Here is a 72,089-nt window from a genome sequence, read left to right on the forward strand (position 1 = left end):
GAACGAAGGATCCACCACTTACTAGACGTGTTAACCACTGCACCATCCAGGCACAGTGTTTATCACAAATGTGCTGACTGCCTCGCCATGCTCCCTGGCCAACTCACACTCTCACCTAATGCCACCCATCTGCAGTCCTTGTCCATGTCCTCTACGCTCGCTCATTTTAGATTCCTGGTGGAGGCCGAATGAAATACACACGCCCACTGAAGGTTGTGGATTCATTGCCCTGAGGGGAATCAGTTATCAATGTGTATTATTCGTTCTTTTAGACATTTCTGAAAGAACAGACACCAAGCATTCATAAAACGCACTAGTGGCCTGCGCTTCAGCCAAATTTTTGCTGCATCTGTAACTTCTCCATCATTGTTGTGCTGCTGTCCATGGAGTCCATCCTTCAGTGGGTCAAAGAGAGAGAAGTCAGAAGGTGTGAGATCTGGGCTGTAGAGCACATGAGGAAGAACAGTCCACCGACATCTGTCAACTCTCAGATGCGCTGACTTAATGCTGCATTGCGGTATCGTGTAGAAGGAGAAGTGTGTTCCCATTTTTGTGGCCACTAACACACTGTAATTGTTTCGTCGTTTTCCTGAGTGTCTGACGATAGACTTTGGAGCTGATTAATTGACCCTGAGGGAGGGCACCGAAAAGAGTAAGCCTTCCACAGGCCCATAGAACTGTAGCCACGATTTTACGACCTGGATGATTTGTTTCGAATTACTACTTCAAAGGAGAATTTGTGTGGTGCTCCTCCATCGGTTTCTGTTCTGTTTCAGGCTCAGAGTGGTAATCCCATGTCCAGTTGTAGTTGACAATTTTTGCCGAGAAATTGTCATTATAAACCTCATAACAAGCAAGCAATTTGGACCGATGTTCCATCTATCTTTTTATGCTCTTCATGTAGACTTTGAGGAACCCACTGGGTACAAATGTTTGAAAATGATATTTGATGGACAACTGTGTCAGCACTACCAACACAGCTGTCAAGCTGAGCACTGAGTTAATCAATTGTCATTTGTTTATCACTTCGAATGAGTGTGGCGATATATCACAACACTGTACGCATCACAGCTGTGTGCAGCTGAACTGAGTGTGGTAGATGAGAGACATTTGCTTCTCCTTGTCCTGCTGACAACAGACAATCCGTATAGCAACTTACCACACTTTTGTCGAATGCCTTGTATCCGTAGACATTTTGTAAAAATGTGAATATTTGTGATGGCCTGGTTTTCCCCAAAAGAAATTCAGTATGTGCTTTCTGCTTGTAACGATTCTCAGCTACAGTCTGCATCCACATGCATACTCCGCAAGCCATCATACGGTGCATGACAGAGGGTACCTTGCACCACTGCTCGTCATACCTTTACTACTCCACTCAAAAATGGAGCAAGGGGTAAATGACTGACTATGTGCTTCAGTACTAGTACTAAGTTCTCCTGTTTGCGCTGTCATTACATTTGGTGTGAGTTGGTGGCCATAGGATTGTTCTGTAGTCCGTCGCAAATGCCAGTTCTCTAAACTCTCTCAATAGTATTTACCAGAATTTGTCTCCTTTCATCTAGGGATTCTCATTTGAGTTAAGACCTACCAGGAACAAATCTAGTAGCACACCTCTGAATTGCTTTGAGGTCTTCTTTTATTCTGACCGGGTTCTGATTCCAAAGACTCGTGCAGTGTTAGAGAATGGGTTGCACAAGTAATCCGTATGCGGTTTCCTTTATAAATGAGCTAGGATGTCCCAGAATTCTCGTAATAGAGAATAAATAAATCTGCCCTTAGCCTTCTGTAAACCAATTTCACGCTCATTCTGTGTTGTATCGGTTTTCAACGCCTGGATATTCAGTCGACTTCACTATTTCGAGCAGCACAGCACTAATACTGTATTCGAACGTTATGCGATTGTTTCTCCAACTCCTCTGCATTAACTTGCGTTTTTGCACGTTGGAAGAAGCTGTCATAAGCTTACAGAATTAATTAAGTGCAGCAGTCATCCTGAAAGTTGGTCTGAACACCACAGTGCTTTACTAGGGGTTGCATTGGGGAATATATCCCCCAGATTTCGCCCAGCTTTTGAATTGACTCATTGAGCCGGTTTCGGAAGACTTATATTTTAGTGTGGACTCCAGGTAACAGGGAAAATTGACAGTTTTCTCCTTAACAGTTCTTTCAAATGGCTCTGAGCACTATGGGACTCAACTGCTGAGGTCATTAGTCCCCTAGAACTTAGAACTAGTTAAACCTAACTAACCTAAGGACATCACATTCATCCATGCCCAAGGCAGGATTCGAACCTGCGACCGTAGCGGTCTCGCGGTTCCAGACTGCAGCGCCAGAACCGCGCGGCCACTTCGGCCGGCAACAGTTCTTTGCCAGGGGTGAAAGAAACGATAAGAAAAAGAAGAAATCCCAGAGCTGACTAGGACTGTAATCCCAGACCTCATGAACTGCAGTCTCATAATTATTCTGCGAGTCACCGATCTACACAGAGATCGTATACGGTGACTTTTCTATGTGTGTGGAAACGTTATCCTGCAGAAAATACACGCAATTTGCAGACCCAAATTCCTGTACGAGTTTTTGTTTGAGGAGCAATAAAATGCATTATTAAGGTGTCCGCTAACGGGACAGAGATATTTGTCAATGAAAGAAAGATCAAACTAGGTCGTAGAAACTACGACATAGGAAATCGTTCTTCAGATGGTACTCAAAGGAGCAGCATTACTGACGTCGTGGGATTGATCATCCTGACCGACGCATCGGTTCAAACCCTCCGAGTGGACGTACAGATTGATCTGCCTCTGAAAATTCCTTAGGGAGGAGGAAAACAATATATGTCTAAGTCAGGTCTACCTGGTACAACGCTGTAAGGTGTCAAGCAAATCCAACACCTTCCATGAAAACCCTGACATGATAAGCAAATCCAGTAGTATGTCACATAGCTCCGAATAAATCGTGACATTAAATTAACCAAAGTAATACGAGTAACGAGTGAGCAAATGGAATACCACAGACTAACACAAGAATGCCTAAATGCACGTCATACCTTCCCACCGCGAGACAGACGCAGTTCCGAGGGGAGAAACGAGAACAGAAGCCGAGAGCAGAACCGTGTTAAGCTAGAAGGCCCTACGATAAGGGACGGACACCCACGTCGCCAGCTAACCGATAGGACCACCCCCCAGCCCATGTTAAAAGCTAGAGCCCTCCAGAAGAACAGTATAGATCTTACGATAACACTAAAAGGACCACACCAGCTGCAAGTTTTAGTGTGAGAATTTTTCGCGTCTCTGTTATGTTGCAAACTTTTAAAACATTGCCCCACCACGAAAAGTATAACGTTTCTCATTGGATAGACAGAATTTTTGTAGGCGGAGCTTAAGGTTAACATTAAGACCCTGATTGGTCAGACGAAAACACAGCCAGATAGTTTTTTTAAACCAACTTCGGTAAATTGTAGTAAGGAGAAGTTAGGAGGGAGTTGCTTCCGAGATGGCGAGGTGAGCGGAGCTGTGCTGACCGCCGCCCCCTGACGAACACCGACAAGGTAATGAACGCACGCGATGCCGCATAACAGTGCATAAAGCATCACTCAGAACTGCAGAAGTCTCATCTGTTACACCTCCTTTTTACGTAATACTAGTGTCGATCGTCAATAGTGTTCACATTTGCCACTTGAAGTAAAAATCTGAAACGCGATGATTTTTCTGTTATATAGTTATTGAGAAGCCACATCAGCCACTGTAATTTACGACAAGTTAGATAAGTAATTAAAGATAATTGAGGGTGACTGTAGACCATTTTGATAGTTTTCTCTCTTGTGAAACTTAATTCAGACCTAGATTATAGATGTGATATGGCATAGGTCATCCTTCGATCCATTGTAGAACTTGGAAACCCATTCAGGGAATATTCGTTCACATTTCTGTTGAACGCAGTTGGTTTTTATCATTCTGTATTAAAACATTTCCTTTTATCAATAGTGCAATTTATAAACAATGTTTTGTGCGTAGAATAAAATTTCCAGTGGTAAACTTAACTGCTTTTTCGACGTTATTTTACCAGCTGACTAAAAATAGGAAAGGCTTGAACCCCTTCCACTAAATTTAGTTAGTATTAAAGATTCTTTTACAGGGAGTGCAGTGGAGCTGACGCTGAAATCATGAAGTATTTGATTATATCATCGCTAGTCTCACTGAACTTTTCTGAACTCTACATGTCTTGTGTGGTCTGGCGTCTCCTTACCAGCAACAGGTCCCAGGTTCAAACTAGTCAATTCCCTAAAAAAACACGCTCAGAGCGTCGTTGCGCGAAAGTGGTAGGGAGACACCACGCAGAATGTTAGAACGCAGTTGCAGTTATATATGTGCTGTCTGTTCTTTCGGACTTGTTCGAAAGAAGAAACGCATTTCGGTCCCGCAGCCATAATGAACAAAGACTTAAATGAATTGGTGTCATCCAGACACAGCGGTCATGGCAGCTGCACGGAGTATCCTAGCGCGCCTCCCACCAAGCCCAAATTCTCAGCTTATTCACGCACTACCGATGTAGCGCCGCTCGCCCATTATCCTCATCACTCGCGGTATTGCGCTGATTCCAGCCTGGTGAGCAGCTGCACTGAAGTGATTGACTGTTCGTCTCATCTTAAATTCATATGTGATGTCTGTTCTTTCGGACATTTCTTTTACCGTCTCTCTTTGACCGCATGGTATTTCATACTGGTTCTGAGTGATCAGTGCTGCATTTCTGGTACGTATACAATACTGAACCAAATGAGTGACAGGCAATTTGAACACTCTCTGAAAAGATACGCAAACTCTAACAAAACAGTCGCTAAAATCTTCTCCCCTTCAGCTGTCAAATGTTCTGTCTACCGCCAAATTTTGTTCCTTAGTTCTTTATTAATTTCGTCTTCTTGATGTAATTTTTCAGTACGATTACAAAAATCTGTTTTTGTAATTGGGACATTTGTAACTCCATTTGGTATCTGTATGACATCACTACAGCAACATTTGTTCCTAGTGGCAATACAACATCATCTTTGCTCACGTCTTTCATTTTTATTGGGTTTCTAGCCACGTACTCTCCCACCTTTGCAGCCACACCTACATCTCTGGCGCCAAGACAAGGAATTTTGCCCAGGAACTCACATTTATCCGACCATTCGGTCAATAACAGGGTTCCGTCTCTGCATCAGGGTGACTGGACTTCGACTTTTATTGTTTTCCTGCTCCATGAGGAATTTTCTGAGAGGGTTTGAACTGATGCATCGGTCAGCGTAATCAATCCCACGACGTCAGTGTTGCTGCTACTTTGTGTACGAACTGACGAACTATTTCTTAGGTCGTAGTTTCTACGACCTACTCTGATCTTTCTTTCGTTGACAAATATCTCTGTCCCATTAGTGGACACCGTAATAGGCATTTTATTGTTTCAAACTACTTGCACTCTCGCGTGTATTTTTCTTGGCTAAACATAATTGCTTGTCAACATCTCCGTGGTGACATAACTTCCTGCCATTTAACCCACGAGCCTTTATCTGTGGCGGTGTTAACCCTTTTGTCAATGTGACACCACAGTAGTGGGGTCAGTAATTCTGTGTCAATAAGAAGCTTGATTTGTCGTCCACGATATACAGCACCTATTGCGAAGTTATTGTCGATCATATTATCAGGGGAGCGAACTGGAATCACTGTCTCGGGCAGGGGGCAAACGATATGGTGGCACATATATCCCCATACTCGTTTAATGATCTAAGTTGTCTGTTGCTCGCGTTACATTCTCTTTTATTGCCACTAACTCTCAATATGTGACATTGTATCCCACAATTGTAGCAAATTCGTTTCTCCTTACAGTCTTTACGTTTGTGGCCAGGCTTCTTACATCAGTAACATTCCACATTTGTGATAAACACGCCACACACTGTTTTTCGCCTATCATTCGGCCGTCTTAACCCTTCTACGAAGCCAGCAGTTGCTTCTACTTATTCCAGAAAGGCCTTACATCGCGTCAGTACTGTTTTGCTTACGTCCTCGTCATAAAACTCGTGGATGAATGTGTCTCAAGCTCTCTTACAGCTTCAAATAGCTACTGCGACTTTCATTCTCGTCTTCTACCACACTGAGCATCAATGTTCTGAAATCTGTAGTCAAACAGCTAAGTAGATTCGTTCCATAGCATTCGCACTCAATGAAGTTACTCTATGCAGAAAGTGATAATATTTTTGCGTTTAAATCTCTGAACGACCGTCGCTTTGAATCCGTTCTAGTCTCTTGATTTCATACAAATGGGCTCCGCGCTAATGTAATTTTGTGCGGTTCCCAGAATTCTTAATTTAGCAACTACTAATCTGTCTGAATCAGTCTACGAACCCAACAAGGTAACCCTTTCGAGTTTCCGAAAGAATATTTGTATGTCTTCCTCAGGTTTCCCGCAAAACACTGGTACTGATGGGAATGACGAGAAATTTTTTATAAGGCCAACACTGCAACTCATGTGGAAGGCTGCGCTCACTTCATTCTGTTTTTAAACGATGAATCTCGTTTCACAAATCGTTTAGAGGTCGACGATATAACTCTCATTAGATTCTTATTTATGTACGCCAGTAAAATCACGCTAGTATAGAAAAACTTTTATAAATCCATCACTGCCTTTCACTCTGTAGCCATATTTGACTAACGTGAATTCCAGCGTTGAGTGACGCCGTACTGCTGCTGCTAGTTTGCTGTGGAGATACGGCAGGAATTCGAAAGTTCTCAGATGTTCAGACTCCGCCGCGCCTCCTCAGCGCTGTAGGATTTCCAAAATTGATTGCACTTTTGACACTACATCTGTGAGGTGGTTACCGGTTTTGTGTCCTCGACTGAGGGCCTCCCTTGATATTTGTCAGGAAGTCGAGCGACTGTAAGCGGTGCGAGAGAACCACGCCGATGCCGTGCAAAGACGCATCGACAGCCAAAACCACGGGCCGTGAGGGATCAAAAGGAACCAAACATCGATCACTGATCAACGCAGATTAGAGCTGGCGGAAAGCAGCGTTATAATCCGGAGACCACACAAAAGGCACATTTTTACGCCGGAGGCGATGCAAAGGCGCTGCTGTCTGAGCGGCGTTAGGAATGAAGCGAATATAATAAGTAATTTTTTCCAACACAGATTGGAGTTCCTTCAAGTTCGTAGGCGCCGGCAAGTCTCTGATCGCACGGAGATGCGACGCGGTGGCCACTATAGTTGAATTCTTTTATCTCGGCGCATGCCCGCCCAGACGCGAGAGATTGCTGCGTTGCCAGTTGCACGCACCAAGAAAAGCAGCGCCATAGTATAGCATAGTTCGCAAACTTACGTTTAGGAGGGAGCGCGCAGTTCATGAAGTAAAGCCACCACGGCCGCATTAACCCTTTCGCTGCTAAAGAGACTTGCTCCCCGCTTTCCGTACTGTGCGCGATTTTGTCATCACTGCACTGCTGGCCTGTGCAGACACATGTTGTTCCGACTGCTTTGACAAACTTATTCGATTTCACATAAACTATTTGGCCCAAAAATTTGATTTTTACACATCTTCTTGACTGGTACCTTCCCCCCATAAATGACTTAATTTTGTTTCGATGTTCAACGCAGTTATCGTGCAGCATCAAATGTAGTAAGCCATTGCACGAAATTTTGAAGAGTTTGCAGAGGTAAAAGTCCACAGCGTATACTTTCCGTATGGTCGATTTTAGTTGCCACTAGAAATTTCAAATAATTACATTCAAACGAATAAAATTCGTGAAGACACTTCGATATTGTTTTTAAATAAAGAAAATATTGAACACCACACAAGGTTTGAACTCAGAACCTTTTGCTTAGCAGCCAAGCACCTTCACCATTACGCTAATGCAGCTTGTCATTCAACGTAATTCCTGGAGGATTTTAAAGCATCACGCAAAATACCGACAAACAGGAACCACGTGACCGCTATGGTCACAGGTTCGAATCCTGCCTCGGGCATGGATGTGTGTGATGTCCTTAGGTTAGTTTGGTTTAAGTATTTCTAAGTTCTAGGAGACTGATGACCTCAGAAGTTAAGACCCAATGTGCTCAGAGCCATTTGAACCATTTTGAACAATAGAAAATAAACAATTACCGCAGTTCTTTATTGCGAAAAAGCGGTTAGTGAGAATGAATTTCCTTGCTATTGACTGAATTAGGAGGGTTATTGCTTGTTTGGTTTAATTAATTAATAGAATATGAAGCAATTGGTATAAAGAATGCTTTTTCCAAAGTTTCTTTTATAGAAAGTCTGCTATCAAGACATTGCTTCTGTTCAATTACTTCATTTATGACCAAACGTTTCTAAAACTGAACACACTCGTCCGTGCTCTGCACTGTAGTCGAACTCTGGCAACGTCGTTCTCTGTTCATTGGCTGACTGTGTTTTTTGACTACCGTACCGCTGACGGGGGCAAACCAGAAAAGTGAGCAAGCAAGTGACCGCAGGGCTAAAGCACGTCGCCAACCTAGGCGAAACTAAGTGGACAAACACGGAAGCAAAGAACCAGAATTGCAGCTTTAGGGAACTCGGAAATAAGGGACCAGACTCGTCGCCATTTTATTTATTGTCTCTCACTGTTTAGAGGCACAAAACGCGTGGGTGTTTTCAGCTCGTTACTAAATGCAAATAAGTAGGAGGCCGAGTTGATAGGAGCTGAAGGAGTCCAGGTTGCAATAACATGCGGTACAGCACACTGTTAGGATTATAATTCAAGAAACACATAGTACAATGAAATTACTTATCTTCAGCAGAGTGTAGGATTGCAGCTGCGGCTATGAACTGACAGTCTCGTAACATGGAATACCATGGACTAATACAACATATTCGCAGGGACTAAGCCTGATGGGCCCTCCTCAGAGAATCAATGGAAACATTACAGAACTGGCTGAGGGCCGATTATGAAAGTGCGTCTGCCTAGGTTGAAATCTAGGTAAGAAGTGAAAGAGGAACATCCCAGTTCCGTCGAGCTGCACAGCCCACTAGAGTCCGCTGTACTTGACAAATGACGGGCTGCCAACCTTGTGTTGGCGCGGCGTTGTAGTAGTATCTGTGGCAATGATATTACAAAGAAGGGCGATGAGATTAAGACTATCCCGCCTCATTATAGAACGAAGATACGTTTCCACCCTCTGCTGACAAGAAAACGATCGCTCAGCGGTGCAGGACGTTACCGGAATCGTCAGCACTACACGTATGAATTTGACTAGTTCAGGCAGTAGGTCAAACAGGTGGTCTTCCTGTTTTAGATATTTCACTGTGTCATCCAATGAACTAATATTCGCAGAATCACTACTTTGGATAATCTCATGAAACATGCTTTGGTGGAGAAGCAAGCACTCTTTGTCTATATCTGATTTGTCGAAAGATAAAATATCGAATGAATGTTTGTTATCACCAAGAAGAAATTGTGCAGTTTGATTTACAAACATGAATGACTGAGTTTTGAACCGTGATTCCAAGAAGCTGGTGGATGTATCCATTGTTTCATAATACAATCTTCTGTATTTGTCACATACTTTAGTGAATGTTTCTACAGATGAATTCATGGAGTCATCGTATTTCTCAGTGACATTTCTTCTACGGCATAATTTTGGGGAATCAACATCCACATCTTGACATTTTGAAGTTACTTCACCCCAGAATGATTCAAAATTGTTTCTCATAAATTTAATGGAAGTTACAATAGTGGAAATCATGTTATTGGCCTACTCTAAGTGTAGGGATTTCCTCTGTAGTGCTATGTTTACAATATCAGTGAGACCAAACAGTTTTACCAAAAGTGATAACATGAAAAAAAATCATATGTCTGCAAATTAATCAAAAAGCCGTTTGCTTTGGCCCCAGAGTCTGAATTGTCATTTCTTGAAACATTTAGAAAAAATTCCTGAAGTTCTGTATAGTTGGACAAAACTGAAGACATTGCCAAGTATCTTACGGCCCACATTGTAGGACGGAGTGGTTTCAAATTTGTAGAGGCATCTGCCTTCAGGTGAGCAAAAAGATCTAATCTTTTAGGTGAATCTCTCACAAAGTGTATTAAGTCCTTCATAACATTCAATGCATTTCGACATTCTGGAGCTGCTTTCATAGTGTCTTGTAGCGTTAGATTTAAACAGTGTGCAAGGCAGTGCACAAACATAGCTCTCTTCTTCATTTCCATAAACTTTGCCTGGACAGAATTATATAATCTGGCCATGTTAGCTGAACCGTCAAAGCATTGGCCCCTACAATTAGATGCAGGCAAATCAAATTGTCTTAAAATGTCGATAATAATAACAGACAGAGCATTAGCTGTGGTACTTTGTATTTAGTATAGCCCTAAAAATTATTATTCCATCTCTAGCGAAGCATCAACAAATCTTATACAGATACTAAATTGCTCTTTGGTGGCTATGTCTGTTGTTTCGTCTGCTATTATTGCAAAATACTCTGCAATCTTGATGTCCTCCGATAATTTTCTAAGGTGTGTATGACTTAAAATGCCAAAATTTCGTTTTGCACATCATGGGATGTCCATTTGTAAGTTCTGCGCTGTAGCCATATTAGAAGTAGCTGGTTATCTTCACATCGAAAGCGTAATAAATTGTCAAAGTTACTTGCTTCATCAATATGCCCACGCATTGCAAGCCCCTGCACTGTTAAATAACGGAGGGAAGATATGATTTTTAGTAAACAAGCTCGGTTTTCTTTCATTTGTGTCAGTTTTTTGTTGTAAATCTGGCTAATTACATTGACATTCGATTTTAAGGATTTGGATTTCAGTACAGCTTCTCTGTGGCAGCCCCATGCTTCATGCGCTTTCAACTTTTCTACCCCTTTCTTCCAGTTCGAAAAACCGGTTTCCATGACAGGTTATTCCATTTTTGCGAGAAAACTGAAAACGTTTTTCTTCAAACATTTGTCTGCAAATTTTGCAAAAAATAACATATTTTACCTTATTGTAATCGATCCATGCAAAATACTGTTTCCAAGAGGGCTGATAACAGCGTTGTTTTTTTCCGTCACTATTTGTGTCACAGCGCCACTAACACTAGGTCTAGCTTCACCATCAATAACACTTGCCACATTGTCAAATTTCTTCCTAATTATAAACTTGTCCATTTTAAACTGGACAGCAAGGGACAAAAGATTAACAACTGAACCCAGTCACAGTAAGACTAACTGACCACTGGCGATGCCCAGCTCCGGAATATTTACGCTCGCTGCCAACATCATCTGCGGCCTGCGTAACAGTACTGTGCGCCTAACAAGAAGCAGCCATGTAACAATAGTGTTGATTATTGTCAGGGCCGGCTCTAGGGAGGGGCAAACCGTGCCATCGCCCAGGGCGGCAGATTTTTGGGGTCGGCATATCCATCTTGCGTAAATGAAGGAATGTGAGACTAAATTAGAAATACAAAATATTCATAAAATCAAGAGTCTTATTGAAAATTATCTATGGTACAGAAACACTGTGCTCCCATTCACGAAAGAAACGTTTCCTCCAACAAAAATGTCTTAAAATGTATTGCACTGTAAACGTATCACTGACCGCTGCTTTGATCCTAAACAGCATATTCACAACAAAGAGACGAATGAGTGTCATATGTGAAAATAAGGCGTCATGTATGAAATATGTTGTGAGAAAAGTTGACTATTCCAAAAAGGGGGGGGGGGGGGGGGGCGGGACGCTTGACATGTTCGCGTGGAGCGGCAAAATACCTGGAGCCGGTGCTGATTTGTGTGGTGTTGTACCTAGTGATTGTCAATAGAATTTACAAAAATGAATGAAGGGTCTTTAACGTTACCTAGTCCTTCTAGCGATCGCCATCAAATTCGGTGTGACTATTGCTAATTTGTTTCTTTTACGAGCTGCCAGCAGGCTGCTGTGGGAGGAAGTGGAGCTCGTCGTAGCAGCCAAAGCGCTGCGAGCTCATGGTGAGCTTTCGTTCCCCGCATACCTCCGTACAGTAAAAGTGTGCGAATAGTAAAGATGCATGGGACGAACCCTGTCACGACAGTTCGTCATATGCAGAGGTTGGAGGACTAGCAGAAATGAATACGCAGTAGCTCGTAAAATCGGTATTTTTTCCTACATAATCATTACATACTATTATGCAAAAATGTATGTGCAAGTTTTAACAAATTTCCCAGTAAAGGATGAGGATGGGGGGGAGAGGCGTGAGAAATGAATGTTTGATTGTTGGGGGGGGGGGGGGGGTGAGGCCCCTACTTTTAATTATTGAGGGGGGGAGGCACAAAGTACATTGCCCCACCTAAGTCGGCGCCACTGTCCAAGCCACAAGTGTGCTTCAAAAACTCCATGAGAGAAGGTACACTGAAGGCCCTGATGTGCATACTGAGCCAGCTGTTGCAAGTATCACTGAGCTTATCTGCTCCAGTGTAGCTCAGTGTTTTTTTGTCACACTTGAAACTTAAATGAAGCTACTTCTTCCAGTTCTTTTTCACATGAAAAACTTTCATGTATTCTTGTTTTTGCTTATTGCTGAAAACCATGCACCTAGTGTTTTTCAGATTAAGTAGTAACTCTTTTTCCACGAATCATTGGCTGAGTTATTGACTAATGTGGAAGTGTTTTTCTCAAATGCTTCAAAATCGTTGGAAATATTTAGCACAGTGATAACATTAAACATACAAAATCTCATTTTCATTTTCATATTTTTGTTCATTATTTGCAAATAAATTGATGAGGATCCTTGAGGTACTCCATAATTAATGCTTGTAACTTCTGATCCGTGTAGCTTGTTGACCTCTGTATATTGCTGAGATATCATGTTATCCAGTCTGCAACTTATCCACAATTACCAGTATTCTCTAGTTTCCTTACTAGGACTGCATGAGTAATTGTGTCGAACACCCTGGATAAGTAAAGAAAAACTCGAGACACTGTCGTTACCTTGTGCAAGGCGTGTACTATAAATTATGTTAATGTTTCTTTTGCTGCTTCCATTGATTTTCCTTCCTGGAATCTGTGCAGGAGTTACCATATTATGCTTGTCCAGTTAAGCATTTAACCTGTTGAGCATAATCACTTCTAATGTTCTGGACCAGCCTGATTCTGAGAAAACTGTAATTGTCAGGATCATCATCGTTTCTCTCACTGTATATAAGTAGCATTTTAATTACTTTAAGTTGATCAGAAAATACTGCTTGGAATGAGCAGTTGTAATTATTTCTGCTATCACCTGCTTCAATAGATAGCTTGACACTTCATCATGTCCAGCAGATATTCTTACCTTGAACCTTTTTATAACGTTAGTGGCATTCTCGGTAGTTACTGGTCTCAGGAACATGAAGTGGCTTCGTTTATCAGTCACGTAGTCTGCTGACTCCCTAATAGTTATTACTGTACATGCATTCTTTAGCTTCCTACTATGTATATATAGTTATTGCTCGGGATGTTGGCAACTCCTGTTTTATCTGTAATGATTTTTACTCACTCTCATTTGTTTCAGTGTGTAACTTTTGTTGCTCCTCTGAGTTAATTATATGCTAACTGTATCCATTTTATTTGTCACTCACTGTACTTGTAGTGCCTTCGAAATCATATTTTCTTGTGTTCACGGTATTATGAGGAGGAGCGATACTTTCGAGTTTCAGCAACGTGGTGTTAAATATTCTTTGCCTTGCAGGCAGCGATAGTTGGAATGCGTGCATTTTCTCTTCTTCGGTTCTCTCCAGTTATGCTGAGTTACTGAGATATCTGTTCCATTAGATGAACTGTGAAACATCTTTATGCTAATATGATATCAAAAGTTTCTCATATAATTAGTTGTCTCTTTACAAGTAATTTAGTTTGGTCCTTCGACCATAGCCAAAATCTATGGTCGAACGTTTGGTCACAGTTTGGCGCCGTCGATTTTCTTCTGTTTACGATGTTCACGTGTTTCACCTCACTGTTTGAAGTTTTGAACGCACTTCTAGCACCGGTCACGTGGTGGGAACATGAGTACTGTGGTGGTGTGCCCGTTGCCCCGTTCATTTTGAACTACTTGGTTTTGGGCTTTCAGGCACGCTTTCTCGTGGGTAAGTTTAGTAACTATAAATCATGCTGTTAGGCTTATCCTGATATCACGCTCATTTTATTTTCAGGTTAGTCATTTTTTACCTTCAGCTGCACTTCAAGGATGCCTTTGTGTTATGCCATTATGATAGTGTGCTGTAACCAAATAGCTGCAGTTTAATGCTTTATGCCGCTTAAATTAAAAATTCCTCGATGTAAGAAGTTACCAGAAGAAACTTGTAGCCGCAATCTTTTTACACACATTCTATCCGGGAGATACCTCAGATTCCGAGGGAGATCGGCCATCCCGTAAATGCAATCATTATTAGCATGTATTCTTGACCAGTCATTTATTGCGTTAAAATGCTCATGGAAAGGTAATACGAATTTGTCTGTAACATTATATTCGTGGGACTGAAATGTGTTCGCATGAGACTTGGTTGAATAAATTAAAATGGTCTACTAAAAATTTGCGAGTAAGACTTTACTTACGGCGTGGGCGCTATTTTCGAGAGCTGTAGATGTTGGTGCATATCGTTATTTGGAATACTAGGCTACATTCGAAGTCGTAATGTTTGTTTACCTTGGGGAAACCGTTTATATATAAATCAGTTGTTTCAACTATATTCGCTGAAATTGCCTTGTAGCGTATATTAGTGAATTTTGATTCCCCCAGCAAATATGCCGGCAATTTCTTAATCATAGTTTTTTTTATGTATCAAAGCTAGAATAGAATGGAATCGTAATATTCGAAGACAAATGAGTGTTCGAGGCCGATATGAAGATGTGAAGCAATAGATATAGAAAATGATGAATCTAAAGCCACTGCTTTGTGTAAATGAGCTTGCCTTAGAAGTAAATCTTGTACAGCTCGAACTTGAATCTTGTATGCATAAGAAGTTAAATTTTTTAAAAGAAAATTTGTTCTTTCTTTCTTGTAAAGAAGTATCGCAAGTAGTTTGTTAGGTGTGTATAAGCTTCACCTCCACAAACTGATGATACTAGTGATTACATTAAACACTTGTTGTTTAGACTCTTAGTGAGTAGTTCCTTGAGGATGTGGGGGATGACATAATTTTGAAATGTGTAACAGAGCTCTTACTTTTTCACTGCTAATTTGTCATCCTACTTTCCTCTTCATTTCTGCTGTTTTTACTTTTTCTTTCTGCATTTATTTTTCTTTATTCATTGAAGGTTTGTCACAATTGTGTGATTTGTCAAGGTAGCAAATTACAAATCACTGTAGGCCGAAATATACAACACAGTGTGCATAACATGCTTTATGGGGATAGGACAGGTAGCCCATGCGGCTAGTAAAGGCGATAGATTGTGAGCTTAAGGAAGGAAGACTTCTGTGTTCAAATATGACTGTTTCATTGAGGAATGTGTAGTTCTTGTGCAGTGTAAAAACTAGGAGCTGCATCCATTAATTGGTTGCTGCTATAAAGATATTGGATTGTAATAAATTTTGTTGCTATGGTTATCTGAATAGATTGTTTTGAGTGGATCAAATTTTTTTTTTTTCCCCCCCCCCCCTTCAGCGACAGTGTGTGTTCAGAGTATGTTGCAATAAATGAAGAGGAATCATCTCTTGTGAAAACCAAAATTGTACATATTTAGTTGCACATAGACACCAAGCCAAATGGTTAATTACATAATGTAGCTAGCAATAGATTTAAACAGACAAACAACATTAAGGAGGTGGACTTCATGTACCCCCTTCTTAAGCATAGCCAAGAAATGTAAATTGTTATCCTCCCACCCCATTCAAACTTCCCTTTCTGCGTACTGGTAGATGATAGTACTGAAAGCGCATCTACATTCACATCTTTTTAAATGTTTAAGCTCAGAAACGTTTGTGTTACTGTAGTATTAGATTTTGAAGTTACAAATGTGAAAAAGTTGACTTCTCCTATTTTTATTCACTGTCTTAGGGCATTGTAATAATTTGGGATAATTGGTGTTTTGTGAACAGAAGTGTGTACTGCATATGAAGTGTGGTGTCCGCTGTAAAATTCCTGTTGACAGCTATTTAAAGAGTTAGGCATGCTAATTACAGCCTCATAGTTCTTTTATGCATTAATGAAATTTATCAGTAGCTGATCAGTTTTGGAAAGAGGAGTAACATTGACAAATATAACACTAGAAGAAGGAAGTATTTACTCTGTCCAGCATTTGACGTTAGTGTAACACAATGGAGTGCGGTATTGGGCCATAAAACCTTTAACCAGCTACTCAGTTAAGTAAAGAACTTAATGGTTAATTGTATTAACTTACTATACAAATTTAAATCATATCAGCTCGATGCCTAGCAAAAGGATGCAGTTATGATTCACTGAACATGGAGGTTATTAGACTTGTCTGCCATTTCTTCCATTCTATACAGAGCAATTTCTTAGTAGCTCATCAACTAAAATTAAATTTTGCCGGAATCGTCCGCCTTCTGTTCTCCAGGTAACATAAAATGCATTATTCCTCTCCTTGAATGACTGTACAAATTTCATTAGTGTAACCTACATAGAGTAATGAAGAATAAGATACTAGTCATCAGCTTTGACTGGTGACAGTCAAAATTGCACTCATTCGCACTACTTCATGGCAACAGTGATACTCATCAGTCAATGACATATTTTAACTAAGGGTCAATCCAAATGAAGTGGTCCAATAAAAATTAAGTTTGTTGCTTGATTATTTTTAAATGTTTTAATTTTTTATAGGATTACCCTGTAACTGAGAGGTTTACAAAAAATTTACCTTTCACGTTTACTGAATTTTTATTTGTAAGCGTGCGACGGATGTTTCAGTTTAGAGATGTTAGCAAAAATATCTCTGCACTGGGTTAAGTTAAAACATTGCAGTTGACATGATTGTTTCTTAGAGCAGTGTTCTCTACAACATTGTGTATTATACAAAATACCTTAACTTCAAATATAAGCAGTCAAAATGACCTCCAAAGTTTGGTATCCAAATTATCAAAATTCAACTTTTTAGGCCCACAAATAACAAACAAGGAGTGATTTCTGAGTTCCTATTTTTTGCCTCTAGTTAGATATCTTGAACTACTAGCCTCATAGAGCAAGAATACTTAAAAATGTTTAATTTTTTATGAATGTTTGAAATTTGAAAATTATCATTTTTTAAGTTTAGGGCTAGTTACCTGAGCTGGGACTGAATATAAAAATGATTTTTTCACAGTTTGTACGTCTGTATGATAGCAATGTACTGCAAAAATTTTATTACTGATATCTGACTGTGAACAAAGATATGAAGTTTTGAAAATCAGGAGATAATTCACATTGCTCTACAACTTATCTTATGGCTGTTGCCTGTTCATGTGTGATATTGGTGGGATATAATAAATTGTTATTGAAATAAGGTATTGAATTATATACAAAAAAGTGGAAATCACTGAAATTAACTTTTATATTATTTTGACATACTTAAAATATTTTCAATTAACATCCGTAGAGATGCAACTGTTCGTAAACCTGGTGGTTAATGTAAAGAACACTATTTCTTCAGACAACTTTTTTGATATGGAATAAGACCTCCCAGTAGCTGTTGTAAGTTCTAGCACTGAAAGTTTCCTTAAAACATTTTTCATTGCTATCCAATCTTTGTCACTGGTTTCTAGAATGATGTTCTTGGGCCAGCAGGGTGGTATAAAGCACAAAACATCGTTTTCCAAACTTATTTTTTCAACCTCTGCAAACAACCATTGTCCGCTATGTCATTCAACGTTAAAGACAGAGATGTAATTTTACTGACACAATCATCTTCATAAATTTTGGTTTCTGAGGTTACATAGCATCAAACTAAGTTTTCTGCAACACCAAGGAATTTTGCAAAAGACGTACATGTCCTGTACTGTGAGAGATTCGGTCTGTGGTTGATCTTTGTAGGGAATTTTCAGGAATCACATTACATTTCACTTGGGAAGCTGTTTCACTCTCACATCACAAAGACGTGTGTTCAGGTTTTATTTCCCTCAAACCCTTAGTAATAGGCATTTTATGAACTGTAAGTGGATCACAGCACTTTCTTCCTAAAATGTGGCTGTAGTTCAGAAAATTTCTTCTCATGATACTCACACTGATGTTACAGAACTTACTGGAATTTTAAACAAAGTTTGTCTAACTTCATCAAAGTCATAGACATTTCTTAAGTTTTTTGAAACTGAACTGTAAACTGTTTTGTGTCTCAAGTCACTTGCTAACTATTAAACACACACTTTTCATCGATGTTATTGCATTCACATTTCTCAAAATTTCAAATTACACACAGGACAAAGCACCTAACACATTCTACACTCAGTGAAGTATGTACATCCACTCTTAACAGATTTCAGAACAGACTGATCACAACAATGCCACACTCTGCAATAACGGACTTCTACAATGCTACACACAGCAATTTTATTACTGTAGAACAAAAGTGAAATCTCCTATTGTTTAATGTTGCATTATTAAACATAAATAAACTAAATGAATATTGGGTGATAGTGTTTACTAAATATGTCACAGGTAAATTTTATTGCAGTGAAACAATAAATCATTTAAATAGGAAACAGCCATAAGATCAGTTGTAGAGTAATGTGAATTATCTCCTCATTTTCAAAAAAATCATATCTTTGTTCAGTCATATCAGTGTTGAAATTTTTATGGTACTTTGCTGTCATATAGGTGTACAAACTGTGCAAAAATCATATTTTTATATTAAGTCCCACCTGAGAACTAACCACAAACTTTACAATAAATGAAAGTTTTCATATTTAAAAAATTTATAAAAAAATAAGGAAACATTTGTAAGTTTTCTTGCTCTATAGGAGGCTAGTAGTGTATATATCCAACTATAGGAAAAAAATATTCTCATAAATCACTCCTTGTTTGTTATTTTTGGGCCTGAGATGCAAATTTTTTGAAAATTTGGATACCAAACTTTGGAGGTCTTTTCGACTAGATATTTTTGAATTTAGGGTAGCTTGTGTAATAGACAGTGTTGTAGAAGACACTTTTCTAAAAACGATCATGTCATATGCAATGTTGTAACTTAACCCAGAGCAGAGATATTCAAATTTTTGCTAATGTCTCCAGACTGAAAAATGTTGCGTGCCTGCAAATAAAAATGGCCTCCATCCAGTAAAGGTGCAAGATAAATTATTTTAAAAAACTGTTTTGAACTTCTCAAATATAGGGCAATCAGAAATAAAAAATGAAAATATTTAAAAATTGTCAAGCAACCATCACTGAACCACTTCATATAGCTTGATCCCTAAGAGCATTGGGACACCTACGGGAATATGTGGGTTTCAGGCCAGGTGTCCTTGTTATTAATGCTTCAAGCAGTTGGAAGCTTCAAAATTCCAGGCCTGTGGTGAAAAATTTTGATTTTCATCCTCCCTCCATCCTACTTTTCCCTCAACATTGCAAGAGATGATTTCCTCAGAGTGGGTGGTTCTTTCTGCCTAGTATCTCACTTTGAGGAAGGAAATAGCAATTGAGTAACTAATAGGTTTTTTGTTTATGTATCAGTAGTATTTCAAATTATGCTTCCTTAAGGTGCCTAGTGGCAAGTCATTCTGTCACTTTATAATTAAATATGAGGGGCATTCAGTGGGTAATGTAACATTACTCTTTTTTCTTGGCCAGTTTCAGTTGAATAAATGTGGAATTAGTTGTGGGACAGCATGGAATATTCTTACCTCAGCCCCTATAGTTTCATGAAGTTCCAATATGTAGTGGCACTATACATAGCCTTCAAAATAACATCTGCAACAGATGCATTCCAAGCAGAGAGCTGCCATTGAATTTGTTTCGCTGGAAAACCAGTGTCTCTAGTATTCGTAAGAAATTGCAGAATGTCTCTTGAGATCTGGCAGTGAACAATACCACGGTGACTCGGTGGTCGAAGTGTCTGTCATCATTGCAGTGAGGCTGTGCTGGCCAGCCACACGCACCTGTGACTGCTGCAGTTTTCGAATATTGAGACACTCATTTGAGGTGATCAGTGCATCACCATGACATTGCAAGGCCAGTGTATCACCATGACATTGCAAGGCATGACAAAAGTGTGTGCACCCAGCAGGTGGTCAAAGAAGTTCATTGGACTATTCATCCTATAGCCCTATAGTTGCAACTGAACAATGTAGCTCAGAGGTTAGCACACTGGACTTGCATTCCGGAGGACGACTGTTCAAACTTGCTACCGGACATTGACATTTAGGTTTTCCGTGATTTTTCCGAAATCGTTCCAGGCAAATGCTGTGATGGTTCCTTTGAAGAGGCATGGGTAATTTTGTTCCCCATCCTTGACACAATCAGAGCTTGTGCTGTACCTTGGCTAGAGAGGGAAAAGGTCTCATATAGGGTGTACATGCAATGGGAAATCCAGAAAAACTGTGGTAATTTCTTCACCTGCAAAAAACTTGGATTTTTCAATATTCCATGGATTTATAATTGTTTCAGTTATTTAAATTTGGCCGGAAAGAACTGATTCTTACACAGAATTTTATTTTTGCACACTTTTACAGAATAGTACTGCAGCAGTAAAATATAAATGCAAGAATAATATCAAAATAAACATTTTGTTGTAAATGGCACATTCTCTTTGCAACTTAACACAAAGCATAAGTCTGCTGACAGCAAAACATTTGTCTTCAGGGCAGAGACCATGCAATAGGATACTTCATAAGGAGACTGCCTTCGGTGAGGATGTTTTCACAGCTGTTTATATTTGTAACAAGTCGAGGGAAAAATGCGAATGGTTGTGTGACAAGCGTTACTTTCGAAGCAAATTTTCCTTTATGCAATGTGATTTAGGCTATGTTACAAGTGAGAAAGTGCAATGCTTTTCTTAAATCATTGTGCATTTCACTCTGTCAAAACTTAACATCTGGAAGACCAGGCGCTTAGAAAAATTTCAGGACCAGACAACCAACCATTTATGCCATTACTTAAAATTCGACCAGCACATTTGTTTGGTATGTCTTAAGGGTAACACATGCTAAAGACCACCACGCTTCAGTGTTAATCACATTCATTCTAGTCCTTTCATTGATTACAAATTGTAAAATAACGATGGCAAAAAGTATAATTATTCTTAAAAAAAAGTAAGAGGTGAGTTTTTATTTATTTATTTCGAGTCAAAAACATTACAACAATATTTACAATATATACAATATAACAAATCAGGTCAAATCATAAAAGAACAAACTAAACGGTATTAGCCCAAAATTGTGCAACGGCAGCAGCATTGTCTGAAACATCAACAAGCTCTTGTGTGGAACATGATACAGGACATCTAGGACAGTTAATTAAATGTTTGGTTGTCTGTTCTTCTCCGCAGTCACACAAGGTGGAAGATTCCTTCATGAAGCCCCATTTAAACAGATTGTCCTTAGTTCGTCCGACGCCACTCCTGAGCCGATTTAGAGACTTCCACACTGTCCAGACTTGATTTCCACCAGGAGGAAGGGTCTCAGAAGGAGTCATCCAATCGTTACTGTCAGATTTTGCTGTCCACTGAGATAGTCTGGCTGCTCCAGTCCGACCGGTGAGGGGTGTAGTAGTTCTCATGAAGCTCCTCCTAGATTTGAGTCTACTAATTGGTAGCTGGTATCCATGTAGCAGGTGATCGGTGTTATGATCTGCTTTATGTCTCTCAAGTTTGGCTGCGACTTCACGCCTTATGTCTGGAGGAGCAATACCTGCTAGTTTATGGAGTTTATCAATAGGTGTAGCTTTGAGGCATCCCGTTACTGTCCTGCAGGTTTCGTTCAGGGCCACATCAACCTGCTTTGCATGAGATGACTTGTACCATACAGGACATGCGTATTCAGCTGCGGAATAACACAAGGCCAAGGCTGATGTTCTTAGTAGTTTGGGATCTGCACCCCAAACGCTGCCAGTGAGCTTCCGCAGGATGTTGTTACGAGCAGCAACTTTCTGCTTGGTGTTAGTGCAGTGTTTTCTGTAGGTCAACGTTCGATCTAAGGTGACACCCAGATATTTGGGGTAGAAACAATGTTCAAGCTCTTGATCTTCCCAAAACACTGTAAGTTTTCTATAGGCCTCTCGATTGCGTAGGTGGAAAGCACAAACTTGAGTTTTAGCAGGGTTCGGTCTTAAGTTATTGACTCTGTAGTACTCAGATAGGTCCTTGAGAGCAACAGTAAGCTGGTTTTCTACTGTGTCAAAATCTCTGGCTTGTGTGACTAAGGCAAGATCATCTGCATAGATGAAACTCTTTGTAAGAGAAGGTTGAGGCTGGTCATTTGTAAATATGTTGAACAATATGGGGGAAAGGACACTACCCTGAGGCAAGCCATTCCTTTGACTTCTCCATCTACTCTTTCTTCCTTGGAACTCCACATAGAATCGCCGGTTTTCCAAAAGTGTCTGCACAGTTCTGGTGAAATTAATGTCTCTAGTGATGTAGTAGACTTTGTGCAATAATTGTCGATGTTGAATGGTGTCATATGCTGCTGTGAGATCCACGAAGACAGCCCCGGAAATGTATCCTTTTTCATATCCCTCTTCAATATGTTCAGTCAGATTAAGGACTTGTGCTGTACAATTCTTTCCAGGTCGGAAACCTGCTTGTTGAGGTATGAGTTGTTTTTCAACAATGGGAGTGAGTCTATTTAGCAACATTCTTTCATAGATTTTATACAAATGGCAAAGGAGCGAAATCGGTCGGTAGTTCTTGGGATCAGCTGCACCCTTTCCAGGTTTTAGTAAGGGAATAACTTTAGTTTTCCTCCAGATGGCAGGGATCTGTTTCCGCTTCAGACAACCATTATAGAATTGCAGAAGCCATCTTTCCGTGATGGGACCAAAATGTTTAATTTGCTCAATCATTAGGTCGTCTAGACCAGGCGCTTTACCATTTTTGCATTTCTGAATTGCGGTTCTGAGTTCTTGTAAGATGAAGTCATTTGATATATGGTTGTTTTCACGTTCAGGTTCTCTTTTGAGTTTTGTTCTATCTTTAGAACAATTGACCCTTCCATTCTGAACTAGATGATGAGCAATTTGATCTGGTGCAATGTTTGCATGGCCATAATTGTGGACAGGGTCGTTGTTCAGGCGTCGCAGCAACTGCCAGGCTTTCTGACTGCTTTTAGACATATCAAGGTTCTCGAGTAGCTCTATCCATCGTTCTTTTTTGGATTTGGCTAAGGCTGAGGATAAATTTTGGCCAGCAGTTAAGGTTTCAATGCTGTAAGGATTATCATTGAAAAGTTGGATATAGTTATGTAGATGCTTCACGGATTCTTCTGTCAAGCCAGGTATGTAGTTAACTCGACAGCCTCTGGGAGTTGAGAGTCTTGAGCATCTTTTCACGGCTTCTACAAACTCATCATAGTTGGAAACTGAGGGTTCTATGCGTGAAACTTCTGAGTCAAGGAGATCAGCAAACTTCTGCCAGTCTGCTTTCTTGAAATTGTATCGCCTTCGGAATGATGTGATTCTAGGAGTAATGGCTGCAAACACTTGGCAGCCTATGGGGCGGTGTTGAGTATTTGGTATCGGATTTAGAACAGTTTTTCTGCATTGGTGAGCTATGTTCTCGCTAACAAAAATTAAGTCGGGGTTATACCCACGTTTCCAACGCCCACTGTTAAAAGATGGTGGGAGTTTATTATCATGGACAAGATTAAGATGGTTGGTATCAGCCCAAGTCAAAACTGCTTCACCATTACTGTCGTCCTCAGCATAACCCCAAACACTGCTATGACTATTGAAATCTCCAACAATAAAGTGAGCTTGTTGATTGGTGTAGTTGTCTGTAGGTGAAAATTGGAAATCTGCTCCTGGGGGTTTGTAAATTGACGACACAATACAACCATTCAGTTCTACAGACAGTATTTCAATATTGTTGAATTCTGTAAGTGAGGTAGAGAGAACAGCTATATCGTTCCTCACAAAGATAGCACTGCCATATTGTCTATGGGGTCGCTCAACTGCCAGTTTCATCCCAAGGATTTTTGGTCTTCTCATGGTGTCATCTCGATGGGTTTCTTGTATACATAAAATATCACACCTAGGTTCCTTGGCAATATGTTGCAGGAGTTCTTCTTTGGCAACAGACAATCCTTCTATGTTGATTGATACAATCACAAGGTGAGGTCTTGATAAAGACCTTTGGTTTCCATTCATAGTGAAACCTATAATGCAATGCTTTTGGAATGCTGACGTTCAGTTCAGTACTGGAGAATCTAGTCCAGTACCTATGCAGGGGCACCACGTGCAGGAGTCAGCTTCACCCCCAGAGGTGAGTTGAGGAATTCACATGTAAAAATTTTTTTTTTTTTTTTTTTTTTTTTTTTTTTTTTTTTTTTTTTTTTTTTTTTTTTTTTTTTTTTTTTTTGTGGAAAAGTCAAACTGCATGATGGAACTTGTGTTCAGCCAGGTGACTCACAAAATATTTGGTGCACAGCAGTGAAAATTGCAATCATGCTTCTCAGAAATATTGAGCAGCCGCAATTTAAACAATGTTCTAAGGATCCTGCCTAACCACAGCCTTGTTAATAAAAAGTAAATATATATACATTTATTTTTGGCAGCTAATATTCTATGTGAAAGCTTAACTTTTCTTGCAGTTATAGCATGTGTGTATTAACTTAAGCCTAAAGTGCCAAGAAGTTCTATACAAGTGTATAAAACCGTTACAATCAAAAGAACTGAGTTTTACAGCTCTGAGGTCAAGTTTACTGTCACTTTACAAGGGGGAAAATGTAGTAAGACCCGGTATGTAATGTATCTTCACCTGGGGAAAAATATTTTTTCACACAGGAAAAAGTGTATTTTTAACAGAGAAATCTGGGATTTTTTCTTGTCAGCCCATGTATCCTCTTAAAGAGTACATTTCTTTAGTTGGCTGAAAGGCCATTTACATCTTTTTTTTATCTGAATTTATTAGCCACTTGGTCATGGTTGTGCTTCTGTCTTACCTATAAAGATATTCAAATTTATCAACACACTTAAATTTTACGTAATTTGCCTTCCTGAAACTTGTTATGCAGTATGTGTTGCAGGTGGGCAACTATTTCTCTGAGCAAGTGATGTCTAGCGGGTTCAGGATTGTATCCTTGCTGTGATATGCGAACCTCCTTCCCAGCCTGAGCATCACCTGTTGGATGAGGTATTTCTCTGCTGCGACACATGTCAGGTACTGTACACAGAGCACAAGTGGCTGCCAGACACCTGCCTATCCACTGCAATTGTGAGTAAACCCTTCAGTTCATAATCCATGTAATCAGTATGTCATCTGTTACTAGCAAATGGAAATCAACAAAATTTACTGTAAAAAAAACTTTTTGTTGAAAGGGACAACAGAGCACAACTTTAAAGGAGTGGTAATTGTTTAAGTGATAACTATCAACCGGTAAATGTAGCATCTATCTTTGGGAATGATTATATGTATAAAATTACATTATTACTCACATTTTGCACTGTAAAGTTGGTAACTGTTTCATTTAAACAATGTACCTGGTATTTCACAACAGAAGTAATAAAATGTTTTAAGTCACTGATACTCAAGACTTGTAGGTAGGACATGTTCTGAGGCTTCAGGTGGAGGGAGGTGTTGATGGTGAAAATCGTAGAGGGAATGAAGAAATGAGTACAGTAAGCAGATTCAGAAGGATGTTGGCTGTAGTAGTTACTTAGATGAAGAGGCTTGCACAGGATAGAGTAGTATGGAGAGCTGCAGCAAAGCAGTCTTTGGACTGAATACCAGAACAACTCAAAACAAAGTAAACATTTCTGCAGTACTTTCTTTATGGTCACACCTATCAGATATAAATGTCTAGTCTGTCTCTTTATAAACAGCTTATTCTCTTTCCAAATTGAACATTGCCAGATACTGTAAAATACAAGTAATAGATAATAAAGCTACCTGGCCCTGTCACTGATAGTTCATCTGGGTACAGTTAACTACATAATTGTATTTATTAAATAATTTTGCATTTTCATATTTTGAGCCAGATTTCATGCCTAAATTCGTATTTATCGGCAGTTTTATTTTTTCCGGTCCCTAGAAACAGTAAATAGTAATAAGGCTGAGTCAAAAGTCCATACGACTAGGAGCTTCTAACACCTATTCTGTTATGCCAAAAAGTGGGAATAAGAGGAGCGATGCAGATTCAGCACTATGTAAACTGCTGGAGAGCTTAAATTTTTAGCTCCATCAATACATGATGGGCTGGGACACTTCATTGTCTGAGGATTAGGATAAGCTAAAAAAATATAGCAGTAAGAGAAGAGATTTTTCCATTACAATATGTATAATTTTATTTTTCGCACTACTGGTTTTGGACATTGTCCTTCCTCAAGCATGCCTGAAAACATAGCAGTATGGCACAGCAAAAAAAAATCATATAATTAGTTGTAATTAGTCAGACAGTGTTACACAAAGGTAATATTTACCTCTAGTAACAGGTGGTTACATTGTCACTACTTTAAAAATCTTGGGAGGGATGGGAAAGATAGTGGGCAGGACATTTCTCATTTCAGGGCATGACGAGAAGTAGAAGAAACCCTGGTGGAGAATGTAATTCACTTGCTCAAGTCCTGGGTAGTACTGAGTTAAGAGGGGAATGCTCCTCTGTGGCTGGACAGTGGGACTTTCGGAAGTGGTGAGAGACTGGAAAGATAAGACACGGGAGATTTTTGTTCAGGGTTGGAAGGATAATTACAGCCTGTGTAGGCTTTGGTGGGGGTCTACAATTAAAAATTGAATTTTGTGCTCTTTTGAAATAGGCTTTCTGTTAATTTCCACGTAGATTGGTCTCTTGGGTCGAGCTATGTGACTTCGTTTGCCCACTCCTGATACCTGTTGGCTTTAACTTAGGCTTTTATCTGTCTTTGCAGCCTGTTAACCAATTTTTGTTGCTGGTAATCATCTGTAATCCGTGCTTTCTAGTGATAGTGGCTGATTTGGCCATTTGGGGCACAAGTGTGAGATTTATAAGTGCTTGTCCCCAGAGTTTGAGCACTTTTCCCCCCTCAGTGTGGCATTGTTGGGCCAAGTGGCGTCCGACACATTTGCTGCATTTTAGTTGGTTGATCCAATTGTCTGTGGGGTGGTTAAATTCGTGATGGCGAGTTCATTGGGTGGGCTGCACTGCTCTCGGTCTTGATGGTTCCACTGTATGTATGTAGTAATTAAATGTGAAGTGGTGTAGGAGCAGGTAGTTATGGGTGTACAGATTGTGTGAACAAGCGGTTCTTACCCGATGGCTTGTTGTCGCTATGACCATTGACTCTGGTCACTTTGATAACTAAATATCTGTGGAGTTTTACTTCTTCAGATACCTCGGCACGTGTGACATCATCTTCGATGTTTTTGATGACGATAGTTATGATTGCAGACATGGGTTCCATATGTGACCTTGGCAGTTTGAGTCTTCGTGGTAGCAGTAGCCCTATTTGGCTCCCTGGAAAGCTATTTATGAGGAGTCTCGCCAAGGTATTCATTAAGGTGAGCACGGCTGCTTTTTTATAATTGCGTTGCCCTTTTGTTTGGTGATGACATGGGAAGCGTAACATACACATCATTGTGGTCCAGAACCACTCGGAAGTGACCTCAAAATGACGTATACGCAAACGCGCTGCACACTTCTTCGACGGCTAGAGATCCGTGGTCGAATCAAGATGGTGTGGCTTTTGGCATCTTTCTTCTCCATTCTTTGGAAGTTGATAGCTCTGCTAATGGGAGACCACCAACTTCAGGAGTGGCTAATTGCAAATCTTGCACACAGTTGCTGAGTGATCCAAGTACTTTTGGTTATTCTTTCACTGTTGCTGCAGTTGTATGTGAGATTATAATGTGGTTACACAGCTCCCTAGCTACAAACTGCTGCAAAGGAATATTCGGGGTTTGAACGAGATAATCTCTATTTGCTGCCTCGACAGCCTCCTCAGCTGCTTCGACTGCCTCCTCAACAGCTTCGTCACTACTACTGCCTTCATATGAAATTACTGAAGAGCCACTTCTAAAGCCCACCCCATACATTTCATCAAGGCAGATTAATGGACTAGTCTTAAAACTTTCTGGCATTTTATTAAAACCCCACTCTGGGTAAAAAATTAAGATTGCACAGAAATGCTTGCATGGGTATTTATATCTCCGAAAATCTTCACATGTGCAATCTGGTACATCAAAGTTTACAACATAATTACAGTTTTTGGACTTTGCACTCTCCACACAAAATGAACCATCCAATCTCCTACTCACTGATCTTGCAGTTAACTCAACTTTTGCTGATGCATGTCGCTGCATGACATGTTTCACAAACTTGTGTGTTTTTTTTATGCAAAAACTGTGGAACATCTTTGTTATAAGCTTTGATGGCAGAATTCTGCAGACAGTACTTTCTAATTAGGCTTGGAAGAAACTGGTTTATTATAACCTTAGTAACCCCAGTAAAAGTCCTGTCTGAATTGTGTTTAAGGAAAAAATGTTTTACAACCTTGTTCATGGCTTCAACTCCATTTGTAGTGTCAATAGTTGCAAATCTGCCCTTGTCCTCATACATTTTCACCCATCTTTCACATACTGTTAGCCATTGCTGTTGAAAGTATGACCATGCACACTCATTTCTCCGAGAAACCTCATGCGTTCGCAACTCTTCTACGCGATCTCTAAATTCTCTCTCTGTTGGTGATTCTGAAATTTCTTGCCACATATCCAGAAATGTCTTCATGTCATTTGGTACACGTAGATGATTTTTTTTTTCCAACCATCTTCCTCATGCCTGTTTTCGATGGAAAAGACACAAGTAAACTTTTGTCTGAGGGAATGCTTGCTCAATTGCATTTATCTCTGACTCCGAGAAATCAGTAACCCAATAGAGGGGATTCCAATCCTTGTTCCAGTCCTTGAAAATGTCTAGTGCTTCATGAATGGATCTTGCATTTTCAATCTGAAAAAAAAAAAAAAAAAAAAAAAAAAAAAAAAAAGACAACCAAATAGCCCACATTACTCTTCACAGCTATAAAAAATAAAGGAATATCATATGTTGTTGTTGTTTTGTATGTTGCATCTATCAAACAACTACCCCCATACTTCTTCAAAAGATCTCTCTGCCAACTGCTCTGATAGCAAAATAGTAATGGTTTCACTTCTCCATTGGCTCCCGTACAATGTCTATAATAAATCATGTGATTGCTCGAGTCTTTGTGCCACTCATCAACCTGATTCTGCAGTCTAGTCTCGTAAAACGATACTTTATTTGTACCATAAAGGGTCCGATAAATGTGACTGTAAATAGTTTTCTCTGTGGGGTAAAAGGTAGTATTCATTTGACCTAGTATGTGTGTCCCAGTGAAATTGATTTCAACAAATCTGTCTAGAGCCAACTTAATGACTTTGAGAGATGTCATGCCACTGAGTAGTAAGTTTTTGATTTCCTTTACAAGTGAAGGATGTATGTACCCACTTGCTTCAACACTTTCAGTAGCATGTGTGTGTGTGCACTTGCTGGGGAAGCAGTCAAATAATAACGTAGATAGCTCTTAGGCGGGCATGGCAATGCCAAATCTTTCTGTAGACTTGCAAGAACCTGTAAGACAAAAATGTAACAATTATTTAATTAAGAGCATTAAAAACAACAGATTTTAAAGTATACCGTCAACTGATCATGTAAAATTTTCTCCAAGCAGAACCCAAACTGGATACTTACTTTTGCCTTGGTATCCCTGTATTCAGTTGCTGAGTGCATACTGTAATCAGGATACACCCTTATACACTTCATATTTAAAGTTGCTGGGCAGTTGGATTTTCTAGTATCCATGATTCTCAATCTCTTACGAGGAGTCACATGGTCTTCCTAAAGCGGGTAAAGAACTACTATAAAATTTATTAAATAAACTCTCCCTGTAACGAACTTGTTTTATGGAAAGTAAGTATATCTTAACACAGCATGATATTACCAAGTGCTCAGGTACACTAGACTCTTTACTTTTATAGTATTTTGGCCCCAAAACACAGTGCCTCGACCACACACACTTTACTGCAAATGCACAACCAAAAAAGGGGATAGGGACATGTCCCTGCATTTGCTTGAAGAAATGCTTTGTTTTACCTGGAACAGTTAATATATTTCTCACAGACAAAAAAACATTGTTATTGTTAAATAATTCACATATGTTATTGTTAATTAACTAATACATTGTGAGAAAACATTTCATTCATTTGACAGGTATTGTCGAAGTTCTGAACTGATGGAAGCAGATTGTCTATCTACTTTACATAGTACTGGAGCAAAATTTTACAGGATGTCACACCTATTGTATCTAGTAAAGAAATGGAACTGTCTGCCATGTGCAATGAGGATACCATACTGATTTCGGGCAACTGAAGTGCTTTGTGGTTCCAATAAATGTGGAATTAATATTCTTTGTAAACAAAGGAGATGTGAAGAACACTTGCGTAGAAAAATGTAATTACTATAAATGTGGAATTACAAAAAATAAACTTAACTAGGAAGACAATAAAGCTAAACATGCCTGTCAATAGGTTCAATGAGCTGACTACTGTTTTACATATCAACACCACAATTATCGAAAACCATAGAAACCATTTCAACATGAACACAGCAGTATAGATTCGTTAAAATTATTTGTTAGTTGGCATCTGTCACTTGTTGCTAAAGTGTTGGCACACCGGCTGCTGCTGTATTATAGGCAACAAACAGAGCAGGTCACTCAGCAAATGCTGTTCAATTTAATTTTCATGTTAAAAAAAGTAGGTTTAGCTCAGTAGAGGCAGAGCACAGGTTGGGATTATGAAAGGATGGGAGACGTAACTCTGTGCAGTGTGAAGTGGCCATTATGAAATGACATGAATGACATGCCCTGCTGACAACTGGTTTTGGGGTGACCAATGGCATAACTGTTGCAGATGTGACATTTTATAGCCCTGAACTAATTTGATAAACTAACCACAACAAGATGTGCAGTATATCCTAGAAATGGCTGTCAGAATTCTACAGAAGAACTGTTAATTGTACTCTGTTCACAACAATTAATACATTTAATGCCATGTGACCACAGGCAGTTGCAGTAGTCTCACACCTAATGCTGTTCCGTGACCTGGCTTGGCTTGATGGTGAGACCAATATCCGAACACTAACGCAGACATTGATCTTAAGAATGCAAGTGATCAAAGCCGAACGTTACAATTTAATGTCCAAAAACAAGAAGTGCAGCTGCAGACCGTATTTTAATTTGCGAATTGTAACACTTAAAACAGGGATTTAAAAGAAAGTGTGATTCGTTAAAACCAAATTTCAGGAACACTGTTTTTATGGTGTTATCGCCAGGACCAACAAAAGTATTCCTTAAAATCGGGTTTGTTAATACGGGGTTTTACTGTAGCTTCAAAAATTCTTCACCTACCTTCGTCTTTCACATAATACAGTACAATTTGTCTTGCCTCTTTAGTTATACAGACTTGCCCTTTAATGTTTAGAAATATTGTTGTCTCTTGCATTGTCATCTACAGCTTAACAATTCAATCACGAATATCAAGTGTAACATATTTTTACCTCTGCAGTGTCATTCGAAAATATATACAGAACTTCTGTATGTCCTTTTCCCCTCAATCCTGTCTGAGGGTGACACTCCTTTTCACCTCTACTACGGAGTGGGCATATCCAGAATCTGTGCCGGGATTTGTCACTGTGGTACGCTTCCAGTGCTTTGCACAGAATGTGGATGCACCACACTGTTTAATTTTTCTTGTATTTTGCGTGCTAATGCAAGTTCAGTCACAGCTGTTGTAAATGACACACGCGAGGCACGGGCTACAGTATTGTTGTGCACACCATACTGCATATTGTGGTACTCTCACATCAAACCATTCCTGACATTTCCTTTTTGTCCCTCTTTCAAACAATTTGCGTTTGGTTAATCATTTTGGAAGGGGTTTATTTCAATAAATGATGAGGGATCCTAGGCGGGTCCGCCAAATGTCAGGGGTTTTAACAAGAATGCTTTTATTTGTTCACTTTCCCTAATGGATCGGGTTGTTGGCTCTGGCTGAAGGCCTGTTATGAGACCCAACCTGTTAATTAAAACAGATGCTCTACTAATTTTGATTAATATTTAATAACTAAATAGCGATCAGGGAACTGATCACTACTAAACAAACAAGGATAGTATTGAACACATTTATTGAACAGTAATCTTCCTAACATCAAACTGAACATTTATAAGTGATAAAATCAAGCTAGTAATGGCAATTGCCCTTAAATTCCAAAACTAACTCTTAAGGTCGGATAACGCATCTGTACGTGTTATTTTCTACTCTCTCCCCTTGTCAGACGAAATAAAATAGGTCTCACAAACCTACTTTAGTTACCAAATTCCCAATAAGGGCGTGGCTGGAAAACTGGGCTCTGGTAATCACAGGCGTGCGTAATATCAGATTAAATGCCGAAGCTGAGCATCACGTTACCAAATGCAGTGTCGTGGACAGGTCAGCAAGCTGCCGATGGCGTTTGCGTTGTCCAGGAGCCTCAGTTGTAACAAAAATGAATTTATTTTCGCGAACAGGCTTCCTGTTCGTAAACTCCCATTCAAAAGCTAATTCTGCTTTCACACTTGCTCCGACAGGACTCACCAACCCAAAGGCGGAATCCAGTAACGTCTTTAATAAAGTTTGCCACAAGGAAATTTCTCTGCTCCTGTCTGCTTTCTGTGAGACAGTATTCCCAACCGTAATTGGTGGAATCAGCCTGTCTCTAACAGTAAAAGACAGTTCCCCTAACTGAATACTAGTTTCAGTTGCAGCTGGCAGACTTATGCAAAGGCCTGCACAGCACACTGAAAAGAATTTACTCTCCTACAGCAGAGCTGAAAGCATGACGTCTGCTCGCTACAGGAGCTAAGACACTTCTCCCTGATAACAGATCCAAACAGCTGCAAAAATCAGCACCCCCACACTATTTTTCGAGCTGGCCAATCCCGTGACTCTAGACCAGCGCAGTTCGCTCCCACTATTATTTCCTGGCTTCTTCCAGCCAATCAAAACATTCCGCACCTTACTGCGCCTAGAATGTTCTGGAACAAACTGAAGCTCCGTTCAAAATTGAACCCGCCATTCGTGTGTCTCTGTTCGCCCTTGTGTGGGAAAAGGTCATTGCTCTAGCTTAACCGCGTTTCTTAGAAAGCCCCAGAAAACGTTAAGACTCAAGGGAAGGCTCCCTTAGGTGCCAGTTCGCCTCGACATAGTGGCGTCGGCGTAACGCCCAGCGCCAACGAGGCGCCGTTACTTGAAGGCCTGCCTCTGTTGTCCACACAATTGGTGCCTACCTGCTCCGGCTGCGCGTCTCCCCCAGTGGGACGCTTTCGCATGTTGACTCGTAATGGTCGGTTGTAAACTTCCGCACCCCTCTGCCCTGCCTTTGAGCAGTGCCACTTGTCCGCTCCAATCAAACTCTGTGAAAATATCACCTGAACCCGACTTCATGCAACATTCGAATTTCTTAAAGTTAATCCGTTTCTTATGCCATCTGATACTCCCTATATTAATTTCAATAGACTGATTGCCTGATATATAACATAACAGATGTCTAACTTGTCTTTGCAACAATTATTATACAGGGTGATTCAAAAAGAAAACCACAACTTTAAAAATGTGTATTTAATGAAACGAACGTAATATAACCTTCTGTTATACATCATTGCAAAGAGTATTTAAAAGGTTTTTTTTTTTCACTCAAAAACAAGTTCAGAGATGTTCAGTATGGCCCCCTCTAGACACTCGAGCAATATCAACCCGATACTCCAACTCTGTAGCATATCAGGCGTAACAGTTTGGATAGCTGCTGTTATTTCTCGTTTCAGATCATCAATGGTGGCTGGGAGAGGTGGCCGAAACACCATATCCTTAACATACCCCCATAAGAAAAAATCGCAGGGGGTAAGATCAGGGCTTCTTGGAGGCCAGTGAGGAAGTGCTCTGTCACGGGCTGCCTGGCGGCCGATCCATCGCCTCGGCTAGTTGACGTTCAGGTAGTTACGGACAGATAAGTGCCAATGTGATGGCACTCCATCCTGCTGAAATATGAATTGTTGTGCTTCCTGTTCGAGCTGAGGGAACAGCCAATTCTCTAACATCTCCAGATACTGTAGTCCAGTTACAGTAGCACCTTCGAAGAAAAAGGGACCAAAAACTTTATTGGCTGAAATGGCACAGAAAACGTTCACCTTAGGTGAGTCACGTTCATACTGAGTTGTTTCCCGTGGATTCTCAGTGCCCCATATACAGACATTGTGACGGTTGACTTTCCCGTTAATGTGGAAAGTTGCTTCATCACTAAACACGAATCTTTGAAACGAAAGATCCATCTGTTTCCATTTGAGCAAGGATAAAATCACAGAAATCGATTCTTTTAATCTTATCAGCTGCAGACAGTGCTTGAACCAATTTCAGACGATAAGGTTTCATAACTAACCTTTTTCGTAGGACTCTCCATACAGTTGATTGTGGAATTTGCAGCTCTCTGCTAGCTCTGCAAGTCGATTTTCCTGGGCTGCGAACAAATGCTTGCTGGATGCGTGCTACATTTTCATCACTCGTTCTCGGCCGTCCAGAACTTTTCCCTTTGCACAAACACCCATTCTCTGTAAACTGTTTATACCAATGTTTAATACACCACCTATAAGGAGGTTTAACTCCATAGTTCGTTCGAAATGCACGCTGAACAACTGTTGTCGATTCACTTCTGCCGTACTCAATAACACAAAAAGCTTTCTGTTGAGCGGTCGCCATCTTAGTATCAACGGACGCTGACACCTAGTCAACAGTGCCTCAAGCGAACAAATGTACAACTAAATGAAACTTTATAGCTCCATTAATTCACCGACAGATAGTGCTTAGCTCTGCCTTTTATCGTTGCAGAGTTTTAAATTCCTAAAGTTGTGGTATTCTTTTTGCATCACCCTGTATTACAGTAAGGTGCAAAATACTGCTACCTTACAATTTGCATTGCTGTATTTGCAGCAGATTTAATCTTTTCCAGACTGCGTGGACACATTAAAAAGCACTGCAACTGCATATTCCAAGTCGCTGCTACGAGCCATGTTGGCAAACGAACCTGTCTGGAAGATGAAGTTTAAGTGCCTTTCAGTGGGGCCCCCCAGGGTTGGATCTAAGAGTTTTATGAAGGGGGGCGAGCTTAAATTTGCCACCCCTTCTTCACCCCCACTCATAAAAATTAAAAATTTTTGAGAGTAATTTGGGTAATTTATTTTGAAATAGATGTCAGTATCTGGCAACATTAACTTATTTTATTAAATGAATTAAGGTCAAAGAAAACAAAAACATAAACAATTTTAAAATTTACAATAATATACCATAAATCTCGTACAATAATCAGTTTAAAACTTTGCTGGCTTGAAGGATGTGGTTATGAAAACATGCAAAAGAACAAGAAAGACATAATTGTTAAACTGTGGAGGGCAGTTAATTTAGGAAAAACGAGAATTCATAGTGTTTTTGAAGGGAAGGAGTCTGTATTACATTACGTTGAAAAACAGTGGGATCCAGGGCATTATAGATGGGTAAAAGCTTTTAAGTACACAGACATGTTTGCCAGTATAAGCACAACAAATGGTGCTGAAGAAATGAACAGGTTGGTGAAATATTCACACCTTCAGCAAAGTACAAATTCAACATTAACAAGTTTTATTACAGTTTCAGTCCATAGTTACCTCCCAGGTCTTATCAAAAAGTATTTTAAATTAAATTCTGTTGATTTTAGTGCAGTATCAGTAATGATGGTAACTACGGGATTGTTTCATGTAAAATGTGCAGGAACTGAAGTCTTATTGTATGGTAAACTTTGAAAAACCTGATCTTGTCCAGATTATTGAAAGTTCAACTATCTATGCAAGAACTTCTGTGCCATTTTCCATTTCTCAGAATGGGGATTTCACAAATTGGCACATAAAGCAGTTAGAGTACAAAATCTAGCACTCCAACACATGGCTTCCAGGATACCAGCAGAAATCACAAAAGAAGCAGCACATTCCTGAAAGAACAAGAGGGGTATATGATCTGGTCTGCTTCTCAATAAGTTAAAAAAAGTTTCATTTCTGTTGATAATGATAACATTTATGTTTCCAGTTGCTTTAGCACTTCCTCTATTGATTAAAGCCCTGTGGATTCTTCATTAACTCCATACCTGTAACACAATAGAGATTTCAATTAGATTAGTTAAAAACGGTTACTTAAGCAGCATACAAACAATAAAACAGCAAAAATGGAAGCACTGAGGTAGAGATGTGTGTGAATACTTTTAAACGTCAGCTACAGCGAACATGTTAAGATATAGGCAATCTTTAAAGCCACAATTTTACTCACTCAAGCTGCCAGATAACAATAGGCTGGAAGTATTTGCAAATAACATCAACAGTAACTACTTATACACAAAATTGAAGTAAATATTTTTAAAGCTGCATTTACTTTGTTACACCTAGTCAATATGCAGCGTCAGTATCTATGTGCAATTTGCTTGCAATTCTTTTGCAAGTGACAGACAATTCAAACGATTTTTCACATACTGTGTGTGTAATTGAATTTACTCACGTTATCACATAGCTCCATATTGGTGTGTTCTGAAGTAGCAGCATCACAGAACATTCAGACACTTTGCACTCCAGTTAGTGGTTCTTTGTACCTAATGAACAGCTCTGCACAGATTACAGTAAGTGGAATGCACTTCGAATACTTACACCTACTGCTAGCAATGAAAGTTGTAAAAAATGAACATCACCAGTAAAATCTGAATACTAGGAAAAAAATGTACCCTCTACAGTTTAATCTTTTAACATAAGGCTCATGCCAAATCCACATTATACATAATGCCAAAAGATTTATTATGTATAAAGCAAAGCCAACAGCCTTGGCCGAGTGGATACACCGGTTCCCCTCATATCACTGAAGTTAAGCACCACTGGGTGTGGACAGCACTTGGATGGGCGACCATTCGGTGCCTCACATTCTGTTTACTTTTCAGAGTGCACAAGCATATTTCTGTCACTTTGAAGTTGATGCTATTGCTAATGGAAGGCCATTGTCTGTAGGGTTTGATGACTCTACGTCATGTTGCAAGGTTGTGAGGTATTCAATCATTTTATTAGCTGTTTCATTACTGCAATTGTATGTCAGATTTATTAAATTCATACACACTTCTCTTGCCCGTTGATGCACTGCTGAATTACCATCTGATGTTTCAGGAATGTGCTGTTCATTTGTTCCATGACTTCGGCTGGTATCCTGCAAGTCATTTGTTTCAGTGCTGGTTTCTGTACTGCAACTGCTTTGCGTGCCAAACCCATGTGTTTCATCCAAGCAAATCAATGGACTAGTCCTATAACCGAAATTCAATTTGTGAAATGGAAAATGGCACAGAAGTGCTTGCAAGGATACTTGAACTTTTGAAAATCTGGACAAGAGCAATCAGGTTTTTCAAAGTTGACCGTGTAATGAGAGCCTTTGTTTCCTGCACATTTTACATGAAACGATCTCGTAGTTACCATTGTTACCGATTCTGCACTAAAATCAACTTCCACTGATTCATATTGCTTCATTACATGCCCTGTGAAGTCGGGCGTCTTCCTATGCAGGAATACAGGGATCATCTTATTGTATGACTTAATGGCAGAATTTAATTTACAATACTTTTCAATGAGGCTAGAGAGGTAACTATGGACTAAAACTGTAATAACACCTGTTAATGTTTTATCTATACTTTGATGAAGGTGTGAATATTTCACCAACCTATTCATTGCTTCAGCACCATTTGTTGTGTTTATATTGGCAAACATGCCTTTGTGCTCAAAAGCTTTCACCCATTTACGATGCGCCGCAACCCATTGTTTCTCAAAATATTTTAATGCGGACTCCTTCCCTTCAAAAACATGATGATTTTTCATTTTTTCTAAATTATCTTTGTACTGTTGCGAGGAGGACGATGCTGCAACTCTTCTCCACTGATTAACTATTGTCTCTGTCTTCTTGTTCTTTCACATGTTTACGTAACCACCTGTTCCAAGCTTGTTCCCTGTGAAATGAACATTGATACACTTTAGAGCAGGAAAATATTGCCTGAATAGCATTTCTCAGATTCAGATAAATCAGTTACCCAGTATGCAGGACTCACATCCACGTTCCACTCCTTGAAAATATTTAATGCTTCACAAATGGATTGTGTGTCTTCTAACTGAACATAAAAAAACCTACAACTAAATAGCACACATTTGCTTTCACTGTTATGAAAAACAGTGGAATGTCATACTTGGTGGTTTTGTATGTCACATCAAGCAAGCATACTGTCCCATACTTTCTTAATAATTCCACTTGCCACGCAGTCTGGTAGCAAAATAGTTGCTGTACCTCTCCATCTACTTCTGCACAAGGTCTAAAATAGATATTGCCACCTGACAACTCTTTCTTCCACTCACTAACTTTCATCTGCAGAGCATCCTGATCAATTGTTGTCTTTTTCACGTTCAATATAGCATTATACATATGATTATAAATCGTTTTATGTGAGTGATAAAACATTACATTGTCACGATCTGGCATGGTGGTTGCACTGAAATTTGTCTTGACAAAATTGTCAAGATGTAATTTCATTACCGGTACCAATCTTGTTCCTTCTTTAACATTTCCTATTTCATTTGCTAGCATAGGGTGTATTTCTGCAGTAACTTTCAGACGTTCTGTACTCTGTGTGTGTGTGTGTGTGTGTGTGTGTGTGTGTGTGTGTGTGTGTGTGTGTGTGTGTGTGTGTGTGTGTCTGTGTGTGTGTGTGTGTCTGTGTGTGTCTGTCTCTGTGTCTGTGTGTCTGTCTCTGTGTCTGTGTGTCTGTCTCTGTGTCTGTGTGTCTGTGTGTGTGTGTGTGTGTCTGTCTGTCTGTCTGTCTGTCTGTGTGTGTGTGTGTGTGTGTGTGTGTGTGTGTGTGTGTGTGTGTGTGTGTGTGTCTACTGGTGAAGCAACCACATGAAATCTAATAAGAAAGCTTGTGGGCTGATTTGGGGACACCAAAGCCTCTCTCAGGCTTTCCAAAACCTGTAACACAATAGACTTAATTATAGTAGATAAGTACTAATGGTCTCAAACTGAATGTAGACAACCACTGATTAAAAAATATATTAAAGTATGTTAAAGTTTAAACTCACCTTTTTCTTAATATTAGGATGAGCCCCTCTGACTCAGTTGAATATCCAGGGTATACCCGGATACGTTTAACAGAGAATGTAGCTGGGCAACCACTTTTCTTTGTGTCTAAGTGTCTCTTCCTGGGGTTCATGTGGTCAGCCTTGAAGTAAAAACAAAAATTAATTAAAAAACATTTTATTGATTCTGGTCAATGTGGTTTAAATGTTTTTTCCTCCTTACTGTGCTTTCAAAACTAAATGTTCCAGTGTAAACAAACGAAAAAACCATCTACACAGTTAGAAATGACTGGTCTAGGACTTGGCTACAAACTGTGTGAATAAAACTACACAGAAAGAATTTTAAGTTAATTGGCAAATATGTAATTGACTCCAGCATAACAACTAAGGATGAATCTACACTTGCCTCCGTGATGAAACCAATAAAAACAGCAACTCAAAGGTACAAAAAGCCTACTCAAACAGACTGCTGCTAATCACGGAAGGTATTAAAACAGGTTTAGCATAGAATATTCATGCAGGATACGTGGTCAGATAGTTTGCTTGCAATGCATTGCTTCCACAATACAGTTACCATGAACCCAAATCCAACTCCAAAACCAGATATTACAAATTTTACTATACTTTTATTGCGTCTAAAATGAAGTCCACAGTGCCAAACACCAACACAGACATTGTTATGTCAGTTGTCAAAACCTTTACTTATCCTATCTAAAACGAACTCCACAGTACAACAATCCAAAACTCAATCACATAACTAATATCAAAAAGTTAACAGAATCAATGATGCTAAAGCAATACCTGCAGTACCTACCACCCGCAATCCAATATTACCAAACACTAACAAGAAAATCCAAGAAATTCTTAAAATCCTGCATAATCACCAATTTTAATATATGCGAGGGTGGATCAAAAAGTAAGTTGCACTTCCACATTATGGCCATTTATTAAACCACATATACAAATGCTACACGGCTATGACACACTCAACTACACCATCAAATGACTAATAAAATATGTAAACAAATCTGAAACAAACATCCAACAAGTGTGCACCATCAAATACTGTAACATGCCAGCTACAAACATAATCCAGCTCATAAGCTCTGCACCACCATGACATTGACAGTTACACCATTAATCAATGCACTTGGGTCTAATCCCAGCTTTTGGTTGACCTCACTTAGTTAACCACACAGGCCAGCATCTGCTGTGGACTAAGAGAACATCTCAAAGTGAAGCTCTACCCACATCAACCACAAAAGTACATTAGCTTGGACCTCAAATTATCAGATTCATAAGCGTATTTCAGTAACATATTCAACATAATGCAAAATAAGGCAAAGCCAGACTAAATAAACCCACTACTTTTCCACTGTGGAGGAAATCCACAGGCTTAAAGAAGCCAGGACCATATTTACTAAAGGGGTGTCTAGACAGAACATATGATTCCTTATATTTAGCCAGCAGGCCTAAACATTAACTTGAGACTAGATTTAACCAGCTACAACTTAACAGGAAAAAACAATGCCATAATGTGAGTCAGCATAGTATCAAATAAAGAAAACGGTAATAAATTTTTGTAACAGATGTTAGCTAAAACAAGACCTATATATTACAGTAATTTTGAAGAATCCATGCACTGGGCTACATATTGATACCCTTGCCAAGGTCACACTTTATCATCAGTGTTTTCAATTTTTAAAAGATCACATCCTACTTCTCCCATGAAAAATTTTTGTTCCCTCTCCTTAAAAATTAAAAAAACAATCTGCGACATTGGCTGAATTATTGATATGTAGCCCCACACATGAATTCTTCAAAATTACCTATATTAATGAAGTAATTACACAGCTGAGTAGCCTACTATTTCAATTTATATGCAAATTACAAAAGTATTTGTTGTTAATTACCAGTGTTTAATATTGTTAATTCACCTGTTTTGAAATACTGTACATTTAATTAACTCTTTGATGCACAGATTTTATGTTTAATTAATTTTTTAATAAAACATGCATTTTCTATGTCTGGTGGGGTTGCTAATAAAGGAAAACATGAATTAAAATTTTTTATTGTATTGATTTTGGTTTTAGATGGTGGTATATATAATATACCACCATGCCACTTAGGGCCGTACCTAAAGTTTTTGAGATATCTTGGTTTGTGCTTGTAACTCACCTTTAAATTCTACTCTAAGCAGTAATAATTAGTATAATTAATGTAAAATAATTTTATTTCTGGCAATTGGTCATTTACAATACAAAATCAAATTACAAACCTTACAAATAAAATATGTTTCTTATTCCTTTTTGTGAAAATCTTGAAAGCACCTTTTTGTTTTGCTAAGGCACAAAGGCACTTTGCATTCAGCGCACATCCAGAAAGTGCGCACTTGCTTCTTTTTTGTACTGCATTTCGCACAACGTCTGGCGGTAGTACGCTCTGGCTGGTGGGATGAATTGTCGAGACGCTGGCGTGAGGAAACATATGGCTTGTTTTTCTTTACGTGGACTTGACTCTCATGAAGTCTAGATGGCCTCAATGGTGTTTTCTGGGTTACTAAGCTTTGCAGGATACTCATCCTGAAGACTTTGGCAGTCATTTTTTCTCTATCGCCTAGTTCCTTCCAAATTATATAGCTGTTGACGATACTGACATCAAGCAGGTGAAAGAATATTCGGTGCCACCACTTTTTACTTCTCCGGCTTATTTCATATGATTTTTTCAGTTGGTCGAACTTGTCGACATTGTTCATGTGTGCATTGTAATCCATCACTGCTTGAGGACAAGGTAGCTCTATGCGTGAACCATCTCTTTCACGGCGAGTCACTGTAGTAACTTCAGGACTGTGAAAATTTGAAAGGAGATGAACAGCTCTCTTATCTTTCCACTTCAAGTAGAGGATGCCACAGTTGCTGACCCTCCAGTCAAATTCACCTCTGCTTAATTCTTTGTCTGTTTTTAATTTGGGTAAATGTTTCCTTGTTGGTTGAACTGTCCCACAGGCATATATGTTTCTCTGCTGTAAACCAGCCAACAAGTTATAGCTATTGAAATAGTTGTCGAAATAAAGATAATGGCCTTTATTTACGAGTTCAGAGGACAAACTCAGCACTACATGCTCCCCAAGGCCTGTTTGCACTGTGTCACCTACTTTTCCGGTGTAAATATCAAATTTCAAGTTGTAAGAGGTCTTGTCACACAGCATCCACACTTTGTAACCACGCTTTATGGGTTTATCTCTCATGTATTGTTTCATACTGTTGCGGCCTTTGAATTTGATCATTGACTCATCAATTGCTAGGTGTTTGCTGGGTTGGTAACACTTGGAAAAAGATTCAGATAGTATCTTGATCACTGGTCGCAGCTTGTACAGTTTGTCATAACCTGGGTGTCCTTTTTCTGGATGCAATGTGTTATCATTCAGATGAATGTTCCTCAGTAACCATCCAAACCGATTTACTGCCATCAGAGATGCAATATAACGATCATGAAGTTCTGGGGCACTAGACCAGTAGTCTCTGTATGCTGGCATACGCTTTATACCCATCAAAATGTTGATTCCCAGGAAAGTTCGTATTTCATTGTCAGTTGTTGGAGTGAAAGACTTGCCAGATTGCGTCGCATATAAATTTGTTTGGAAAACGATTAGCTGAACTAGCTCTTTTGGAAATATTTTTTCGAATATATCGATAGGTTCTGGATCATCAATGTCCCTAATAAAAGCACTTGGTCCTGATTCACTGTCGAACTGCATTCCTGAGGTAGCATTGAATTGTTGTCCCCAAGTTGGCGCTGTGTCAGCAGCGCGTTTTGGCGGAGTGGACTCACTTTCTTCCTCGCTCTCTGAAACTTCGCCTTCAGACGACACAATAGCCTCCGCAACAATGCTTGCTTCATAATCAGATTCGTCATCTGTGGTGTCAACAGTGGAATCCTCGTCTGATGGAATTTCACACAATAATCGTTCGATTTCTTCATCTCGTAAGCCTCTTCTTGACATTTTCATTTTCAAACAACAGCCTGAATCCAAGTAAAGAATACGTAAGCAAAACAAAATGGAGAAAGAGCTAAAATAAGTCACAACACAATTAAAAACTAAACTTTGTAGCGGAGGATTTCGAATTTTATACTAGGAAACGAAATGCAATAGAATACTGCTACATGCACGGTGGTACAAATAATATACCACCAAAATAAATTGTATATAAATAACGGAAGATTGTGCATATGAATGTATACATGGGTTCATACCGTAGCTGTGACGTCCAAGATATGGAAAAAACACAGGCGCAACAAGAAATTCGTTATAAACCACTATTCACACGCAAAAACCATGCACAACTCAGCACGCAGCTTTCACAGTTGTAATCTATGCAATTCTTGGCGGGAACTGATTCCTTATAGGCAGTGAGTGCCATCTGTCTGATAAGTAGAGAACTAGGTGAGCATATTAGAGTGGTGGTCGTGCAGTTAAACCACTGTGCAAAGAGCCAAGAAAATTTTCAAAAGGTGGTATACTATGTATACCACCGTGCTCCAAAGAGTTAAGCACAGTATATTGATAGTGATAAGAGCAAGTCAAAAATATCACTGTATTGTGGTGACATCGTAAGAATATTTGTTTGTTTTGTAGTACACTTTGATTTCATCCATTATATAAAAAAAAGATTATTTTATAACAGACAATATTTAATAATAGGACTACCCACAAAAATCAGCTTCCAGCATAATTGCAATCTTAATTCTTGCAACCTAATAATGCAAGATAATAAATGCTTCTGGTATGCATACTTTTCTTAGTTTGTACTACGAGGGTTGTTTAAGTAAGGGCCGTTTTTATTTTTTAAAAAAGATACAAATACTTCTGTAAAAAAACTTTTATTTTCTGATTCTACACACTTTTACCTATTTTTCTACATAGTTGCCTTGTTTATTTAAGCACTTGTCATACCGTTCAACTAAGTTTTTAATTCTCTCTTCAAAGAATTCGGCCGCCTGCTCAGACAGCCAAGAGTTCACGGCCGCTTTCACTTCGTCTTCATTGAACCGCTGCCCGCCAAGATGGTGTTTCAGGTACCGGAAAAGGTGAAAATCGCTAGGAGCAAGGTCGGGGCTGTATGGTGCATGGCCCAAAACTTGCCAACCAAGAGAATCAATCAAGTCCCGAGTTTTTTGAGAGGCGTGAGGCCTAGTGTTATCGTGCAGGAGCAAAACTCCTTTTGTCAGCATGCCGCGCCTTTTGTTTTGAATTGCTCTGCGGAGCTTCTTTAGAGTTGCACAGTAGGCATCTGAGTTGATAGTCATTCTTCGTGGCATAAAGTCCACTATCAAAACACCGCGCCGGTCCCAGAACACAGTTGCCATAATCTTGCGCTTTGACAGCGTCTGTTTGGCTTTGACCTTGACAGGTGAGGTTGTGTGTCGCCATTCCATAGATTGTCGCTTGCTTTCAGGAGTGATATGGGATACCCATGTTTCATCTCCAGTGACAATTTGAATCAACATGTCATCCCCTTCTTCCTCGTAACGAATCAAAAAGTCCAATGAAGTGGCAAATCTCTTCCCTTTCTGGTCCTCTGTGAGGAGTCTGGGTACCCACCGAGAACACAGTTTCTTAAAGTTTAGGTTTTCAGACACAATTTTGTACAAAACCGATCTTGAAACTTGTGGAAATTCCAAAGAAAGAGTGGAAATTGTGGATATTCTGTCCTCACAAATCTTTGTTTCGACTGCAGCCACCAAATTATCAGTGATCACAGAGGGCCGGCCTGAGCGTTCTTCGTCATGGACGTTTTGACGGCCATTTTTAAACTCTCTAACCCATTGACGCGCTTCACCTTCACTCATTGCATTCAAGCCATAAACTTCTGTTAACTGACGATGAATTTTGCAGCTGATAGGCTTCTCGCAGTCAAATAAGTATCACTGGCCGTATCTCACACACGGTGGGCGATTCAATAATCTTAAACATTATAGTAGCACAGCGATGCGTACACGTCAGCTACAGAGCTGCAACTTGCATCAGTGTGAACGGGAAGGATGCCGACAAGTGGCGCCGTGGCTTGTTGCGGTGTCCGTGCGAACTACGGGACTATACGCGCGAACGGCCTTACTTAAAAAACAACCCTCGTATAAGCTATCGGTTAACAGGGTCTACTACTAGGCTGATGAAACATAGCATGATGTTACAAACCAGGTGATCTGGAACAGGAACCCCTTTCTTTTCTTTGTAGTACTTCGGGCCAAGAATACATTCCCGGTGACTTCCATCTTCCACTGAGAAAGGATATCTGAAAAATCGGATATCCACGCTCCCACTCTTAAGTCTGAAGAAAAATTTTGGACAACCTGCGAAATCGGAAATAAATAAGTGGTTGGAAAATTGGACAAAACTATGAATATTTATTTCATTATGGGTAACTAATTAGATTATCTTCTTAAACAAGAAAACATTAAGTACTCAATTTGCATGTTTTCATGACCACATGGTACGATATGAGAACAAACTATTTTAACCATATTTCTAAATTGTAACACAGTTCATCAAAACTAAAATAAAATGAGACGCTTATTCACTTACTCCTTGACGCATCTGAAGATTTTGGCTGTTGAGTGCTTATTCTCACAGAGTACGAATAACCGACGCACTTCAGCTGGGTCAGAAGTACATTAAATTCTGCTTGAGATTCACAATAACCACGCAATTGCCCGTCGTCATCGATGCTGAACTCTTTCAGCTTTTCTCTCATGACTCTCGAATGCTGAACACGTAATTAGAGACGAGCAAACGAAAAACAACGCACAGGACACAAACACAGTACAATACACGATTGGAACGCAAAACACATTTAAATGAATAGCGCAGAGCACAGCGCTACTGTCACAACCTCTCGAAAGTTCACAAAAGTCGAATAGTCGATATACGGTTTCTATCGTTTTCGCTTTAGCATGTATGCGTCATAATGTCACATCGTATCCAAGTCCAGTGAACATAGCATCCTCCATTTTCCCGCCAAAAGCCGCCATCTTGGATCACGTCATGTGCTGTTGCCAAGTCTACATGCCGCCATCTTGAATGACGTCATCGCTGCCATCTTGAGTAAATTTGGCAACAGTGCAGTGGCCTCACACTCTTAGTCCCACTACTACTGGTTCTTTATACAATTTTAGTTTATATTGTTACTATTGAACCTGTGGCCATCTACTCGCATTAACTTAGGGAATTATACTCTACTTTGCATACTGGCTGCTAATATACCAGGCCCATAAGAAATGGTGTCTATATTGTGACCCTTATTTGATTAACTTAGTAAACAAATTAATTATTTTAGAAATGTCCCCAACATAAACTGGTGAGTTTCTCTAAGATAACACGTTATGTGGTGGTTGAACTCAAAGCTGTCACTCTAGCAGCTGGTAGCCTGTCTAAATTCAAATTGCAGATTATTTCTGTCTTTCATTAAATTTAGAAGATCGAACTGAAAAGGCTTGCCAGGTTTAATTGAACTGAATAAGATATATCCTATCCATTTCATTTATCATGTGTCTGGGGAAATATTTCTTAATTGAAATGCAGACTCTCATTAATACATTTATTTTCTACTCTGATGAAAATATTTTAGAACACGACACATTAGAATTTCTCTTCAGTTACAAAAATTGTTTGAATGAGCATTAAACCTCTCATGGGTAGAACAATTACAAAAGGAAAACCCTACATGAATAATTTCATCATGGTCTCATAACACACACAATACATAAGTGGGGCCACACAGTCTTTAGCGAGATAATACTCATTCATTCCTTAAGACTCACGTATCATCATGCATGAATTACACAATACCACAGTTCAGGGGTTTGACCACAATCATTGTACCACATTTGCAAGACACTGTACCGCTCAAATTACTATACTGTCGCTATCAGCAGGCAAAATGACTCTTAATTAAATGTTGGAGCTATCAAAGCACATACACAATTACGTTATATGAGAGTGTTAACTCAATGTCTTTTGGTGGCCATGAGCATTCTTTGCCATATTAATTTTGTTACTTTAATTTAACACAATTTGTTAGCTCACAGCTGGTGTAATGCTGCATGAAAAACACTACTAGAAATTTAATGTAAGCCACTGTTGAAGGTAGAAAACCTCAACCAAAGAAAAGGTTCTCGGAAAAATGTTACAAATTTTTTTTGTAGATTTTACAATAATTTACACGCCACTGTCTGTTTTGATTGAAAGCAGTTAACTTCAGTTTTAGCATTGCAAGGGGGTATCTATTCTATGTATGCCACTGGCCATGTGGTCGAACATCTACTACAGTAAAAATGCTAAAAACACACACCCTTTTCAATCCTAATTCATATGAAGGCATGCAAAATCGCGTTTAAAATGTAGGAGTAAGAAATCGTGAAAGCAGAAACGCAATTATCGGGCAGATGCATGGTACTGGTTATGCGCTGGATTCACTTTCCAACACTTACTTTCAGTAAGAAAGAATTAGAATTCATTCTGGTTTAATCAACGAATGCTGTTAGATGAGCTGATTGATTTGCTTTGAATGCTGAAAATTTCACTGTAGCAACGACTATTAGGCTGTAAAGCAAGTGCTACGCTGAGGGCGCAAACACATTGTCGATCATATGAGATCAAAGAAACTACCTCAAATTCATATTACATTTAAGGGGCTCCGGAACGCCCTATACTTGCAATGTTAAAATAACGCTTATAAATTACATCTTTCCTCACAAAGTATTTGAGGTAGGAAGTTGAACTTTTTACAGATTATTTATTGGAATATGGGCTACAACTTAACACAGGGATTTTACAAAATTTTAGTTCAGTTATTAAAGATGATTTTTTTTTTCAATTGTAATGAAAATTCACATTTTTTGCAATTTTTTATTTATATATTCAAAAATATACAGTTTTTGGAAAAAGGCTGTGTTAAATTATGCAGAAGGTACTGTGTAACATTTACTGAAAGTTTGAAACAAATACGTTTGGAAGATCCTTAGAAAACATGTAATTAGTATGAGAAAATAAATCCTCCTCCTGTTTACTCTTGCTTGTATTTCTAGACTCTTTACAGCCCTGTCTGCAGCCCGAAGGCGTTCCTTGTCTAAAGCAAGCATCGCTCGTACTATGTTAGAACCTATCTTCATTCCCATATTTCTAAATACCTTGCACCTTACAATGTTGCCATCATTGAAAGTCGCAACAGCATCATACACACCAAAGTGAAGTGTTTCTATTCCAACAAATACAATCTTGGGGATTCTCGACCATATAACACTATTTACACTTTCATTGGGGTTTTGGGTTTTTCCGTGAATACACTTTTTCAACAGTTCAGGTGCTGCTAAGTCTCTAAAAATAGGTTTTATCACCTCCATTATTGCATGAGGCAGACTATGCTTATGAGTGTACACTTCACCAGTTAGCAATCCTTTGTTATATTTACACCAACTGTCTTCTTCTTTGGGACACAAGCTATGTTGGGGATTTTCATCGGTTGAAGCAGTATGAAAAAAAAGAGCCCAAACAGCCTTCTTCATTTTGTCGACACTTTGTGTATTTTGCCTAATAGCCATTCCATAATAGTTCTGTATTTTGTCAATTACACTGTCAGTTAACCTTCCCTTCCCATCCAACCCTTTACCATCACTGAGTTTTTGTTTTTTGTACGAAGCTTTGAGTCGCCGAAGTCTTGTTCCCATTCGCTTCTGTACGTGTCCAATACACTCAAATTTCTGCACTACAACATCACCACCATAGGGCTTCAGTCCTTGAACATGTTTGAAACTTTTAGAATCACCATCACCAAGGTAATTAACATATCGCACTTCATCACACGCCTCAGAACGCTGGAATATACTGGCAACACCAGCCACTTCCATTCCTCCACTACTGCCACTATAGTTAGCTTTGCAATTATTTTCATGTGTACCTTTATATTTTTGTGGACATCTACAATACTTTGATATTACTACTACAGCTAAAACTTTCCCTATATACATACTGGTGGCAGATACTACACCATGAAGAGATGTGTGTCCCCTTTTATGCCAGGTACCATCGAACGCTGCAGTCAAATCTCTGTTACCATTATTTTCCATTACTGCCTCTTCCACAGCGTTCTTCATCGATTCTATACAGACATCTTCTACTGTAGACCCTATTAATTTATTATAGGTCGTAAACTTGGTTGGGGGATTTGGAAGATTCGTGGTGCCACAGAAAATTGCACCTGCAGTAGCACCCTTACCAACTGAACGCAAGGAATAAACAAATCTAATGTTGTGTTCGTAGATTTTGCTACCATTTTCTTCAGTTGCAGTTACTGCAACACTGTTCCAAAAGGTGGTCATGTATGAACACTTATCACATTTCAGTTGTATTTCATTAGCAAGTCCTACGTGCTTTATTATGGAGAGTTCCAGACCAACTTCACTACAATGAATACATCTTACACAGTTTGAAAAAATTCCTTTGAGAATCGACATATCAAATATTTCATTCACATCCGATTCGCCCATAAAACATTCATAGTTTCCACTCATTGAACCAAGCTTCTTCTGTGAAGTATTTTCTTTCCCACTTTTGACTGCTATGGGCAGGTGTACTTGAGAGGTTTGGTTCACTCACTTGGTTATCGTCTTTATTGTTTACAGTAATAACACATAACTTTGGCTTTCCAACATTTCCCCTTTTCTTAAAAGCCTTCAGAGGATTTCTAATAACTTTACTTTTACTCATTATTATACTTCAACAAAACAGAGACTAAAGAAACAGAATTAATTACGAATATTTTGGAGATAACGACAGAGTAAATAAACATGAAACAATCGACAATCACACCAGCGATATATATTGAACCATCACAGGTTAGCCACAGCACATGTATTCTGGATCCCTGGGATTGTCGTTTGGCGTGAGATTCTGGGCGAATATATCTTTTAGTGCATCTGCTTTTCCGTTCGGCTTGCAGATATCGTTGTTGGCTACTAGTAGCGGGAGTATTCTCTGGTGATGGTGAAGGTGATTGTTGGTGGTGCTCCAGGCTGATCCATCATCTAATCTGAGCGCAGATATCCTGTCAGACCAGGTTTGAATTCTGTGGGCTTCTACCGTCGCTTTGATATCGTGCTGCAACTGGTTTGTCTCTCGGTTGTCGGGTTTCTTGTCCTCCTCTTTCTTCGTAGTGCTGCTGCGGTAGCGGCATCTACAGCCTTCTCCGTTATGTAGCGGATTGTTTCTTCAGCTCCTGTGTCCGAGTCGAGGGATGTTACGAGGTCTTGTCACCTGCTGTGTGTAGTTCTGCCGTCAGGTGCCGTGAAGGTCTAATCTGTTTTCTGGTGGAGAGATGCCTTGTAGGGCAATACCAAAAATGACTGGTTTGTGGTCCGATGCCAGCTCGTTGCATGTTGTGGCACTGATGGCTAGTGGCAGCCCTCTGACCTTTGCAATATCCAGTATATCTGGATTATAGTTTTTTGGGTAGAAGGTTGGACTGTTGAATGATTACCGCTTGTCTTCTTTCTGTGACGTTATGCAGTCGTCTCCCACTGACATTCACCCGCGAATTCCAGGTGTGGTTTGTCACGTTGTGGTCTTCCTCTCGGAAGATGTTTCTCAGGATGGATAGTGGGGGCTTCGATGTCGACTGCGTAGAGTGCTCCATTCCGGCCAGGCTGTCTGTAGACGGCAAGTTTATTCTTCCCCTTGTAGCGACAGCTACTCCGTTTGCTTCCAACGTCCTGAGGTGTGGGAGTTTGATGGGATGCTACAGAGCAATCTCTTTTATGTAGATGGCCGTTCTTCCTCTGTAGGTGGACGATCTTTCTGGTGGCATTCGTACTTCGGAACTCCTATTCTAATATTATAGGAATGTTCCACATAAGAGGCATATGTCTATGGCTTTATACATGTAATTTGGCGAAATTCTCCTGCTTTGTGTGGCAACCTGTTGGTGTTCCACGTAGCGACTTTGATATTGTATGAGTCTGTTTGCCATGTTGGTTTCCTAAAGTGTTTCTGTGTTAGCCATGTAGGTTCTCAGCTTCTCTGCCACTGTTTTTTTAAAACAGTAATTTTTGTTGTATCTTCATGATTTTGTGTACTCGTGCATGGGGGTTATAATTGGATACTGTGGAGGAATAATGGTGCTCCTAGGCGTATCTTGTGTTGCAGTAATTTTTGTTGTATCTTCATGATTTTGTGTACTCGTGCATGGGGGTTATAATTGGATACTGTGGAGGAATAATGGTGCTCCTAGGCGTATCTTGTGTTGGTTGAGACTGGATCAACTGAATCGACATCTGTGTCGTCCTTGCCAGACGGCCAGCAACTGGGATCTGAAACTGGACTAGTATTTTCTTGCTTTTTAGTACTTGATAGATATGTAGTAATACTCACCCAACATGCTCATATGAGGTACACACATCTCCCAAATGTTGAGAATAATATATGACCATGTATTAATGTATCAATGTATCAGTGACAAATTTTATACAAAGCCATATTACATAAACACCTACTAAACCTGAACTGATCCTGCCCACCATTGAAAACCATCCCCACAGTCAGGTGGCTGTATTTTCAGCCATAGTATCAATTCCTTCTTTAGTGAGAATTTTAGTTATATCTACGTTTTGTAAGTTAACATTAGCACCAATAGATCCCTGTACTATAATATTCTCAATGGCTGTTTTCTCAGATGGGTGAAGTAACTGCATCCTCATCTTCTCTAAATCAGATGTAGTATATAGACCAGCAGTCATTAGGGAATAAGGAGAGAGATATTCCCAAGAAACCTCAGTTAATGGTGATAGGGTGGTTGGCTCCTTAGTTATTCTTAGGTCAGGAGATAACAAATACCATGCATTGTTTAAGAAATATAGTGGTGATAATATAGGATCACATCCTACCTCTGTTCCATGTCTTTGAAGTAGTCTAGTTGGAGGTGCCATACACCATGATTGATTCTTGTATGTTACAGGCATTTCTTGATAACACAGATGTCTTTCTTAAAATAACCACTACTGGTTGGCATTGTGTGAGATGTATAGCTTCACACATAAGTGCGGCAGTATATCCTGCTGATTCTTTATACAGGGTGGTCCCGAATTCATGGTACAAACTTTAATGGTAGGTGCAGGACATTGTAACAAGGATATATTGTATAGGAATGTATAGTCCCAGGTGACGCGGTGAGGCGTAAACAGGGGAAATAACGGCCGAAAGGAAAACGAAAGATTTTATTGAAATCGTTGTTGACAAGTGTCATGTTTACAGTAAGTGTTCAAAATTGCGTCCACCATGAGCGATACATGCTTGACAGCGTCGGTGCAGCGATTGGCGTACACGTTCAAAGATGCCTGGTATTTCACGCACACCTGCAGCAGCTACAGATATGCGAGCAACGAGATCCTCATCTGAGTCAACTGGAGTCTCATAAACAAGACTCTTAAGATGTCCCCATAAAAAGTAATCGAGGCAAGAGAAATCAGGAGATCGGGGTGGCCAAGGGACTGGTCCACCACGCCCAATCCATCTAGCACCAAACGTGGCATTCAGGTAATTCCGTACAGCAGTGCTGAAGTGTGCTGGCGCTCCATCGTGCTGAAACCACATGCGGTTACGAATGGCGAGCGGAACATCTTGCAGCAGTTCTGGTAACACTTCTTGCAGAAAAATAAGATAGCTTTCGCCACAGAGTCGCGTGGGTAGTAAGTATGGCCCAATCAAAAAGTCGTTCACAATACCAGTCCACACATTAATACCGAAACGTTGTTGATACGCATGTGGACGCGTTGCATGTGGATTATCTGTTGCCCACACATGGGAATTGTGCGCATTAAAGACACCCTCGCGTGAAAATGTCGCTTCATCTGTAAATAGCACATGACCTACGAAATCCGGCTGCAACGCACATTGCTGCAACAACCACTGGCAGAAGTTCACGCGAAGAGGATAATCTGCCGGATTCAATGCTTGTACTTTTTGAAAATGGAAGGGGTGTAAGCGATTTTCATTTAACACTCTGCATACAGTCTGATGACTCACATGTACGTCACGCGCAACAGTTCTTGTGCTTGACTCGGGTCTATCAGCCACTATGTTCAAGATGCGTTCTTCCAGTCTTGGAGTGCGTACAGCTCTTAATCGACCAGCGTCATGTCTGTTGACGTCGAACGTACCTGTTTCACAAAGTTGACGATGTAACCGTTGAAAAATTCTATGATCCGGCATTCGTCGATTAGGATACTCCGCGCGATACATTCGTAACGCAGCTCTGGCGTTACCATTTGCACGGCCGTACATGTAATGCATGTCTGCTTTTTCTGCATACGTAAAGTCACCCATCGTCTACGGCAGCACAATTGTGAATGGCGCTTGTCCCTACTGCGATACATCATGTTCATCTACTGCCCTCTACCGGCAGTGACACCAACCGATCACTCCATTTCTCTTTCCCCTGTTTACGCCTCACCGCGTCACCTGCGACTATACATTCCTATACAATAAATCCTTGTTACAATGTCCTGTACCTACCATTAAAGTTTGTACCATGAATTCGGGACCACCCTGTATGCATAAACAAATTCTACAGGATTGATCATAGCTACAGACAAGGGTGTCGCTAGAGGTAGTCTTTCAGATACACCTTCTGTATTCTAACTCCTGGTACATCTCAGTTAATGTTTTACCATATGTTCTATCTATGTAAACAAACTTAGTATTAATGTACAGCATCATATCAATATCATGTGGACTTGCAGGCTTGAATGGTAGCTTTACAGACCTATCATTTGGTATATACGAGGTGCATTCAAGTTCTGAGGCCTCAGATATTTTTTCTAATTAACTACTCACCCAAAATCGATGAAACTGGCGTTCGTAATCGCCCTGCAGACGTACACATTTTTCACAACGCTGACGCCATGATTCCATAGCAGCGGCGAAGGCTTCTTTAGGAGTCTGTTTTGACCACTGGAAAATCGCTGAGGCAATAGCAGCACGGCTGGTGAATGTGCGGCCACGGAGAGTGTCTTTCATTGTTGGAAAAAGCCAAAAGTCATTATGAGCCAGGTCAGGTGAGTAGGGAGCATGAGGAATCACTTCAAAGTTATCACGAAGAAACTGTTGCGTAACGTTAGCTCGATGTGCGGGTGCGTTGTCTTGGTGAAACAGCACACGCGCAGCCCTTCCCGGACGTTTTTGTTGCAGTGCAGGAAGGAATTTGTTCTTCAAAACATTTTCGTAGGATGCACCTGTTACCGTAGTGCCCTGCGGAACGCAATGGATAAGGATTACGCCCTCGCTGTCCCAGAACATGGACACCATCATTTTTCCAGCACTGGCGGTTACCCGAAATTTGTTTGGTGGCGGTGAATCTGTGTGCTTCCATTGAGATGACTGTTGCTTTGTTTCTGGATTGAAAAATGGCATCCACGTCTCATCCATTGTCACAACCGACGAAAAGAAAGTCGCATTCATGCTGTCGTTGCGCGTCAACATTGCTTGGCAACATGCCACACGGGCAGCCGTGTGGTCGTCCGTCAGCATTCGTGGCACCCACCTGGATGACACTTTCCGCATTTTCAGGTCGTCGTGCAGGATTGTGTGCACAGAACCCACAGAAATGCCAACTCTGGAGGCGATCTGTTCAACAGTCATTCGGTGATCCCCCCAAAACAATTCTCTCCACTTTCTCGATCATGTCGTCAGACCGGCTTGTGCGAGCACGAGGTTGTTTGTTTGTTGTCACACGATGTTCTGCCTTCATTAAACTGTCGCACCCACGAATGCACTTTCGACACATCCATAACTCCATCACCACATGTCTCCTTCAACTGTCGATGAATTTCAATTGGTTTCACACCACGCAAATTCAGAAAACGAATGATTGCACGCTGTTCAAGTAAGGAAAACGTCGCCATTTTAAGTATTTAAAACAGTTCTCATTGTCGCCGCTGGCGGTAAATTTCCATCTGCCGTACGGTGCTGCCATCTCTGGGACGTATTGACAATGAACGTGGCCTCATTTTAAAACAATGCACATGTTTCTCTCTCTTTCCAGTCCGGAGAAAAAAAAAATCGGAGGCCTTAGAACTTGAATGCACCTCGTAAATATATAAACTCGGAATTTAATTAAACTCGAATAACGTTATTGCCATTAGATTTACTTTACTCACACCTGATGCAACATGATGAACACCTGACTGCCATGACATAGTGTGTTGTTGTTCCACAATGTGGAGCTGATTGTGGGTATCAAGCCCTGCAAATAATTTTTGTGTTATTATTCACACAAAATCGATAGGTGCTGAAAAGTGGCATATACTGTACTGCAAGTAACTGTTAAATCAGAACCCAAACGCACTACATTGCTACTGAATGGCAACATTCTAAATTTTACTTAATGTGACATGTTTATTTGGCGTGAGGACATTATAGTAATATCACACATATTTGGAATGATGGATCTCGTAAAGTTTTACCTGTTTTGCTGTGCTGTACATCTGGCATGCAAGACTATGCTCAGCAGGAACGTCATGATTGTCGAGCTCTGCAAATAAGTTTCATATTATAATCATGCAAAATTGACAGGTACTGAACATAAATTCATATATTAACCATGAATTACATTTTACTCTGCCAAGGTTAAGCAAACAAACGTATCTACGCAATAAGTTGAAAATTGATACATACCATTATTCAAAAGTGATCTTACTATTTCACAGCTTTCTTCAGGATCTGGTCAGCCAGAGAAATATTACGTGCTGTTTTCTTCTTGGTAGAAAACAGCCGCTCCTGTGGCATAAACTTTCTTTGCTGGCCCTTATCTGTTTATCTGAAGTAACCGTTTCGGGCTCGAACCAGCTCCTACATTTGCCTTAAAGGATGCAAGTTCTTTGGCTAACTGCAGTTCAGTCTGTCTTCCACTGGCAATAGTGGAAAACTCTGAAATATGCTTTTGTCTCCCTTCTAACAATGATTTTGGTGTTTTTGAAACAGTTTTTGTGCTTACTTCGGCTAACGTAGCTTCTCACTGGTGGCTTCAACATCAGTACCAAGTACCTCTGGACTTTCCAGGGTATTTTCACCCACACTGTCATCTCAGCAAATAGTGTGAATGTGCTTACACATACTGAATCTAATACTGTAATCCATACATGTACAATGATACCTATGTATGCACACATAGCAATCACTACATTTTAATTTGCACTCACAGTTGACTCTGTTATCTTTAACAATGTACATCTCTGAGGATGTGGATGGCACTTCCCAACCACCATCTACCTCAGTGATGAGGTCCTTGTCCATTAACAAACTAGTTTTGTGCTTATTACGAATGTCCTGAACTTTGCTTGTAACCTTTCCTTTTAAATTTGCTATTAGCCAGTCAAACATATTGGCTGTAACTAGGGTCATTGGTGCAGATATGTCTTTGTCCAGTCGTTTTATCTGCCTTAGAGTACCATGTATCTTCTTTAGTGTACTGTGCATACTCTCCACATGCATCTTAGTATTCAGACCGGCATACATTCTATGACAGTAGGCCCAACACTCAACATTTCCCTCATAGTGTATCTTGAAGTATGAAGCAAATAATGTCAGGGTCACTACTCAGCTTGTGCAGTGCTTTTTGCAGTGATTCCTGACACGTACTTGAATTTCTCAAGATTGACACTGATTTAATGAGCCGATACACCTCATTTCTTTTATCCAGATCTGCAGTTTTCCACTTGACATTAGTACAGGGTGTGGTAGATAAGTAATGAGACTCAGTCTAGAAAAACAAATTTATTGATCCAATTTGTACAAAACGTTAATATTCTTCAAAGTACTCGCCTTGGGCGTCGACACAACGTTGCCAGCGCGTTTTCCAAGCTTCATAGGCCCCACTGTAGTCCGTTTGAGTTATCCCAGTTAGTGCCTTCGTGACAGCACGTTGGATGTTCGGAATATCGTCGAAACGATGACCCTTCAGGCATCTTTTGACCTTCGGAAATAGGAAGAAATCAGGAGGACTCAAGTGAGAGCTGTATGGTGGCTGTGGCAAAACTTCAACTCCAATTCGGGTCAAGTAGGAGGTCACGAGGAACGCTGTGTGCGCCGGAGCGTTGTCGTGGTGGAGACGCCAGCGTTGAGCAAGGTCCTGTCGCTTCCGTTTGACGGCTCTGTGCAATCGCTGAAGGACTTCTTTGTAGAATTCGGCATTGACAGTCTTCCCCTGAGGGACAAACTCTTTGTGAATTAACCCCCGCTTGTCGAAAAACACAATCAGCATTGTCTTGATGCGGGACTTTGACATTCTTGCTTTCTTCGGCCACGGGGATGCCGGTGTGTGCCACTCCGAGCTCTGAGCTTTCGTCTCCGGGTCGTACTGGAATGTCCACGATTCGTCGCCTGTTACTACGTTGTCTAAAAAGTGTGGATTATTTTCCAAATCATTCAACATCTCACGGCAAACGTCCACTCGTTGTTGCTTTTGTTCGGTGGTGAGAACTCGGGGAACCAATTTTGCGCAAACTTTCCTCATCATCAAATCTTGCGTAACAATTAGGTGAACCGTAAATTTATTCACGGAGACCTCATCGGCGATCATTTTGAGACTTAAACGACGGTCGGAGTCCAGGAGTTCTTTCACTTTGGCCACCGTTTCATCCACACGACTCGTTGCAGGGCGTCCAGATTGTTCCATGTCTTCAACAGATTCCCTCCCGTTTTTAAATTCATTAAACCACCGGAACACTTGAGCTCTTGATAGGGAGTCTTCTTTGTAGGCCTCCGTAATCATAGGAAAAGTTTCCGAAACCGTTTTGCCCAAGCGAAAGCAAAATTTGATTGCATACCGCTGTTCTATCGAGCGATCCATCTTCAGCGTTTTCACAAGTGTCACGGGCACACAAACAACGTAATACGCGAAGCTCGACCCTCACTGCACCAGAGCTCCGACGCGACTGCGAACCGGTTCTATTGTTAGCTCAGATCCCCCACCACGTGACGTACAGGTGGAGACCACCCTGCGAGCGACTGGGGCGCCGCGCGGCGGCCAGTCTCATTACTTATCTACCACACCCTGTATGCCATACACTGTACACATGCCAAGTACAATAGTGTTTCATCTTAGGAGCACCCATTGCCATGTTACATGCAATACTATATAACTCTGCCATTCAGACATGAATACAGTGGGGCAAACCGCTCCAACCTGTGATTTTACATACTGTAAAAATACTTAAAACATCGGTGTCCTTCCTGTTCGAAATTAGAAAAGCACATGGAAATCCTTGCCTGAGATCATTCAGTTCTAAGAGTGGTCACTCCGAAATAATACCCATTAAGCCCATGGGTTCCATCCATACTCACTAATACGAAATCTTAACTCTTCAGTTCTTGATGTTCACTAGTTGATTCTTGTGGTTTATAGAATAACACACACGGATTCTCACTCTCGGTCATTTTTTATCCAAGCTTCGACACTGATTGCACCATTTTGATGTCCAACTGACTTGGAGGAGAGGCTATAGCTTGCTGCAAAGTTGTAATATCGCTACCTTGGAAGAAAACCGTCACAACTCAAAAAAATGTTGATTTTTCTCTAATGTCATCACCAAAACTAGGAAGTGGAATACTTTTATGTGGAAGAGTAAGTCTTGCATGGTAGTCAAATGGATTCCCTGCAATCTAGAACTTTGTTGTATGGACGTCCCATTGCAGTATCTGTTGCTAAAGTTTCCTGCTCTTTTTGACTCACAGGCAGGTGCCTTAAAAATTGTTTGTGACCAGCGTGGGTCGATACAAAACGTACTTAGTATGTGCCACCTTCGTGTACAGTTACTTTCATACCTGCAGTGCACTTTCCATTCATTTTGTTGCTGCCTGTCAATTTACGACGTCTTGTGCCTTTACCTTTGGAGATAGTTACCTGACCGATGGAAACCATAATGAGTAGGGCTAGTAGACGCATGCATTTTAATAAACTTTGTGTGTCGTGTGTTCAGTGTCGTCTTTAGAAAGTAAAAACTCATCTTCATTTGAGAATTGCAGATCTTCAGAATTAACTTTAATTTCATGAGGAGTTTGTAAATAATCTATCCAACCCCGTTTTGAACTGCTTTCAAATGGGCACGATGTACACTTCAAGAAACCCCCCCCCCCCCCCCCCTCCTGCAAATCATAAATATTTCGTTGGTGGCTATACAAATTATTTTTAAGAGGAAAAAATTTTGTCATACACATAGCACTGATAAGAAGCTACAGGCGCTTGAGTGGCAACAGGCAGCTCCTGTTGATGGTTTTTGCAAACATGCTGACTGAGATTCTTTCTGTAATTATACTCTTGCCCACACACTTCGCATTTAAAGGCACTCATTTTTGCAACACAAACGCTACGCTGTAGGCACAATCAGTAGAAATAAGACGCACAAAACGACGGTACCACGCACTCACAAAGGAACCACAGCGAATAAAGCAAGCACGAAAATACCACGTGCACACTGCACTCACAAATCAACTACTGCGAATAAAGAAAACACCATGCAGGCTCCAAAACACAGATGCAGGTACTGTTTCCGGTGCTTCATTGTGAGCCAGCTATGGGGGTAGGGTGAGGTCCCGTTCGTGAGCGAACTATAGGGGGTGGGGTCAGGACCACAGAGCATAGGATATAGAGTGGCCTTCCCCACGGCATAGTCCCGGCCGGCATGTGCTTGCCTGCCTCGCACCTCTGGGCACCTGCCTGACTGGCTGGGCACAGCCCGTGCTCCTGTTTCCTTCCTAATTTTTTGCTTACTACCTTATCTCACCTGATTTTCTGATCTCTAGTTGCTAGTTATTAACGTATTCATGGAGATGAACAAATAAACTAAATAAGAGGCAGCGACATAAAAAAAGTTAAACAAATCAAATTGCATGGCATTACTTTCAGTGAAAAACTTACTTTTTTAACACACACTATAATTGCTTGCTAATTGTGAATCTACAGTGCACGTCGGCGCTTGTGCTTTCCAAACTTAATCTGCAGAAAGTGGCACCTTCGGTCTCCAGCACAGTCACACTAGAACTGCCCTACTGCCCCTTTGTCCACCACCCATCCACAGAGGGCAGTTGGCGCCCGCGATAAAGGGGCGCGCACATGAACTGGCCAACCATAGGACCGGAATTTCACAGGGAGGCGACCTCGCGACATTAAAATTGAGCAGAAATAGCGTTTACAAGGTTGGTACAGCAAATTGGGGAACTGAGAACAGGAGAAACTTCGGCCACTACTGAACATTCAAAAGACATCACGTGCAATCCTGGCGATTGGAAAAAGGATAGGAAATGGGGAGCCATAATGGCTGCTAGGTGAGGTTTATGACCTGCCTTGCTAATTCACGTGCATCTTGGTCCTCTGAAGTAGAGCTTCTGGGATTGTCACTGCCTCCTCACTGCTGGTATCCTCTGAACTTTGTAATACAGGGCTGGCAGGTTCAGACCAACTGCTGTTTGAGCCAAACCCAAAGGTCTCACCGAGACAAATTAAAGGGCTGTTCTTGTAACTGTCATTCAACTTATGAAAGTCCCAGCCAGGGTAATAAACGAAAATCGCGCAGAAATGTTTGCATGGATATTTCCACCTATAGAAGTCTTCACATGTGCAATTAGGCTTTGCAAAATTCACCACATAGTAACAATCCTTGGCCTCAGCACTTTCTACACAAAATAATCCCTCACCCATTTCTCTCACTGAGCTTTTGGTAAGTGTAGTTTGCACTGAAGAATCTTTTCATTATGTGATTCACAAATTTGTGTGACTTGTTATGCAAGAAGTGAGGAATATCTCTCTGCTGTAAGATTTGACAGCTGAATTCTTCAGAGAATATTTTTTAAACATGCTAGGAAGGAAATCATTTATTAAAACTTTAACACCACCTGTCAATGTTTTATCCACTGAATGTCTAAGAAAAAATGTTTCACTCTTTTATTTAGTGATTCAACACCATTAATAGTAGTTATATTGGCGAAGAAATTCTCCTTGTCCTCATGGGCCTTCACCCACCTTTCAGATACTGAAAGCCATTGCTTATTAAAACAATAAAGTGCACCAGAATTTCTAGTTAATAATTCATGAGATTGAAGGTTTTGTTTTGCAGTTATTGTTCTTTTTGCTAAGCTACCGTTGCCAGGCTTGCTTTTGGTGAAGTAAAGATAAACCCTTGATATTGGAAATGTTCCTTCAATTGCCCGTATCTCAGGCTCAGAGAAATCTGTAACCCATGAAACTGGATTCCAATCTGGGTTCTTTGCCTTGAAAATTTCTAGAGCCTCTTTAATTGATACAGTGTTTTCTACTTGATGGAAGAATATCCCAACTACTAAATAGCATGCATTAGTTTTCACTACCAAGAAAAATAATGGAATGTCATACTTCGTTGTCTTGTAGTTTGCATCATGCAAACATACCCTACCATACCTTTTCAAAAGTTCCCTTTGCCACTTGTGCTGGTAATAAAAAAGGAACTGCTTCACTTTTCCATTGTAATCTGTAAATGGTCTGAATAAAATCTCTCATCCTTTTCCCACCCATCAATTTGATTCCTTAATGCATCTTGGTCAATAAGTTTTCTTTAAATCAAACAGAGCCTGATACATACGGCCATAAATTTTACTATCAGTTGGGTAAAGGATTATGTTCATCCGATCTGGTCTGTTTTCCCCAGTGAAATTGTTTTCCACAAATCTTTCCAATTCTAACTTAATAATCCGAACTGAGTTCGTCCCCTTTGTAACTATATCCCTGATCTCTTTTGAAAGCAAAGGGTGTGTGTGTCCAATTGTTTTCACACATTAAATGCCATGATTATGGCGGCTTGCTTGGGAGGCAGCCACATAATATCGCAGATAACTTCTTGGTGCCTGTGTCGACTCAGTCTCGTTTCTCAGTAACCATTAATACAATACAAATTTATCAATGAATTACAAATATTTATATACAAGAGCTAGCCAAATGACATACGTGTAACTTATCAGGATAATATATCTACACACATTATTCAGTTGGATACTCACTTTTTTTTAACTGTCTGTTGCCGAGTTTATCGCATAATTGGGGAATACCCTGACAAACTTAATGTCCAATGTTGCTGGACAGCCTTTCTTGTGTGTGTCCATGACAACTTTTCTCCTCTTTTTTGGGTTAACATGGTCCACCTTTATGTATAAAATGACCAAAATTTAGTAAGTCCCGGTAACTATTCCTTTTTGATTGAAAATATATATATAATTGCTACTTAGATCTTCATTTTACTTACCACATGATCTGCAACAGGAGTCTCCTTTTTATGGTATAATGGGCAAAGAGTACACTCTTTTTACTAGGCTTTCAACACAGAAAACTGGGCCAAAAAACTGTGTCAGTATGTTGCCTTTTGTGTTGCTGTAATAGAAGCCTGTCTCGCCTGGTAAAAAGAATTTTAATTAAATCTACAATCATGTCACTGCGCATATATGGGGTAGGCCACTGATGTACATGGAAACTTATGTAGCAGGCCTATGTAAAATATGAATGATAGCATCATGAAAAAGCAACAGAATTTAGTGCAAAAACCAATTACCTTGTCATGAACTAGTACAATCAAGATCCATTTATTCATACACGAATGGATATAGTTCACTACTGGATACGAGTAGTTGTCTTTGACCACTGAAGCAAACAGCATGGAAGTGATGTCAGTACTTAGTTGCAGTATTTTCACTCACTAATGGGTAGATAGTTTTGTAAATTAAGCTGTTTCAACTGTACAGGAACAATGACCCAAATGATCAGTAGATGATACAATACAGAGTCGCCTGTAGTCAGTGAGGTTTAGAATACACTGTAAAAAATCTTGCCAGAGTAAAGGCAGGAAGATTGGCGTTTCTTGCGTTGATGCTGTTACAAATACTCAATTAAAAAAGGTATCTGTATCTACACTTCAGTGACATTTTAATCTCTACATGTCTTAAGTGTTTCCAAAATCAATCTTTTCATTCCTTCTTCCCACATGCCTTTTGTTCACTTTATTCCATTAATGGGTGCGTGTTTGTTTTTGTTTTTTCTCACTCCTGATGTATATGGAGAAAACTGTTTCCCTCACACTACAGTAACAAATTCTATTTGTACATTCTATAAACTTTGACAGTTTTTGTCCTTTTTGAAATTTCATCTGTACACAAAAACTAATTAGGAACATTTTCACTTACGTTTAGCAGCACCTGAAGGGGTCTGGCGATAATATGCACTTCTTCTGAGTATGCGTAGCCATGGACGTGCAGGTTGCTCAGAAGTTGTGCAACATCCTCTTCTGTCTCGCAAAATCCATGGAGGTCACCTCCTCTGTCAATACATACATCTTTCAGCGATGAACGCATTAACCTCTCGAACACATCTACTTCCCAGTCTTCAACACGGTCAGTAGACATAGTCGAATAAGTGCCCGAAACGAAAGCTTGCGACATACTGCAGCAGCAGAACCCTACAGCACTGAGCAGTAAACACACGATTCTCCCGCCACTTTTACGTCAGCTCGATTTTTCTCCCGCCACTTCCACGTCAGCTTGATTTGTAGTCGCCGATCGATAAATCGATATACTTTGCGAATGCTGGGCTGCGTCATCTTGATGTCACTTCCTTAGTTCGTTCGGGTGAAACGAAGCTCTCCCGGCTGTGAATGGTCTGCTTTAGCCCGTGCTGCTTGCTGCTCGGCCATCTTGCGTGGAGGGTGGTTACGTGGGTGTGGCACAGAGTTTCTTCGCCCTCTGCGACGACCTCGGCGGTGACGGCTGCTCTTTGTTCCTGCTTCCGGTCCGGCGCCGTTCTGTCTGGCATTTCCCGCCAAAGCAGTGGCTTTGTTTTGCGTCTGTGCTCTGCAGAGACAGGCTTCGAAGTGTTGTGGGCAGCCATGGTATTTAGCAACAGGTGGGCCGTCACACAACTTACACTTTGCTGGGAAGTTTTTATACGGTTCGCCTTTCTTATCACATGCGTTTGTGGCATGCGGCTGGGCATATCGTATACAAAACTCTTTCATTCCACAGTGACGTTCAACGTGAGTAGTGGGACAAGGTTCGTGAGACGCCACTCTGCATTGAACTTTTAGCTAACCAGTAAACGAATGTACCACATAAGACATACACTCCGTATAATGACAAAGACTAGTAGATAAAAATGATCTATATTGTACAACTTTACACACACTCATTCTAAGATTGTATTAATTTTATGTATTAAAATAATTGTATACTAAATTGTTAGTTACAAGGTGATGAAGTCTATGAATGTAGGTGCGAGCTACACGCATTTTCCTATAGACTGTCATATAAGCTTACATACAGTACATTATTGAGGCCCTACCACTCAAAAGTGCAAGTCACACAACGAGACAAAAATATACATCAGCGGTCCATCTCACCTGTAGGTGTATGGGTGAGATGGACCAGTGTAGTGGGAGAGATGGACCACATAAATAATTGCTACACGTGAAGAAAAGAGTGAATGGAAATCATATATTTTTATTGGAGTATGTAGTAATGAATACAGTAAGACATTTCAGACCAAAACATTTTATCAGTTTTTTGTAAATAGTAAGCAAACACTGGAGTTTCATCGATTTGTAGATTTTTGTGCAAACTTTAGGGCATTTTTCTCCTACCACAGCTAATACACTTAATAGCAAATGATGAACAACATTCATGTGACCATCGTGAACAGGAAATTCACTGAATCCAATCTTCTTTTTTGTTGGTTTTGTAATAATTTCACCACACCCAAAACATTCATCTTCACCCCATTCGTCAAAGCTATTTTGAGTATCTTCTACGAAGTCTTCAGTGTTGCAGCTTTCGGCATCTGATGAACATGGTTGACTGTTTGCAGCATTTTTCTTTTGTTGTTTCTTGGGTCTCCTTTTGTCTTCCCTAGTGCACTTCTTTGTTGGTAGTTTTTGTTCCCTTTTTTCTGTTGCCTTTCTTTCCTCATCCCACTTCCCCTTTACTCTTTCAATATTTGGAGACAGTTGTTGTGTTCCTCTTGAAATTCAGTGTTCTGTCAGTAGAAGGAACAGGCGATATTTCTTCCAAAACTTTGTCTGTGTTGGCTTAGACATCTGAGTGGTTAGTTTTGATGGGGTAATTGTGGAAGTCAGGGATTTCGTAGGAGTGGTGCTTGAAGTTGTCGGTGGAGGAACTCTGCTCTTTTGACGTGCTTCGGGTCGCTGGGTTTCTTGATGAGCTGTGAACTGGTTGGTTGGCTTGCTTGAGTGCTAGATTCAGCTCCTATATTGGTTTGCACTGACTCAACTTCCAACAAAAAACATAGTCAGGGATTGCAGACATACTGAGTGGAATTATTCCGCATGCCGTGCAGCCACTTGTACTATTTTCTACGGTGGCTGATTTAGTCCATGCTGAATTTAGTAGTTTTCCAAACTGAAGACAGTTTGTTTTCCTCCCTGGATTATTTATCAAGAAATTGTTGCAATTTTTGTAAAAGTAGTTTTTCAGCGATTTGAAAAATGTTCGATACATTGATTCCAACCAGTGGGATGTATGTGGAGGTAGACTCATTAAAATAATCCCTTGTTCCTCTGCAAAGTCTATAGTTAACAAACAGCTTGTGCGAGATGTGTGTCCAAGTATTTTTTTCCTGCTGGTTTCCTGGGAGTGATTTGTTTTTTAGCCAATCCAGGAAAATAGAACTGTTTACATATACAGATTTTTCAGACGTTTTTACAATTGCACCTGGTGGCATTCCATCCATATATTTCTGCTTTACGTTTTTCCTCTTCATTATGGAAAAGGGTGGAAGAAATGTTCCTTCGCCATTGACACAACACAGAACAGAGATTGTCTCTCCTTTCTCACCAGATGTGACTGACGCAACGTTTCTTGAACCTTTAATTGCTAAAACACTGTCAGGTTTGTTGTTAAGCTGCAGCCCAGTTTCATCCATATTGTAGATGTGCCTGGTTTGCTAAACCATTTGTTTTCGCACATGACAGTTGCAAGAAGCTTGAAATAGTCCTTCAGTGTCTTCATTCATCCTTTTGGCTCGAGCAGCTGACACACCTTCTGCTCTTCTTACAACTATATTGGAATTATGTCCAAGAAAGGAATGAAGCCACTCGTAACCAGCCTTTTTTAATTCTTTATTGAAAGTATGTTGTATATTTAGCCTTTCGGCTGATTCAAATGCCATACTCCTTACCGAATCTCTACATGGTGCAAAATTTCGCTCTTGAAGTTTCTTAATGTGAGCGATGACTTTTCGTTCATTCTCAATACCCAGTAAAGGCTGAGGTCCCATACTACCCTTAGAATAATTTTTTGACTGCAGTCTTCTTTTCAGTGTAGTTTTAGGTATACCAAAAGCTTTAGCTGCAGCATTGACACCCATGATATGCCGCACAGCATGTATGGCCCTCATCAATCCATCTTCGGTCCATTTGCCTAGCTCACAAGATCCGGTCCTTTTGTAATTAGTTGGCAATTTTCTGAAAGAGAAAAATACCAACTATGCAAAAACATGTTATTTGATCAGTTTTTAAAATATTAATGTAATTTCCATAGTCACTTAAGATATATTTGTGGTCCATCTCTCCATAATTAAAAATGTATGGTGCATCACTCACAAATAGAACTGGTCAATCTATCCCGATTGTCTGGGAGAGATGGACTGCCCCGATTTCAGTCTGTAGTTTTAGAGCTCGGTGGCCTTTTTAGGTTAGGTACATGCCAACACATTTGTCAAGCTTTTAGTAATAAAACTGCAGGAATTCTGAAACTACAGGAATTCTGTGCAAAATGTGCCATAATACTAAAAGAATGTAACTGCATGATAGAACTTCTCAACTTACCAAAACAGAAAATGTCATTTTTCTCCTGAACTAAGACTATAATGACATTATTTTCGCACGACGTTCATTCAAAAAAGAGCTTACTCACAAGTGAACGGTGCTGCTCTCTAGCGGCGCATTCACGAAATAAGTCACTGGTCCGTCTAACCCAGTGGTCCAACTCACCCCTATGTGAACACTATGGGCTGGGTTTTGTCAGAGTTCATAGTTATTTTCCATCTAAGTGCCCAATTGTGTATTTCCTGCACTTGTTCCATCAGTTTCCTGACAATGTACTTCAAATTAGAGCTGCTTTGGAAGATTGCCGTATCGTCAGCGAGAGGGCTATACTGTGTGGGGCCCATGATGGAGCCTTTGGGTACCCCTGCAGCAATTGGTCTGAGGTTGCTGTTAGAATTGCTTATTGCTACGAAGACTTGTTCATTGCTGAGGAAGGAGTGGATTATGAGGATGATGTGGAGGGGACAATCATGGTCTAAGAGTTTGGCGATGAGTCCTGTGTGCCATACCTTGTCGAACGCCTTCTGTATGTCCAAGAATATGGCACCAGGTCTGTGGCGGATTTGGCGGGCATTGCAGATGTGCTCTACCAGCCGCATTGTTTGGTGGATTGTGCTATGGTTTTCTAGATAACCAAATTGTTCGGGAATGATAACATTGCGTTCTGAGAGGAAGCGTTTTAGGTGAGAAAGTATTATGCGCTCCAGTATCTTCCCCAGGCAGCTGAGGAGGGAGATAGGGTGATAATTTTTGGAGAAATGTAGGTCTTTGCCAGGCTTTGGTAAGGTGATAACCCTGGCAATTTTCCAAGGCTTTGGGAAGTAGAAAATGTGTAGACAGGTGTCGTAGATTTTCATTAGGGATTCTATGGAAATTGGAGGAAGGTTTTTGAGATGAGATGTGAGGGGGGGATAGTTTGTCAGGACCAGGGGATTTCTTGTTGTGGAGGAGTCGGATATAGCTGCATATATCGTCAGAGTTTATTTCAGGGAAGTGGGTTACTGCAGGGGCCCACAGATACCGGGTTGCACTTCTAATGACTGCCTTCTCATGTTTGTCGGTTTCAGGGTCGTCTGTTTCAGGCGTGGTGAACTGCAGCTCCGGTGAGTTGGCCATTGCTTCAGATTTGCTCTGATTATCATAAACCAGGCTGTTTGGTCTGTGTTGAGGCTTGATTGGTGAGGGGGGGGGGATTTTTCCTAGTTTTTGTGAGGCGCCAGAACGTGTCGGGTTTTTCCTCAGCCTCATCGAGAGTTTCCTCCCACCTCCATTTGTTGTGGTCCTGTAGTTCCATTCTAATCTGCCGACGTAGATGTTCCACTCTTCGTCGGTCTGCAGAATCGCGGAAATCTTGCCATCGCTTCCGGAAGTATTGCTTGTCGGAGAGAAGGTTCTGTAATTGTTGCAGAATGGAGGATTTGGTGGTATGATGGGTGATAATAGTGGTGGCTCGTCTATGACTTTCGGGAGGGGTATTATTGCCTGGTTGACGTCGGCTTTGGAGTTAACGTTCGGGATGTTGGGGGTGTTGTTGGTTAGGAAGGCATTGTAATTGTCCCAGTTGGTGTGGGAAGACTTGATGGTGTGCCAAGTCTCCTGGTGGTGGCCGTTGCCACCTAGAACGAGAATGATGGGGTTGTGGTCAGAATCTAAGTCGTTAATAACTGAAAGGGAAATATTCCACGGGATGTTTTTGAGTAGGAAGATGTCAAGGATGTTGGGGACAGAGGTGATGGTTGACATGGAAATGGATTGGTGCGTCGGGTGCCGCAACAATTACGTTCCTCTTGGTTTGCAGGTTTCGGTGTATGATTTGACCTTTCCTGTTGGTTGTCCTGCAGTTCCATGAAGGGTGCTTGGAATTTAAGTCGCCCCCCAACCATTGCAGTGTGTCCCAGGTCAAGCAGTATTTGCAGGTCAGCTGGTACTATTTTTGGAACTGCTAGTGGGTTGTAGGCAGCTATTAGGATTGTGGGTTTATTGTATATTTGAAGCTCTATTGTGGTGGACTCGGCTCTAATCAGATTTTGGGAGTTCAACCTTCTGTGGGCAATTCTGTTTTTCACCAGAATGGCCGTTCCACTGCCAGGTCGGTTGTCCCTGTCGTTTCTGTATGTTACGTAATTTCTAACTAAAGTTCTGGGCTGGTTGGAGAAAAGTCTCTGTAATGAGAGCGATGTTCACACAGTGTGTATCCAGGAACTCTTGTAGTATCGGATGTTGGGTTAGAACGCCATTGGCGTTCCAGTTCATGATATTTAGAGGCTTGTTGCGTTTAGTCTGACCCATTAAAGAAATTTATGGCGTCAGTTGCCTGTCTGAGTTTGGCGACTGTCTGTTGGATTGTGGTCACAACTTTTTTTTATATTGAGCTGCGAGACCAGTCCCATGAGCATTTTGATGTTCTTGCAAAGTCCTGTGGGTTGATCTGATGCTGGAGTTTGTTGTTGGGGCTGCTTTTGTTAGACCATAAAATCTTGTTTCCGTATCACGGATATGGCCACATAGGGTAGACTGGACGAAACGATCCCTTGGGGCATAATGGTCACGCTCTCCGCCTTCACAGTTACTGCTGCCATCCAGCGGACAGTTCGTGTATTAAGAGCTCACATGAGTCTAAGATTACACCAGTGATATAGTTCCGCCGTGCCAATTCTTCCTCTTGGCATTGAGTGAAAACGATTTTATAATTTCCTAAGACTTTCTTACCTTGCACAGCAGATGTATTTTTTCCTGTTACTCTTCTTTTTAGTGCCATTCTAGGGACATTAAACAGTTTGTGAAACCAAACAGCCCAGACAGCGTGTTTCATATTTTCAAAACAGATGAGCTATTAGCTCTGATTGCATTGCCGTAATAACTGGTTAATGTTGCTTTATAATCTGCCTTCAACTTTCTTAATCTTGTACCTGCGCTCTTTTGTATGTGACCAACACATTCATACTTCACCACAGGAATATCTGGACCATATGGCTGCATTTCAGAAATTGATTTAAAAGTTTTTGCTTCACCATCTCTAATGATTTTGCAATATTTTACAGTATGCTTTTTTCAGATCGCATGAAAATTGATTTCGTCCCTTCTGCTTCCATACTCCCAGATGTTCCTGTATGATTAATGCTGCATTTATCTTCATGCTTCTCCATCCATTCAGCATATTCTAGAGTGTTCTTTTTATTTTTTGCAAAACTGAAAAGATTTACAACTCGAAGACAGTACCTCTGTGTCACGAACTTCACCACATTTTACCCCGATGACTGTTGACACTCCATGTTGTGATGTGTGTCCTTTTGTTAGCCTTGAACCACCACGACTAACAGCAATTTCGTTACAGTTCTCCAAAGCTTTTTCTTCATCAGCGATATGTGACATTGACTCTCCTGCTACAGACACAAGACAGCCCAGAAGTCTGTCAACAATCAGGTTGTATGTTTGTTTTATTGGAGGAGGAAAGCCCATAATTCCACAAAACAAGGTGATTCCTGACAAACCTTGTCCTAAGCACCTCATAGTGTAAACAATTTGTCTGTTGATTGCATACACTCTTTTCTTCTGTCCAATCGTGGCACTGTTTCGGAATGCACCAATGTTTCCACATTTACCACACACTATTGAAACCTTGCAGCCTAAACCTAAAAAAGTGGCATTTAGTTTCACTTGTTCACCACACACAAAATCTAGGCATCTCTCTATTTCTTTAAACATTAGATTAATATTAAAAACTGAATTTCCAATCTTCTCTAGACATTTTGGAGGCCTATAGCTACTTTTCACTTTACTCTTAGAAGCACTCGCTGTGTTGCTGCAATTACCGTGGTTACTGTACTGATTTCCATGAAAATACACATGTTTTGTTTAAGATACATAGTGTTTTCCCATTTGGCAGTGAAAAAGAATAGTCAGAAATCGCTCTGTACAGAAGGGGCCACTATGTTGAATTTCTCCTTCACCACTTTAGAAATATTTGGGAAAATATATTTTTCACGCCACCATGCAAGTGGTTCCTCACTTCTGCTAACTACTGGGCTGCCCAGGTACCATTGCACTTCCACAATAGCAGCTGACTGAGGAGTGCCCTGGGACTGTGTTGATTTTACAATTGCGTCATAGGCCCGCCATAATGACGAGGGATCAGTGGGGGTTGAAGTCGACACAGTTTCATGACTCTGGCCTGTGTTTGTCAGTCTCCTGTCACCCATCTTTTGTGCTACTGGTTCAATAAGCTGCTTCTTTGCATTTTCTGCTGCTACCCGGCTTTCAAATACAAGAGTTTTAAAGCGTGGATCTAGTAGAGTAGCTACTCCTATAGACTTGCTCATCTCTACATTGTGGAAACGGTCCTTCAGGCCTTTTGTTAATTCTTCGACATTCCTTGTCACACTGTTAAATGGCCTCTGCAAAAGTTGTGTGCACACTGATAATAATCCCATTGTCAGAACAATAACCTGTAAGTAAATAAGTTATACAGAACTGCAACCAGTCACTTTTTTGAATAGTTGTTTTATTCCATGAACCGGTTTTCGAACCTTTCCAGGTTCATCTTCAGATGGTTTCAGGAAGTTACATCATTACTGCCAGCAAAATGCTGGGTGCTGGCTTGCGACAGTATAGGCAGCTTTATTCGATTAGTGTCCATCTGTCTGCCTCCATTTTGATGTCCAGTAGTTATATCAGTACACACATTCACACAAACTATATTAATTTACACTCTGACAGCGAGACTCTTCCAGCATCCAGTACGCGCTTTACAACTGGTGTAAACAGTACAATATCACAGAAATGACTATGCAATAATACAATAGCTAACATTTTAGCAAGAAAAAGCTGCTTGACTTACTTGGCTGCCAGTAGGACATGACTCAGCACTAAGCCGTGTTGAAACCTGCACAAATGGCGTCAACGCAGAGCAGAGTTCTGAGCAGATGTTCCATTCATCGTCTGTCAGTTGTTCAAAATCAAGTGAAGTCTT

General features: G+C 40.3%; 1 protein-coding gene and 1 long non-coding RNA gene across 3 annotated transcripts in view; one reads left to right on the plus strand and one right to left on the minus strand.

Annotated features, from left to right (window-relative positions):
- The first annotated feature begins 13,932 nt into the window (after positions 1-13,932).
- On the plus strand, positions 13,933-45,727 carry LOC124718946. Of its 2 annotated transcripts, none has more exons than XR_007005950.1 (3): positions 13,933-14,053; positions 25,069-25,256; positions 45,463-45,727. It is a non-coding gene; the product is annotated as an uncharacterized LOC124718946 (long non-coding RNA). The 2 variants fall into 2 exon arrangements; XR_007005949.1 differs by lacking the exon at positions 45,463-45,727 and adding an exon at positions 30,238-32,106.
- Positions 45,728-71,019: 25,292 nt separating this feature from the next.
- Positions 71,020-72,089, minus strand: part of LOC124718748 (zinc finger BED domain-containing protein 4-like) — a 7,090-nt gene continuing 6,020 nt past the window's right edge. The window contains exons 2-3 of the mRNA XM_047244362.1: positions 71,958-72,089; positions 71,020-71,565 (exon numbers count right to left, since the gene is read on the minus strand). The exon at positions 71,958-72,089 is cut by the window's right edge and continues 210 nt beyond it. Of these exons, the coding sequence (XP_047100318.1) occupies positions 71,020-71,565; positions 71,958-72,089 (678 nt within the window). The remainder of the gene's footprint in view (positions 71,566-71,957) is intronic.

Source organism: Schistocerca piceifrons, chromosome 10 (genome assembly GCF_021461385.2).
Source record: "Schistocerca piceifrons isolate TAMUIC-IGC-003096 chromosome 10, iqSchPice1.1, whole genome shotgun sequence".
In the NCBI taxonomy this organism is placed as follows: Eukaryota; Metazoa; Arthropoda; class Insecta; order Orthoptera; family Acrididae; genus Schistocerca; species Schistocerca piceifrons.